At 39.3% G+C, this 72,089-nt stretch overlaps 1 protein-coding gene across 1 annotated transcript; it reads left to right on the forward strand.

The window, feature by feature from the left end:
• The first annotated feature begins 797 nt into the window (after positions 1 to 797).
• Positions 798 to 30,464, forward strand: LOC114053775 (vexin-like). Its single transcript, XM_027876902.1, has 6 exons — positions 798 to 864; positions 8,318 to 8,373; positions 20,892 to 21,054; positions 23,867 to 23,928; positions 26,988 to 27,088; positions 30,278 to 30,464. The coding sequence occupies exons 1-6, from the start codon at positions 798 to 800 to the stop codon at positions 30,462 to 30,464; spliced, it is 636 nt and encodes a 211-aa protein (XP_027732703.1).
• Positions 30,465 to 72,089: the final 41,625 nt, after the last annotated feature.

Raw genomic sequence — 72,089 nt, forward strand, 5'->3', positions numbered from 1 at the left:
TAAGCACTTACTATGTACTATAGCACTGTACTAAGTGCTGTGTTCAACTGTATAACAAGTTATCCTACAACTTCCCCCTAGAATGGATCATATCCCTAGCATAGTCTTTGAGGATTCACGTGGATGCCAAAAAAGCCCAGCTTGCTGAAAATGGAACTGTTATAATGCACAGGCATGAAAACATAATTTACAGAAATGATTCCTGTGTTTAACAGAGAAACTTTTTTAATAAAAGTCAAGTGAACATGAAAATTTATTGAATTTTCAGTCCAGCTAACAAAGGAACCTTAGTGGTAAAACTGAAAACCTTCGCAAAATCTTAAGCTTAAGAAAATAAGGGACAATGGCTGGTACTGGACATTATGATACCTATCTGGTGAAATTCCATAGCTAAGCAACCCTCACCTCCTACCCCATCCCCCACCCCCCTGCCACACACATACTACAGGCTAGGTTATTTCGCTTTATCCCCACTCACTTTATGAAAGTCTCACAAATTCACTGCGGCAGACAAATCGTACAATAAAAATGTTCCATCTGAGCCTGGGAGGAGGCTGAAGCCTCCCCTGCTCAGGCAAATGTTTGCAATAATAGAATTCATAAAAAGACAGATGGGAGTAGAAAATGTTGCAGTGAAGAATCTGGAATGAGATGAGATCACAGCATCAGCCTGTCTTTTGTGGACCTGGACAATGATCACAGAGGCAGATTGGATTAGGGAAACCTCTTGACTGGAAGGAAGTTCGGAGCAGTCGCCAGATAAAGGACACGCTTCAGGGAGAGACGACTGAAAGAAAATGCATCAGATTTACAGCTGCAGCGATGAGAATTTAGAAGTTTTCACCACTGTGATTTCATCCAAAGGTGAGTAAAAAAGCTAAGCTCATCAACAGGGCCTTGTACATTCTTGTCTTTTCTTAAATACAGTGGAAGGATGAGGAAAATAAGACGCTGGATTATTGCTTTATTCTCAGGTCAGTGACATCTGATTGTTGGGTTTCTGTTGTTGTTGGGTTTTTTTTATTTGTTTGTTTGTTTGTTTGTTTTCTGGAGGAAACATTTAGGTGCACAGATTCCTTACTGAGAAACAATTCATTAGAAAACCACTGAGGACTGTTCAGTCCCTGCAACCCCAAGGTAGTCATTGTTTTAGGAAAAAGAAATAAAGATGAAATCCCCAGGACAGCCCTACTGAATCTTCAATTTTTTTCCCCAAAGAGCTAAGGAGTTAATGAAACAAGAAGCGGCTGATTCAGAAATATAATTTCACAACAACATACAGGGGAAACATAGGAGGAAATGCTCCAGTCAATGGCTTATATTTCAAAAGAAGAGGTCAGGTAATCTGCTGACCTGTGTATTGCTCATACTGAGAGCCCCAGAGTTGCCCACCCCAAAACAACCAGGGAGGGAGGATAGGGGTGGCCAAATTGTAAAGTGGCTGGATCTTTATGGGCTGTCAGGGGACTCTGCTTGTGTTCAGTGTCTAGAGGAAGGATTTGTGCTACCACTCAGCTGACTCAAAGAAATCGTCTTATTACTGGACAATTCCTTTGCCTCCTTTAAGGAATAGCCCCCTTTTTTCTCCCTTCATCCTCCGTTCTCTCCCTACCGGTACTGGAGTGCAAGCCAGTCACTCATGCGTAGCTCTGGGTTTCATTGTTAGATCTAAGGCACTGTGGCTTAAATGAATTGAGCTGTCTGTTTGCTGGTGTGACTTCCCATTCAGACAATTCTTTCTTCCTCTCTTGTAAACAGTTGACATTGCCATTTCTTGTTGGGGGGAAAGCCAGAGACTCAGTCTGAAAATGCAGGTAGTGCCAGGGAATGTAACTTTATGTAACAATGAAGCTTTAATGGCTTTAAACTGCACTAAGTCTTTTGGGACACGCTGTATATTGCTAAATCCAGAAGAAGAGGAAAAACAGAGCTAGAGGGTGAGATCACTCAGAAGGAGGATGGCTAGTCTAGCCATCAGACTGCCATTTGCATTTTCGACTTGAAGACTTGTTTTGCAATTCTTGAGTGAGGTTGAATCCCACTTGAGTGAATCCTGGTCTCCCCATCTAAAAAGATCCTTTTACATTTAAAGGAAATGAATATATTTTTAACTAAGAGTGAGTGATCCTGATAGATATTACACATCATTCTCTTTCTATTTTCTTAAATGCATGGCTCTAGATCAGGAGTTCTTAACCAATTTTTGAGTGAGAGACCCCTTTGTCCATCTGGTGAAATCTATACAACGCTTCTCAGAATCATGTTTTCAAATGCACAAAATGCATAGGATTACAAAGGCAACCAATTATATTGAAATACAGTTCAAAATATTTTTTTAATTCACCTTAACCCTGATTAAGAACCTCTACTGAATGTGGTATAATGCAAAGAACTCCAGAGTTCATCTTGTTCAAACTGATCCTGAGTCATGGTTCTGACACTTACTAGCTGTGAGACCAACACTTACTTTGTCTGAGTCCCAATACATTCATCTACAAGAATGTAATATGTGGAATGACCTATAGCCATACAATGGGAAGAGCTCTGAGTCTGACTCCAGCTTTATTCCTTCTTAGCTGAGTGACCTTGGGAAGGTCACAACCTTCCTGGACTTCATTTTCTTCATCTGTAAAATGAGGGAATCAGATTATATGACCTTTGGGGTTCCTCCCAGCTCAAATCTATGATCTTAAAATATGCCCCATAAGGCTATGAAATAAAGCATATAAGGTGCTTTGACAGCCTTAACACACAAGGCGGATGTCAGCTTCACAGGTTTCTGTGGAGAAAGTGCTTTGCAAATGGTAAACCTCTATGTAAATGTGAGTCATTTTTATTCTGAGGCAATTCACTGCAAGGCAAGTACATTCTCTAGAAAAGAAAAATTGGACACTTAAACCCAACAGCAAGTTATATTTAAAGTGGCCCTATGCATGCCTCTCTGATTTACTCTGTTAGCCCTACCTTATTTTGCCTTCATCTGAATTAAAGATATTTTAAGCTTTCAGCAAGGGGCAGCTTTTCTGTATTATCCCTGCAGAAGGAGACTTATAACTGCAAATTTAATTAATCAGTTCCTAGGAAGGAATTTCAACTTTGTTTTTGAAGAAATTTCAGTTTTGCCTCCTTGGTGAAGTTCCTTCTCCAGTACTCCATTTGAAACTGCCTTAGCAATCATTCAATAAGTATTTATTTTATTGTGGGCCTATTATGTGCTCAACATTGTGGGGCAAACAGATACATAAAAAATTAATTGTCCCTGCCCTTAAGGAGTTAACCATCTAGCTGGACCAATACAACTAATACCCATGAAATATATAATAAACAATAATAATAGCTAGCATTTATATAGTCCTTTAGGGGTAACTTGGCACAAGGGATAAAACTCTGGACCTGGAGTCAAGAAAACTCATCTTTCTGAGTTCAAATGTGACCTCAGACGCTTATTAGCTGTGTGACCCTGAGCAAGTCACTTAACTCTATTTGCCTCAATTTTCTCATCTATGAAATGAGTCGGAGAAGGAAATGGCCAATCGCTCTAGTATGTTTGCCAAGAAAATGGCAAATGGGGTCACGGAGAGTCAGACATGACTTATAAGACTGAACACCCATAGTATTTTCAGGTCTTTTAAGCATTTCACACATGTTATTTCATGTCATTCTCACAACTCTATAAAGTAGGTGCTTTTATTATCCTCATTTTATAGATGAGGAAACTGAGGTCTAGAGAAGTTAAATGTCTTGTCCAAGGACACAGAGCCAATAAGTATGTGAAGCAGGATTTGAATTCAGGTCTTCCTGATTCTGAATCCAGCACTCTATCCATTACGCCAATATCAAAAGCCAATAAGTAAAGGCTAGGTTACAGTACAAACTTACGAAATAGGTTTCAGAGAAGAATGGGACTTGATGAAGGATAGAGAAGTTAGAGGTTACTTAACCTTTCAGTTTCCTAATCTATAAAGTAAAGAGGTTGGACTTGTGTTCTGGGGAGTTCTGAGCTGCAGTTGGACTAGAAGACCTCCATGTCCCTTAGAGCTCCAAATCTATAATCCCATGACCCAAGAAATGTCATTCTAATCTGGGAGAATAATATGAGAGAAGTCCCAAAAGCAGGAGTGAGACTGCCCTGTTTCTGAAACTGTGAGGAGGCTGGTCTAACCAGAGCGAAAGATTGTTGTTCATCCTTGGTTCTCTAAAAGAACCATCATAGGGTGATGTCTTGACTTGCAAGTGAATTGGATTTAAGTGAGGCAGAGCTGTGCAAAGTCATCAGCCTCACTCTTTCCTCCAGGGTCATCAGAATCCAGTGGCAAGACATAGGTCAGGACGGCCTGCGATGGCCCAGGATGCAGTGGAGGACTTCAGCCTTTTTAAGCTAAGGCCTTTCCCAAATCTCAGTTTGTCTGAGGCAATGTCCATTCAGTAAGAAAAGGCTAGGTGAGAATTTAGGCAACATTTGGTCTGGTTTGCCTTCATAAAGAAGACGCTTAGAGATTCTGGCCTGAACAGAAACAATTGCTATTTACACTCACTTTGAGCCGTCAATACCCAAACAATGACTAAGTGAGGCCTGGGCTGGAGCCCATTATTGGCCAATCAGTGAGAGTCAGAGAGATTTGGGTTTAAAGGCATAGTAAAGTACCTCTATCTGAATCCCAATGAGCTGTAACACAGCCCATGGGAAGGAAGCCTATTTACCAATTAGGAAGAATTGAGATGGATTATACCCATTTTCAGGAAGAAATGCTACCCCTGGAGTTCACAATACCGGTAACTTTGCTGTGCTGGGTCAGGAATAAAGTTGAATATGCTGTTGGCCTTGCTGGTGGCAGCTGGAGGCTACATGACCTTGTTTGTATAAAAGGGTTACAGAAATTATATGCCCTAGATTCTCCTGAACAGTCCCCATTTTCAATATTCTATTAAAAAAAACACAAATATTCTATTCCATTGCCCCATATCCTAGAAGTTCTAATGTTTCAATGAACAGTAACTGATAGCTATTCTCAGCAATACAATGATCCAAGACCATCCCGAAGGGCTCATGATGAAAAATTCTATCTGCCTCCAGAGAAAGAACTGATGTCTGAATACAGACTGAAGTATATTATTTTTCACTCTCTTCCTTCCTTTCTTTTTTTTCCTTTCTTTCTTTTTTTATTGTTTAAGTCTTCTTGCACAAAATGACTAATATGGGAATATTTTACATGATTGCACAGATACAACTTATAACAGATTGCTTATGGTCTTGTGGAGGGGGGAGGAGAGGGAGGGGTAGAATCTGGAACTCAAAACTTCAAAATAATGTTTTTACACGTATTTGGGGGAAAATAAAATATTAGTAAAAATAAAATAAATAGTAACTGAATTAGTTATTTCAGCATAATTTTTTTGAAAAGTCACAAAAGGTAGAGAATTACAGGCAGAATCACAGAATCATTTCAATTCCTCCACAAAAACATATTCATATTAGCTCTTTTTATGCATACCTATAGTAAAATGTAGTAAAAAGAGTATTGGATTTCAGTCTGAAGACCTGAGTTCAAATCTGGGTTCTGTCCTTCCTGTATGAACTTGGGCAATTCACTTCATAGGAGCATAAGATTTAGCATTAGAGGGGACTGTAGAGTGTTGAACCCAATCCCCTCATTTTCCAGATGGCAAAAGTAAGGCCCAGAAAGGTAAGTGGCTTCTCCAGGCTCATCCAGCTAGTTAAGTGACTGAGGGAGTATTTGAGGACCCTGAAGCCGCTAGGTGGCACAGTAGATAACAATGATGGGAGTCAGAAAGACTCATCTTCCTGAGTTCAGATCTGGCCTCAAATACTTACTTGCTGTGCAACCCTGGACAAGTCACTTAACCTTGTTTGCCTCAGTTTCCTCATCTGTAAAGTGAGCTGGAGAAGGAAATGGCAAACCACCCCAGTATCTTTGCCAAGAAAACCCCAAATAGGGCCACAAAGAGTTGGACCTGACTAAAGTGACTGAATAACAACAAAACTTCTTAATTCTCAAGTCAAATATCTGATTCACTATGATCCCTCTGAGCCTTATTTCCTTCCCTCTATTGTAAAGTGTAGATGAGAAAGGGCTTGAGATTAGCTGCTCTCTGAAGTCTCCTATGCAAATGGCACAGCTTTGTGGCCCAGGCTGGACTGCACTGGTGGTGATGAGGAACTCCCTTGACTTCAGCTGCGAAGACTTGGCGCCCAACATGTTCTGTGTGCACCTGTAGGAAAATCGACTTCGGCAATAAGGCGCAGTTGACTATGTGTCCCAGTTTGAAGTTCAGAAAGCGTAGTTACCATTCCCTTTGCAACCCTGAAACTGATTATCAGCTGGATGATTAGGCCCAGCAACTAGCTGACATGACCCTCCCTTCTTCAGCAGCAGAACAAGGCAGCCATATTAAATATTATACCTTCAAATTCTGACCTAACCATGGAGGCTCATTAGCGGCCCAGAGGGCCCTGGTCTAGTGGCTCTAACACCCCCAGCAAGTCACTTGACCTCTCTTTCTCCTCCTCTTCAAAAATTGATCTTAAACCCCTTCTTCCCTCCCAGAAAAGGTGGCTGGAAAAACCAATGTTTATGCTGTTATGTGCTTTGAATTCCTGCCTAGGTCAAGGCAGGTTAGTCTATATGATAGGCTCCCTGACAGGATCATAAGGAGGGAAAACTTACAGACACGAACTCAAAGCCAACAAAAAAAAAAGAAAGCTGTAGTTCTGTCAGGAAACAAAAGTTGAAATGCTTATTTCCTGAGGTGAGACATGGTCAGGTTATTTCAAGGCAAGCTGGACAACAGCATTTGAAGTGATTCCCTTAGGGACAAGCCTTTCAAAACTAAAAAATTAAAATAAAAAATTTAATGGGGATGGGTTGAATGCTAGAATAGTCTGAGCTTCCAAAGGAAACTAGGGGGTTGTTACGTCTTTTTGACCACTATCACTTCTCCTCCTTGTCCCTTGCTTCCTCTGGAGGAGAAAGAAGAAGCACCTAGGTGGCTAAGTGCATAGAGTACATGAGTTGGAATCAGAAAGACCTGAGTTTCAATCCTCCCTCAGACACTTACCAGCTATGAAGTCATTTAACCTCTCCGAGTCTCAAGTTCCTCATCTGTAAAATGGAGATATATGTCACCCACCTCATACAGGTTTTGAGGATTGAATGAGTTTACATATACAAAGTGATTTGTAAACCTTAAAGCCCTCTCTGAATGCTAGTTATTATTAAGAGACACTGGCACAGTTTTAGCAGATCCCGGTATCCTCAATAGCCTAACATTGAGGGGAATGGAGCACTGGAAAGATTTCTGGATCTGGCTCAGATGATCTAGGTTTGCCTTCCCGTTCTGTTATAGGGAGACTGGTCAAGTTGCTTAAACTCTCTGGATTTCCTCTTCTATCAAATGAGGGGCTTGGATTAGTTGACCTCTAAGATCCTATCCAGGTCTAAATATAATGAGAGACTTCATAAGGGGACCCCTAATTTTTGAGTTCCCTCTCTCTTCCCCCGGTCCGTTTAGTGAATTATAGGATATAAAGTGCAGGTAACACGGGCAAGAAAGTGTTAAGGCACATCTCACAGAAGGATAATTTAATCAAGTGGGATAAAGACACCTCAGCTGATCTGGAGCCTATGATCAATACCCCCATTGCACCAGTCTAAGATCCTATGACGCCAAAGTGAACAAATATGCTAGCTTTCCTAACATATTTGTGTTTTTTTGTCAAAACGATGCCAGGATGGCCTGGCAGGTTCAAGAAAACCTAGATATAGAAGGGGCGCAGCTCTGTTCACAATGAAATATTTTAACAGAAAGAGTTCAAGAGATTCCCAGAATCAGCAAAATTGAATTTTACCCTCCGACCATATTAGTTGGCATTACTCCAAAGTGCCCGGGTCAAGACTGTAGTTATGGTTGTTGCTGATTTTTATTCTGTTGCAATTCCTCTCCATTTCCATCTTCCAAAAACCAGTCCTGTACTCTGTCCTGGCCTAACTACACCATGTTACCTAGTCATGACATCAATTAAATGCATTTTCACTACCAATAGTGTCTGTTCTATAGTTACGGTCTACACCATTGCCAACAAAATGGAAACTTTTTTTTCACCTTCAAAGCTTTCCTCAATAAACTAACATATCACATTGCCTTTCCCTGCCTTCACTTTCCCAGATCTTTTTTTCCCTCTCTCCCCACTTCCAACACCAGGAATTCAATAAAAATTCCAAAGAAAAAGGTATTCAAGATCACTAGATGCTATAATCCTATGTTCTCTCTAATGAGTTTTCTTTAACTCACTTTTCAGTGTCCAGTCCAGCCAGAAGAAAAGTCAAAATCTCACAACATCTTTTGACCAAAAGCGTAAGAAAATTTCATCTTTTATTCTCTTGTACTTGATTTCTTTCCATTTAAAAAAAAAAGTGTATCTTGGGAATGAGATTGGGTTTTCATTTACTGAAGGGTTCTTGGTTGCACAGCAAGGGATCAAATTTTCCTGATCTTTCTTGAAAAACTAAAGGCCACACTTTGTTTGTTTCTTGTTTTTTTTAAAGGCCACACTTTAAAAGAATTATATTCCTGGCATTCAAAAAGTCACAAGGGAAGTGATAAAAAATCACTAATGGTGAGGGAAAAGGTTGAATTGTGGGTGATTTACTGTCTGAGGAAATGTTACAGAAGACCTTTGCCTTTCATCAAAAAGTTTTCCATTATTCTGGGTTTGAACTAACCAAAGGTAATTCATGACTGCAGAAAGAAAGTTAGGAATAAGGAATCACCCACATTATCGTTACCTTAAGCAAAAGATTCCCTTCTCTATTTCTGTGTCTCTGTCCACAAAACTATGCCAATTTGCTTTCAAAGACTAGAAGGATGATTGTAAATAGCTTTTAAAATGTAAAACACTAGAGATTCTAAGAGGGAATGACTGAAAAATTAGGATAAAATATCCATCAATATTAATTAAATGTAAGCTGTTATAAAACAAATTTAAGTAGGTGTGTTGTTTAGCATTAAGTAATTTAGTATTAAGTCTATAATAAATCACTTTTTACAAAATGCAAAGCACTAAATCATAACATCTTCTAAGTAACTAAAAAAGGTTCAGAATATGAAAACACTCTTAATGTGACTAAGATGTACAATTCTCCCTTCCTTAAAATATTTGCTTTTTAAAGAAGAATATACAGAGTGTCCCAAAAGTCTTAGTGCAGTTTTAAGCTTTAGTAACTAAAACTTTTGGGACAACTGTATAATTAAAACGCACTATTTCCTGTATGTTTTGTTTGTACATAGTTTTCATGTTGTCTACCCTGTCAGACTGGGAGCTCCTTGAATGCAAGAACTGTCTTGTGTCTTATTTTTATCCCCAGTTTTTAGCACAATGCCAGACACATGGTGGGTATTTAATAAATACTTATTAACTGACTATTGACAAAGAAAAGCATTTGTATCTTGATATTCAATCTTCCCTCAGTTTTCCCTTAGACAAGGCCTATTGGCCTTTGTGGGTGACATTTCTTATCTCTAACTTCATTTCCTAAATTCGGATACTTAGAGAAAGCAAACAGGAAAATTCCCTGGAATTAGAGTCAGAAAATCTGGGTTCCAGCCTGATGTCTAATACTTAGATAGATACATATCTTTATGTACCTGACCAAGTCACTTTCCTCCACAGCCTTCAGTTTCTTCACTTATGAGATGTGGGATATTAATACTTTGGGTACCTATCCTATAGTATCATTAAAAAGAAACTACTTCATAATTAAAAGCTGTTATCATCAGAACTGTTAGAGGTCATTTCTATGTTTAGAAAACATGTTGGCCTTGCTCCAATAGGTCTTCCATAGTCCTTACATTTTAGTTTTGATCTCTCAATCAGATGGTTGAAAAGAACCTAAGAAGTCATTTAACCCAGTGACACTCAATATTTTTGAGTATGAAGACCCCTTTTTAACACTAAAACATTTTCCAGCATCCTACCTGACAGTAGCACTATCCATTAATTAGGCATAAGAAACTCTTATTATATTAGAAATGCTGACAAATTAAGTTAGTTTTATTTTATTCATCACAACTATATCTACATACATTTAAAAAATAAGAACACATATGCAAGGCATATTACTTGCTCAGTCTACAGAACAGATGTTTGTTTATTATATTTAGTTATTTCATGCTACCATACATCCTACTTCAGTGATTTAGTGTGATGTGGAAATGACCTTTGGTTCTTTATTTATTTATTTATTTTGCTTTTTGGTGAGGCATTTGGGGTTAAGTGACTTGCCCAGGGTCACACAGCTAGTAAGTATCATGTGTCTGAGGTCGAATTTGAATTCAGGTCCTCCTGACTCAAGGTCAGAGCTCTATCCACTGCGCCACCTAGTTGTTGTGACCCTTGGTTTTTGAAGGTACACCAGTAAAGTATGAGCTCTGACAAGTCTTACCATGCGGAAAAATTTCAAGTGTGGTAAATTAAAGACTATGGCTCATTTCTGAGAACAAACCTAGCTAAATACAGAGAGTCTCCTCATCAATAAGCTAGTATGGCAACACAGGAAACAAATAGAAGTACCACATGGCCCTCACTCTGGGGCCATTTGTGCAGTGACAATGGCTCTGTGGTAGAAAAGGGGGCAGATGATACTCATAATCACGTAAGTTTTAAAACACATGCAAATACCAGCTTAGCCATTGATGTATTACATGTAAGATCTTGCCTAGTGTTTAAAGAGTGGCCGTACTAGTTGAGAAACTAAATCATACCAATCTTGACTTCTATAAATGAAACTAGTAGACTAAAAGGAAATTGTATCTAAATGGAAGGATGGCTCATTCTCCTTGGAGAGGCAAATAAAGGGGTTAGTAGAGTTGGGTTTATTGTACGTGAAGGGCAACAAGAAATGTCATACCATGGGATGTTTGGTTATCTAATATTGGATTTTCGAGAAAAAGATTTGTAAAAAGACTGTTGTGAAGATAATTGCAGCTCATGCTCCAATATGTGTCATGAAGGATGAAGAGATATAAAAGTTTTAGGAATGGCCCAATAAGATCCTGAAAATTCAGTCAACATATACTTTAATACTCAGGAACTTCAGTGCAACAGCAAGGATAGGAGAAAATTACTTAAAATAAATAGTTCAGAACCTAAAAAAAAAATTGAGTTGAATAAGGGTTTCTTGAGGACAAGGACTGTTTTTGCCACTTACTTGTATCACAAGTGTTAATCACAGTGTCTAAAATAGTAAGCTCTTAATAAATGTTCATTGATTGAATATCATGAATACATTCTTCAGAAAGAAAGCTGGAAAATTTGGAAGTAGTTAGCACTGAATAAGATACAAAAAAATGAAATTAATTATATTCTAATGAATGGGAAATAACTGCTCCCTGGTGTGGGAGTCAATCCTAAGTCAGCTGACTGAGTATTCATTTCATTAGAAGAAATATAAAACTAATATCAGATTAAAATAAGGAATAAAAATGGGAAGATATGATTTATGACTAAGACAACTCCAACCTAACAATTATATTAGCTGTTGATGATGGAAAATAGGAAACGAGTAAAAGAATAGGTGTCGACACCAATTATCACTATTTCGTAAGGAAATTTAACTCATATAAATCAATCACCACAACAGGGAGACCAAAAGTTCCTAAAAACTGTCTCACCCAGCAAAAACTTACTCTTCATGCCAGAAGGAAAGATATGATACCCAAATGCAACACTGGTTTAAAATATAATAATAAATTGTGATTAGATCATGGAATTTCAGAGTGCATAAACATAGAAGTAGTACAGCTTCTAGATACATTAATGTAGGGACCATGTTATTGCCTTTCTTTGTATCCCCAATGCTTAGAATAGTGCCTGGCTTATAGTAAGCACTTAATAAATGTTTCTTGACTGAATGAAAGGTGAATAGGCAGATTTTCTCATAATATTCTATGGCAAACCACACCTTTACAATTGAAGGACTGGCTGAGAAGTGCAGAGGCTACAAGATACAATTGTTTGTTGACTGTACAAACACACATTCACTCATTCAATAGAACAAAATGATACCTTAAACGTTCTCCTCTAAAAAGATGTCTCTCATGAATATATTAACATAATATAAGATTCTTTGAATAGTATAACAACAGAAACAACATTGTTTTGTGACCCTAGGATTATTAATATCAAATGAGGCATAAAATATGTAGACTTGCCAAAGTCATGGAGGACATGCAGCACTGAATCCAAAGGGAAGAGAAATTCCCTGTAATTGGTGAAATCCTTCAGTTGTTCTTTTGGCAAGGCCATTGGGGTTAAGTGACTTGTCTAGTGTCACATGGAAAGTGTCAAGTGTCTGGTCTGAACTCAAGTCCTCCTGACTCCAGGACCAGTGCTCTATCCATTGTGCTACCTAGCTGCCCCTTCAATTATTCTTGTTTGAAGATGACATTAAGCTGATTGTTTCAAGTTCCAGGACATTTCAGAGCTTCTTAGATGAGATCTATGATCTAAACAAATGGTTGCAGAATGCCTTGGTGATATAAGTTGTATGGACAACCCATAGAACCCACGAGTACACCTGTCTTGGTCAAATACTATGGATAGACAATAGACTGCTCTTATAATTAAATAGGGGAAGTCATACAGTACTTTTAATAACCCCAATCTACTCCCTGAGACAAAGACTTATTTTTAAGATCAATATTCTTCTGATGATACTGTGGGATTACAAAGCATGAGATAGCATAAATGCCTTTAGAAATAAAGCCATGGCTCACTCAAAGGACTTTGCAGAGGTGCCTGGTGGGTATGAGAAAGTTATGATATATTACCAAGAAATAATTGAGTAGGAAAATCAATGTAAATGATAGCATCAGAGAAATTTATGACTGTAAAAAGAGATGGCTGGCCATACTTCCATTGATATCTCTGCAATGCCAAGATATAAAGGCCCTGTGGTCACTGGGAGGATCCTCTGGGGTAGATTTACAGGCCACAGACTAGACTCACTCAGTATAAGAAAGTGTAGTTAGGCTATGGTCTGCACCATACAGGGAATACCCCTTTCAGTGAAATCACCAATCCATCTGTGGCCTTTAAAAAGTTTGAGAGACATAATTTCTGGGCAACTTCATCATTTTATTAAATTGGAAGAAGAGTGTCTTGAGGGGGTCTATTGACTCTGGTTGGTTAACAATTAGTGAGAGGTGAACTTTACAAAGAGACATGAGCTCCCTCCAGTGAGGGACTGAGAGTGACATCATATCACTATCCTTATACTCAGACCACCCTCAGCATTGGGCTATCTAGACAAAGAATCTCTATCCCCACTCTAAGCCTGAGCTAGTTGGGTGGAGTATCAATACCCAGAATAAGGACAGTGTCAATCCTATCTTCCATCAGCCTTGTCCTTGAGAGATTGGACAAGGAAATGGGGGGGGGGGGAATACTGAGGTATCCCCAATTTTAATAATTGACTATTAATATGAGAGATAAATAATCATTTCTCTCATATCCAATAATTAAGTCTCAAAGTAAAAAATAATTTAATGATACCTTGTATGCATAAAAATTCACAGACAAGCACATCACTCAGGAAAATGTAAATTCCTTTTGGATGGGGACTGTTTTTAATTTTATTTGTATCCCCAACACAATGATTCACACATAGTAGGAGCTTTAAAAATGTTTGTTGAATTCAATTGAGTTGCAATAAGGCTGGATCTTGAAGTCCATAGAAGGGCAAACACTAATTTAATCCATTCTTCTGTCTTTAGGCAAGACCCTATTTAAGTCATTCCAAACAGATGACACTCTATCCCTATTTTAAAGACTCCGTGAGAGATTCCAAAACTACTGTCACTAATATTCCATGTTGACCAACCCTTCTATTCAGAAACCCAACTCTTATGTCTACTCTAAAACCTTCAAGCTGCAATATAGCCAGATGCTTCTCTTTTTTATATGATAGACTTTCCTGCCAAATTTTTAACTTGTTTAGAATTCTCTTTCCACGTTTTTTCTATCCCTTTTTTTCATAGCTCTCCCACTTAGGACTCATTCTGAGACCTGTGATTACCAGCCACACTTTCTTCTGATTTTAATTCACAAGAACCCCACATTTTATACTCCGCACATCCTCCTTATACACGTGATTTCCGAGTCTGCTTGTTTTTTGTTTTTTGTTTTTCACTGACTTCCTGGACTGACAACCAAATGGAAACTGAGGAACCAAAGGACCCCCTCCCATACAAATCCAAGCTATCTAATTACATTATACACTGGCGTTTTGGTATTTGTCAAAGTCTTTAGCTTCTATTGCTCTATGTTCAGGAAGGAGACCATTTGTTAACTCAAGGAACTTGCATATTAAAGAAATGGGGTCCTTAGCCCCTTGCCTCCTCTCCACCCCTACTGCTAAGAAAGATCAGGGTGGCCGTGTTCAGGTTTGAAGCCAGCAGCAGGAACAAGCTGTACTGGTGAAACTAGAAAATAAACCAGTCTTTCAGGAGCAAAGAGCCACACAATCAAACCTTTCAGCGGTCCATTTCCTGGTGTGGGTTTAATGTACTCTACTGTGGGGGCCCCATGGAATAGCCCCAAGATATTGTATGGCTTTGAGCACCATAGCTAGGTTAAGGTGTTTGGGTCAGGAGAGAAAAAGGAGAGGGAGGGAAGGCTAAAGTGATGTGTTTTTCTTTCCTTCTCTCTCTGAAATACAGACAGGAAACCTTTATTCTTTCTAAATTGTTTTAGTATCCCTAGATACACAGGTTTAATTTCACAAGGAAGCAAAATAGCAGATAACCTGGAGAGCAACCAGGCACACTCCCTGGCCTGGCAAGCCTCAAGTATGCCACTGCGTGGCTGAGTACTTCACATTCATGCAGATGACCTAGTAAGAGGGCAGCCAGTCTCTTAACCTAGCCCATCATAGGTGGGGAAAAAAAACTTCATTTTTTTCAGATGTTAAAGGATTAGATTTGGCTCCAGTATCACTTGAGAAATGCATCAAAAAGGGTGCTGGGGAAGCCAAAAGATATTTGAAAAAAACAAAACTCCAGAAATTCTGAGCGCCAGCCCTAACTCCATTACTTCACGAACACGGGCACAGCCTTCACACGGCTGGTGGCACATCACACAGATCCCAGGACTGGAGAGCCAGAGAAACTTGAGTCTGAACCCTGCCTCAGATATTTACTGGCTGTGTGACTTGAGGCAAGTCCCTTAAGGCTCTTTAGCCTCACTGTGCTCATCTGTAAAATGGGGATAATTAAAATAATAGCCCCTACTTCACTGGGTTTTTTTGTAAGGATCAAATGAAATAATATATGTAAAATACTTTGTAAACCTAAAGTGCTATGTAATTGTTAGTTATATTATGATAATTCATCTCAACTCCAAGCCCAGTGTTCTTTTAATAATATGACCACATTGATTAAATTAAGCTAGCTCACAGTTCACCAAGAACTTTATTTCATGTTTTTACATCTATTATCTTATTTGAGTCTCAAAGCACCCTGTGATTCAGACAGTGAAAGTGCTATGACAGATGAAATAAAATGAGGGTCTAGGAGATTAAGCAACTTATCTACGATCATACAGCTAGTAAGCAACGGAACTGGGACTGTCTCAATTTTTCCATCTGCAAAATGGGTATTTTCTCCCTTTCACTACCTCCTAGGAATGTTAGGAAAATAAACTTAGATTACCTATTAAAGTATTTTAAGTTGGGAAAATATCTCTCTAAATAAAAGTTATTTCAATTCTTTTTCTTACTTACCGGTTTATAAAGGAGTATCTGTTTCTTTTGTTCATGGTTAAGCTAACGAAGTTAATTGACTTCATTGAAAATTTTGCCCTGAATGCCCAGCACCTATTGTGTCTCTGTTCACATCTTGGCTTTAGGACTGCCTTTAATTGGGGCAGCTAGGTGGTGCAGTGGATAGAGCACTGGCCCTGGAGTCAGGAGGACCTGAGTTCAAATCCGATCTCAGACCAGACACTTGACACTTACTAGCTGTGTGACCCTGGGCAAGTCACTTAACCACAATTGCTTCGCCAAAAAAAAGACTGCCTTTAATCATGCCAGGAGCTCCAATATATGGGCCAGATCTGGCAGAGCAAGAGTTGAGAGAAAGGGGGCTATGCAGGGCTCTGAGCTGGGAGTGCTGTGTGCAGGACCACCCACTGCAGAGGCTTGCAGCCACAAAATGAGCAATTTATCTCAGAGAGTGGATTAGTGGTGCCACTCAACCTGGATTAAGGTCTGACATTTCCCTGGTTCACTGCAGAATTCTATGAACATTGGACTTTCTATTACATCCAGGAAAGAAAAATGACTTTCTTCTAATACAAATAGTGAGATCCAAATGCTCTAAATGGCTGGAACTGAGTCAGAAACCTAAACTGGGCCATGGCATGGTTCATTTCCTGACCTAGATAAACCAAAGTAGTTATAAATCAACTCCCCAAACAATGATATATTGATGGTAAAATTTACCAAAGAGATCACAAATGCTGAAATAGATTCTGTTCCCTTTTACTCTATGGGTGGGGTAAGAATCTGGATCTCAGAAGATTTGGAACTGCTCTCAGATGCAGCAAACAGATGAGATATGAAAAATAAAAAATACCTGCTGTATGACTGTCTCCAAGAGAAGTTAGCCATAAACCATGCTCTAACATGCTGAGGATTGGACTAAAGCTCAGTTACCCACCATAAGACCAAGTTAAACTTTGTCTCACTCACTTCCATTTGAATAATTCTCTAGAATAATTAATAGGAGTGAGGAAGGTACTTGTGGCCACAAGGGAGACTTTGGAGCCTCCTCCCTTTTTTTTTTCTTTTTTTAAATTGTATTCATTTTATTTTTAATTTATGGAATAAAATAAACATTTCAATAACATAGTATAATAGGAAAAAATGCACATGAAACTGCAAGTCTATTGTGTACAATTTGCTACTCCTTTTAAATATATAATAAAGTTATCATGTAAATTTATTTTTTTTCCTTTTTTTCCTTTTTTTTCCTTCCCTCTCCCTGCCCTAGAGATGGCTACCATCAGGCACACAAGTGTGTGTGTGTGTGTGTGTAAAATCATTCTACATAACCTTTTTCTGGGATCAATTCTATCAGTTCTTTTTCTGGATGCAGATAGCATCTTCCTTCATAGGTCCTTTGTAGTTAATTTTGGTGTTTGTAATAGTCAAAATGACTTATTAGAGCCTCTTTTCCATAGCTATAGAGTGAATACTTTCGAGACACTTCAACCCAAAACATGGAAAGGAGAAACAAATATGTAAACATTATTCCTGAATGAATAAATGATTCATGATGGGGTGATGGTTCTACACCAGTTTGTTCTGATCAAATTCCATCTAGAGTATGATGCTCCGTTCTGGGCACCACATATTGGGAGGGACATAAGCTTTCTGGAACACACTTACAGGAAGAATCATAGAATTGGAGAGTGGAATGGGACCCCAGTGACCATTTAGTCTAACCCATACTTGAAAGGAAGCTCCACCATAACATCCCCAACAAGCTGTTGTTCAACTTTTGCTTGAAGACCTCCAAGGAAAAGAGATTCATAATCTCTTGAGACAAACCATTCCGCTTTTGGACATCTCTAATTATTAGTAAGTTTTCCCTAAAATCCAGACTAAATTGGCCTCCCTGCAACTTCCAACCATTGTTTCTACTAGGTAATCCCTGGGAGGCTGTAACAGTGGCTCTGGAATTCTAGCAATGGAAACATGTTTGCAGGTACCAAACATGCCTTGAGAATCATTACTTGGGAATCATGACCAAGACAGAATGATCACAATCTAGGAGACTCAGATCTTAACAAGACTGGTTTTAGGTTTTACTTGAATATAGTTTGTCTTTCAGAAAACATAACTTCTGTGGTAGATGCTTTGTCTCACAGCTCAGACTCCTAAGACCCTGGCCCATTGGACTAAGACAGAACTTTTGCTTTCCCCAGGAATGTATGCATTCTTGTCATTTCTTATCACAAGGGCTAGTAAAAAGCAATTGTTTCTGTTTTGGCCAAAAACCCTGAAGGTCTTCCCCTCCCAGAGTGATTTTTCTTCTTTTTTGACTAGGTAAAGAGGCCATTCTTCACCTCATTTCTTACCTAGCCTTAATCACTGAATGGCATTGCCTCAGACAAACTTGAGACCTGTTAAAGAGCTTAGCTTAAAAAGGCCACGGTCTCCCACTACATCCAGGACCATCTCCAGTCATTCTGATCTATACCTTGCCACTGGACCCAGATGGCTCTGGAGGAGAAAGTGAAGCTGGTGACTTTGCACAGCCTTCCCTCACTTAAATTCACTTGCATGTCATGGCATCACCTCCCTAATGTCATGGCCCTCTTGGAGAATGAAGGACAAACAACAACTTCTGACCCCTTGGGCCAAAGAGAACAAGTTTCCTCCTTCCTCCACAAGACAGCCCTTCAAATATGTGATCACAGATATCAGGTCCTCTCAAGTCTCATCTTTGACCAAGCTAAACGTGCCCAGTTTCTCCAACTGATCTTCATACATCATGAACTTGTCAAGGCCCTTGGCACTCCTCGTTGCCCTCGTCTAGACACAGCATTCTATCAATGTGCTGCTTAAAATGTAGCTCTCTAAACTATTACTGGAAGCTAAACCCCTTGGGCTGAACTAGCTTTTTGGGCCCCCACATTACACTGACAACTCCTCTTGAGCTTGTAGTCCACTAAAATCCCCAGATCTTCTTCAGGACAACTTCTGTCTATTCATACCTTCCCTATGCTATAATTGTGGTGTTGATTTTTTTTGTACCTAAGTATAACAATTTCCATTTATCTCTATTGAATTCTATTGTATTAGATTAAGCCCAACACCCTGGCCTTTCAACACCTTTCGAATTCTGTCTCTGTCATCCATAATTAGTTATCCCTTCAATTTTGTGCCACTTGCAAATTTGATGAGCATACTATCTGTGCCTTTATCCAAGGTCTTGATAAAAACGTTAAATGGCACAGGACCAAGCACAGCTCCATGAGGTACTCCTTTCAAAACCTCCTGCCCCATAGACACTAAGGCTTTAATAATTACTCTTTGACTCCAGCTATTCAACCAGTTTTGAATCCATCCGATGGTGTTGTTTGCCTAATACCTATCTCTCCATCTTCTTCAAGAGAACAGTATGAGATATTTTATCAAAATATTTGCTAAAATCTAGGTAAACTATACCCACAGCTTTCCCCTCATCTACTAGTTTAATAATCCTCCCCTCAAAATGCAATGAGGTTAGTCTGGCATGACCTGTTCTTAATGGTTCCATGTAGCCTCTTTGTAATCACTCAGATTTCCTTTTCTGAGTGGACTACAACCACCTCTATAATGGTCCTTTCAAGAATTTTCCCAGGAACTGAAATCAAGCTCCTTGGCCTATAGCTTGCAAACTCTTTTCTTTTCCCTCTTTTGAAAGTCATGATGACATTTGCCCATCTCTGTAGTGACCCAATAGATAGAGCCCTGGGCTTGGAATCAGGAAGACTCATCTTCCTGAGTTCAAATCCAGCCTCAGACACTTACTAGCTGTGTGACTCTGGGCAAATCACTGAACCCTGTTTGCCTCAGTTTCCTCATCTGTAAAATGAGCTGGAGAAGGAATGGCAAGCCACTCCAGCATCTTTGCCAAGAAAACCCTAAGTGGGATCATGAAGGGTTAGACATGACTGAACAACAACAACAAATTGTGTGGCATCTTTCTGGTTCATATGCTGCTAGTAGTTATTCAGCAATCACATCTGCCAGTCCTATCAAGAATGGAAGATGTAGTTCATCTGGGCCATATGACCTGAAGCCATGAAGGTCACCTAGATATTCTCTTATCTCCTTACTTATTTTAGGTAGCACTTCCCTGTTAGTAATTTTTTTCCCTGTCATTTTCAGAGTAAAGGTGTTTCTTTTCAGAAAAAAACAAACTAACAAAATAAGAAAATAGTAAGGAGAACCCTTATGGATTCAAATTCATGCCATATGAAGATTATTCAAAGCATTTAGGGATATTTAAGGTAGAGAAGAGATTTCAGAAGGGACCAAGAGTTGCACCGAAATAGTTTAATAACAGTATATAAAAAGGACTTCTTATCCTCAGAGTTCAAAACTAAGACCAATGGGTAAAATTTTCAGAAAGTCAAGTTTCATTGTAATAAATGAAAAAAAAATTGTCCAAGAGGGGAATAGAAAAGAGGTAGTGAGTATGTAAGAGTTGGTCTAGAACAGGGAACCACATGTGGCCCTCTAGGTCCTCAAGTATGGCCCTTTGAATCCAAACTCCATGAAGGTTCCCCACCCCTGGACTAGAAGATCGTTGAGGTTTCTTCCCACTCTGAGATCCTGTGAATATTTTTAGTCAACATTAAGGCAAAGGAAAGTTTTCCCCAATTTTTAAAAAAATATTAAACTTCTAGGCATTTTTAAGTCTCCTAGCTTTAACCAGAGGAGGCAGGTAGGTGGTTCAGTGGATAGAAAACTGGGCCTGGAGTCAGGAAGACTTGAGTTCAAATCTAGCCTCAGACACTTGCTGGGCAAGTCACTTAACCTCTGTTAGCCTTAATCCACTGGAGGAGGAAATGGCAAATTACTCCAATATCTTGCCAAGAAAACCCCATGGACATGGACAGTATGGTCAGCAGGGTCACAAAGAGTTGGATACAACTGAACAACAACAAAAAGCTTTAACCAGATTCAGGAAAAAGGCAAAACTTATCAATTAAAAAAAAAAAAACCCTTTGACCTTCTGCATAAAGGCCTCCCCAGGGTGGTTGGAGGTATGCAAAGAGATGACCGTAACTCTTCAGAGTCAGTTCTTTTTCTCCCCTGTAGGTGGTAGCAGTGACTGATTATCACATCCATGGGCCTCTGGAGCTTCTGCCCCACAGGAATGAACGACCCCAGGTCCTTTGCCGAGAAAGCGAAGAAAGGAGGTTTGGCCGCCTCCAGAATGGGCCACAAGGACAGCCCCCGGCCAAAAACACTGGCAGACATGGTAAGTAAGCCCTGTTACCCTTCTGAGAATCTGTAACTGTGTGGAACTATCTTCATATTCCAAGAGGTCTAAATAGGTGTTAAGCCCTGAGCATCTGCCCATCATATGGGGGGCAATGAGGATTGGGAGTCTGACTTAGATCATCCCAGCAGTTCCGATACTGGCACAGATTAGGGAAGTCTACTTATCTGTCTGATTTGGAGCAATTGGAGGTATCTCATTCGCCAGGATCCTCAATCTGACAGAAGATGCCAGCCTTGCCGTATGTGGAAAAGGGAGAAAAGAAAAGAGGATATGCTTACACGAAGAAGATTTTCCAAGCCAACATATTCTTCCCTGTTTCCCTCCAAAAGATGACTCATCTAAAAATGAGTCCAAGTATTCAGTCTCCCATTATGAAGAGGGTCCACGTTGATGCAGATATAAATTAGATGAAGTTTTACAGGCACTCGGATCTAAGCATCCTTTTTCTTTTTTTTAATTATGAGCTAAAGGAGAAGGCTCCTGAATTTTCAGTTTTGTCCAGCATGAAAGGAAGGGGATCTACTGTCCTTCTTGAATCAGTAAAAAATTTTTTTGGATTTCTAAAAATGGCAACTGACTTCATCCAGTAACATTTCATCTACTCCAGCTAAGCTATCTGGTATGGAGTATAATGGAATGAGCACTAGATTTATAGGCAGAGACCTACATTTGAATCCTGGCTCTGCTATTTATAGGCTATGTAACATTTTGTCCTTTGGGCCTCAATTTCCTAATCTGGAAGAAGAGGTATGAATTAACCATTAGGGGCCCTCTAAACCCTATGATCCTGTGACCTACTTTACTAAGATGTTTTGAGAATAAGTGGGAAGCACTAGGAGTTTGATGCAAAAGGGATACCACATTCAACAAACTTTTATTAGGTCCCTACAATGGGCAAGACACTATCAGGCTCCAGGAATTTGTTGTTGTTAAGTCATTTTTCAGTTATTTCCAATTCTTTGTGACCCTATTCAGGGTTTTCCCAGCCAAGATACTGGAGAGGTTTACCATTTCCTTTTCCAACTCATTTACCAGATGAGGAAACCGGGGAAAACAGGGTTAAGTGACTTGCCTAGGGTCACACAGCTATTAAATGTGTAAGGCCATATTGGAACCCAGGAAGATGAATCTTCCTGACTGCAGGCCTGGCACTCAATCTACTGTACCACCTAGCTACCCCAGGCTCTGAGAATGTAAAGATTAAAAAAAAAAAAAAAGGAAAGCAGTCCTTACCTCAAGGAGCTTAATAAGCACTCATCATCAAAAATTAACTTTTTCAAATCATTCAATTAAAATACATTTTAAAATTCTGTCCCCTCTCTGGTCTGATCTATGTTTCAATCTGAGTAAAAAAGGATCAGAAGATATCCACAGCTATCATTACCAGTCTCTTGAATTGCCATACCTCTCTTTTCGTTGACTGGTTCTATCACCATATTCCAAAAGGCAATGGTTGGCAGAGATGGTATTGAGAATTGGAAATCACACTAGAATATGCTAAAACAGTGGTTCTCAAACTTTTTGGTCTCAGGACCCATCTACACTCTTTTTTTTGGTTTTGCTTTTTAAGGCAATCAGGGTTTAGTGACTTGCCCAGGATCACACAGTTAGTAAGTGTCAAGTGTCTTAGGCCAGATTTGAACTCAGGTCCTCCTGACTCCAAGGCTGTAGCTCTGTCCACTGCACCACCTAGCTGCCTCTACCCATCTACATTCTTAAAGATTATTGAGGACCCCTCCCAAAATAGCTTTTGTTTAAGTGGGTTATATCTATACATTTTTAGTATATTAGAAATTAAAATGTCTTCATATTATTATGAAAATAATTTTGACCTCATGGACTCCCTAAAAGGGTCTCAATCCCTGGGCCACACTCTGAGAATCACTGTTCTAGGACATAATCATGCTTGAATATTACCAAGATTCTCTCAGTAGATACATCTGTTTTTGAAAGACCATGGATCGTTTTTTGCTTTTTTTTTTTATAGGATGTTCTTTGATCTTGGAAGGCCTGGTAAGTCAGGACGTAGAGGACACCTATAACGTGAGGATTCACCTAACATACACACAGGACTCTTCTATTCCTCCTCCAAAGGAGTAACTCTGACACAAGAAAGGGTCCTTCTTATTCAAAGAAAGAATACACAGAGACCCTGTGATCATTGATCCATTGATCTCTTGGTAGTGAAATGCCCCATTGCTAGATATCATCAGGAATTGGATGGATGATTACTGGTCAGGATGTTATTGACATGCTTTGATCAGGGATTCAATTAGTCTACCTTCTTCATGGGGTAATTATGAGGAAAGCACTTTGCTAAACTTAAAGTGCTATATAAAAATATGTGACTACTATTATTATTATTATAGGCAGTCTCTGAAGTCCCTTACAACTCATTATTTCACTGACACTATGATATACTTCTAAGGTTGGTAAGATTGAACTATCTGACAGAGTTAGGCAATTTCCACTTCTCTAAAGCAAATCAGGAAAATTCCCATGATGCTAGACCCCTAGGTGTAAATTACAGGGGCTTGGGGTTGATTTTTTTTTCATTTCTCCATTTAAAAAGTGCTAAGAGAAAAGGTTATTATCTTACTTGACATTCAAAAAATTTTCACTTACCTTCCTGGAGATCCTCACCCTGCCTTCTGATTTCAGCACCTAGCACAAACTCCTCAACTACCTTTACGTTGAGTATTGGCTACGAGAATCATACACAGAAATAGGGAGAGGCAGGACACATGGTACCATTGAATGATAATGCTATTTCTGTTCTGCTCTGCAGTGGGAATTTCTGAACCCAAACCATTAATTCTGTGTGGGAATCGAGCATATGGAAAATCTCTGGTAAGTAAGATAAATTAAGCTAACTATACCTGCTGTGCTATGCCTGTCCTCCTATGTGCCATGAACAGGGACACCGAGTATCCTTTGTTTTAGACCTGAGAATGATAGAAAGGCATCTCACTGTTGAAAACTTTTCTGCTTTTAAAACCATTTGGTTTTTAACCTTACCATATAACCACTTTTGGCAAGGGATAATTACATATCACTAACAACTCTCTTTTAAGACAATTCAGTTCTAATGCAACTGGTCTAATATAGTAGGGAATGGTGCCAACTTGGTCACGAATAGAGACAGGGGATGTTTTTGTTCCCTCTTTTGTCACTAGCTCACACTAGGTGGCCTGGAGTGGGGAAGAGGAGCAGTCCTTCAGTTTGCCAAGTCAATCAATCAACAAGCATTTGTCCAATGCCTACTATAAGTCCTTCACTAAATCATTTGGAGAATAGCTGGTTAATTACCAGTTACATTTGAAGGAGTGATAAGATTTTCATAAGAAAACAAAATACCCCTCAGCCTAAGCACTTCGGATAAGTATTCCTTTTTTTAAATTTCTGCCAAGGACTCCTTTGTATCTGAATAAATTCTACATCCCCTCTTTCATCTTTTAGATGTTATTATCTCTCATGCAGCCTGCCTGCCTTGGATTCTCCACTTGGCATTCAGAGACATCCATAATCTAGCCCCCTTCTACCTTTCCAGTCTTCTTACACCTTACTCCCCAACGTGTACTCTTTGATCCAGTAACATGGCCTCCTGGGTGTTCCATGAATAAGACACTATCTGTAAGCTTTGGGTGTTTTCTCTGGCTATCTCCCATACCTGGAATGCTCTCCCTCCTCTGTTCTGAATACTGATTTCCCCGGCTTCCCTTAAGTTCCAACTAAAATCCCACCCTCTACAGGAAGCTTTCCCCAACTCCTCTTAATGCCTTTTCCCTCTTTTAATTATTTCCTATTTATCCTGTGTATAGCTTGCTTTGTATATATTTGTTTGCATGTTGTCCCCTCTATTAAATTGTAAGCTCCTAGAGGGCAGGGGTTATCTTTTGCCTCTTTTGTATTCCCAGCACTTTGCATAGTGCCTGGAACATAGTAGGCACTTAATAAATGTTGATTGATTGGAGTAAAGCTTGCAGTTTAAGATGACATGAGCTCAGAGGTGTGAAGAGATCTTGAAAAACCTCAACATAAGCTACAAAGATGCTCAGAAATGTTAGGGTTAGAAGTGAACATAGAGGCTATCTAATCTAATTTTCTCATTTAATAAATAAGGAAACTGAGGCCCAGAGAAAGGAAGTGAGTGAGCCAGTCATACAATGTATTAGTAGCAGATTCTCAGTATTAGGACTTTTTTCAACCTTCTTCCTGCTTTAACTTTGTGCTCAACCTCCCAATTCCTTCCCTACCCACTCCACTCCACCTCAAAAAAAAAAAAAAATAGAAAGGGAGAGAGAGAGAGGAAGAAAGGAAGGAAGGAAGGAAGGAAGGAAGGAAGGAAGAAAGAAAGAAGGAACCAAGCCAATTTTCCAACCTATTATTTCATTTGATCCTCAACAACTGTCTATCAGGTAGGTTGGTTGAGTGTCATCACCCCAGGCAGACAAATGAAGAGACTATGTTAAAAAGAGGTTATGTGATCTGCCCAAGTTCATACAGCATATGAGTTGGTTCTGGACTCTCACTTTGAAAATCAAGGGAAGGCAGGAAAGCAACCACAATAATCAGGGAGGCTTAAGAACTGTAGCACTCAGCCTCAAGCCTAGACATTGTCCTCAGAAGGGTGACAGCGGCAGCTGAGATATGGTGTATGGTGGAGAGGGGGTCAGGTAGTGATGATGGCGATAATTGGAAAGTGGAAGACAGAACAGAAATCAAAGATGGTGACCTCAGAAAGGAAGAAGTGGAATGATTACCAACCCCAACATATGTTCTATCCCTGTAAACTATATGATCACTATGGCAGCATGATGTTATAGTGGATGAAGAGTCAGGAAAACCTTAGTTCAAATCCAGCCTCAGACAGTTACTAGCTATGGGTCCTGGGGCAAGTGACAACCTCTGTTTGCCTCAGTTTTCTCCACTATAAAATGGGAATAATAATAGGATCTACCTCACAGGGTTGTTGTGAGAATCAAATAAGATAATATTTGTAAAACACTAACCACTGTACCTGGCCCATAGTAAATGCTATATAAATGCTTGTTGTTGTTAGTGGGAAAAGCATTGGCTTTGGAATCAGAAGATCTGAATTTGAATTTTCACCTTGATGCTTATCTTGCTATGTGGCCCCAAGCAAGTCAGTTAATCTCCTCTGCCTTCTCTATAAAATGGAGATGCAGCAAGGTGGCACAGGGGATAGAGTGCTGGGACTGGAGTCAGGAAGATTCAGCTTTTTGAGTTGAAATCTGGCCTCAAGACAATTACTAGCTGTGTGACCCTGAGCGAATCACTTAACCCTGTTTGCCTCAGTTTCCTCATCTGCAAAATGAGCTGGAGAAGGAAATGGCAAACCACTCCAGTATCTCTGCCAAGAAAACTCCAAATTGGGTCACGAAAATAACAATAGCAACAAAAATAGAGATAATAGTACTTGCACTCCTCCCGTCACAGGGTTTTCAGAAGCAAGCACTTTGCAAATCCTTAGATACATACAAATATGAGTTGCTATTGCTTCAAAAACTGGAGTCAGAGAAGCTGTTATTCCAGTTCAGACAAGAGGTGGCAAAGGCCTTGACCTGGTCATTGTTGTGGTTTGGTAAAGAAGGTATACCTAGCAGGCCTTTTTTTTTTCCTAGCAGTCATTTCAAACGAAGAATTAATAGTACCTGATGATAAATTCAAATAATAGGGATGAAGGAGAAATAATAGTTGAAGATGACTCCAAGTGCCAAAACTCTTCTGTCATTGAATGATCACTTGTCTCTCTGCTGCTTTTTCTCTGCACTTTTTAAAATTCAATTTACAAAGTCTCCCTTTCAGTAAGTTCAATCAATGCTATTAGAAACATGAGTATATAGCCATATCCTGACACTTTTCTTTCATCCTTCTGCATGGCACAGATATCCCAGACCTCACTACCAGTGCCCAGGATTACCGTGAAACAGCCTCCTGCCAGTGAAATTGCAGCAGCAGAAGAAAGTGATCGCACTCTGACAAAAGAGTAAGTTCTCTGAGTTTTTGAGGCTTCCTGGCAAATGCCTGTCTGAAAGGAGGCAAAGGAGTAGCAGGTGGACTAGGTCAGAGGTCATCCAGCTACTCAAAAACTTCGCCCATCACAAATCACCTCCAAATGAGGGCAGTGAACTTCCTCTCTCTAGAGCTGCCTCATCAGTTATTTCTTGAGGATTGGTCTGAAGTACTTTTTGATGGAAATAATTCCATTAACTTGGGTGCTTATTTTAGAGCTCAGACTCTTCGGAAATGAATATCAATTTGGTTTTATTTTTTGTGGAATTTTTTCAAAGCCAATCAACAAGCATGTATTAAGCGTTTTCTGGGCGCCAGGCCCTGAACTAAAGGCTGGAGATACCAAAAAAAAAAAAAAAAAAGGCAAAAAAATAGTCTCTGCCTTCAAGGAACTCATGTTCTCAAAGGGAAGACAACTGCAAATAACTACGTGAATAAATACAGACTATGTTCCCTGTAGAGCCCCAAATGAAAGTATTGGTATCAAAATTACCTTGTGAATTAAGGGTAGAAGATGCTAAACAAAAGTCTTTAATTCAAATCAAGTTGATTTAGGTCAAGTTAAAACACTAGTATGTGCTCAGTAGTACTATGATAAATACCAAGATGGGTTAGAAAAGAAGTCTACATCACTCCCATTTACACACTCTACATTCCAGCCAAATTGAACAACCAGCTCTCATCTTTGTGCAACATGCATGCACAAGGGCCATCTCTCAGGCCCTTCTCACCTCCACCTCCCATAAGCCTCCTCTTCCATCAAGACAATACCAGGGCCACCTCCTTAATTAGTCCGTCCCCTTCACCCCAATTGTTTGCATTTGCTCTCTCTACAAATGAGTATATCTGTAATATAGTATATAATATAATATACATATAGTATCTAGCAGTAGAAATTAAACTTGGGAGCTGGGACTGATCCATTGTGAATCTTTCTATTCCCAGTGCCTAGCATAGTGCCTTACACTATCAGGCAGTAAATGTCTGTCAAACTGAATTACATCTATGAAAGAGGGCCTACCTGCAAGGAGTTTTCAATCTAGTAAAAGAAACAGTTGCAACCATGAATCTAAGACTGATACAATTAAATGCCAAAATGAGTGAGTCAGAAAATAAATGCTATATAAGAGTTAAAAAAAAAAAAACTGATGAGATCAGTGTGAACAAAAACTACTTGGCCAACTAGAAGAATTTGTTAGAAAGATTTAAAAACAGACTTCAGACTTTAGCCAACACCTGAGGGTGAAGCCAAAAGAATCACAGTAGCTGGGTCCCCAGTCTTATGTTAAGAGACTTTCCCCAAAGTATGGCCCTGAGTTGCGTATTACTTTGCATGCCAATAGTCATAGTTGATTTCTACTGGTAGACAAGCAGACAAATGAAAATCACTGCATTTGAAAACAGTCTATACCCCTGGTTCTAATACATATACATTTTCATTAGTTCCATGACACCAGACACTGAGAAGAAAAAAAAAAAATTGGACCTTTTCCCCCCCTAGCTTCCCCAGGGAACTTTTAAAAATCCCCACCTCTCAGTCAGAGCAGGTATAGATAAGGAAGGAAAAGAAGCCCTCCTCACTCTGTAAAGAATGGGAACCAGGCTATATTGTATCTTTTTGCTTCTATTGGGTCAACCATCATCCAGTGTGAACAGGATAGAAGTAGGGCTTGAGACCTTGAAGCACCTGACCCTACCCCATGCAGTTCCATTCAACAAGCATTTAGTAAACATCTACCACTTGCTTGTAGTTGCAGAGTGAATAGAGTTCAGGCTTGGAGTCAAGAAGACTCATCTTCCTGAGTTCAAATCTAGCCTCAGATACCACCTGTGTAACCTCACTAGCCTCAGTTTCTTCACCTTGTAAAATGAGCTGGAGAAGGAAATGGTAAACCACTCTACTACCTTTGCCAAGAAAACCCAAAATTGGGTCACGAAGAGTCAGACACAACTGACCAACAAAACCATTTGCAAGCCGTTGTACTAGGAACTAGGGATTCTCAAGTACCCTCACAGTTTGCAGTGGGTGGAGGGGAATATGATGTGCAATAAATAAACATGATACAAGGTAGCACCATGTGAATAAGAATTGTTTCATTCTTTCTATCTGTTTTCCATACATAGCAGGTACTTAATAAATAATGGTTGATTGATTATTGATTGAAGGTACTGTATGATAGGGGCAAAGGCAAATTCAAGGAAAAATTGACCCTAGAAAGGTCACTATCACCTCAGGGCATCAGAGAAGGTTTTTTTTGAAGGAAGAGACACCTAAATGGAGCCTGGAAGAAAATGAGGATTTGAACAGGTTGAGTAAGGTGGGAGTGCATTCAGTCCATCATGTCAACAAGTACTTCTGCCAGGAGGGCCAGGACTGGCTAGATAGCCTGTGAAACCCCATCTAACTCTAAATCTATGATCTGATAAGTTAACATTAATTTTCATTTTTAATTAATTAATTTTTTAATTAAAATTAAAGTCATCCATTTCTCCTGAGTTTTGCTGAAATTTCAAGTGGTCTTCATTTATATAGTTACAGTTATTGTGGGGAGGGGGTGAAGGGACTGTTATAGACTCTTTACAGATAGGGGCACAATATTTTCTTCTTTGATATCCCACATAGTACTCAAAAAACACATTTTGATTAAAAAAAAAAATCCAAGCACTTTTGTCAGGCACAGTACCAAGCACTGGAGATACAAAGAAAGACCAAAAAAAAAAAAAAAAAAAGCAATGGTCCCTGCCTTCCATGAGCTCACATTGAAATGGAGGAGACAAAAATAAATAACTCTGTAAGGAGGCCTGCATGCATACATACTCTGATACACTACAGGGGGAAAACAAGAAGACTGAATAACAGTTATAAGTCCAGCTTATAATAAAGGCTGGAGAGGTAGGTTGCAGTCAGATTGTAGAGGCTTCTAAATGCCAGGCTAAGACAATAGGAAGGACTGAAGGTTTTTCAACACAAGCCTGCTCCATGGGAATAATCTAGCCACCTCCCTTCCTGCTGGCATCAGCCTGAGGACAGGGGCGGAAGAGTTTCTTCTCCTCCCTCCCAGGAAAGGGGCATACCAGATGCAAAAGGAAAGAGACTCAATATCATTGCAATGAGGCAAAGAGTAGAAATTATTTCTGTTCCCTCCTCCACCCCTCTCTTTAGACCTACACGACTGGCCAGGAAGATGCCTGAAGATGATCCAGCCTTTCCCCAGGGAGCAGAAGCCTCGGTACCGCTGACAGGCAGAACTAGCTGTGGCACCCCCAACATCCTCCGGAAAATGTGGATGAAGCACAAGAAGAAGTCAGAGTATTTGGGAGCCACAAACTGCGCCTTTGAGGCCGACTGAAAGGTGACCTTTCCTCCTGGAGCTGCTGAGTTCTCCAAACTTCAGATTGCTTTTGCAGTGGCAATGGTCCTTTCCAGCTCCAAATACTAAGATCCTCTAATAACACAATAATAAAAGGTGTTGAGTCACACCCTACTCTCCTAGTGGGTAATACAGAACATACCATTATTCCTCCCTTTTCACAAATCTGCCTCCCTTGAAATGGAGGAAAAGGATTTTCCCCCAAGACAAGATATAACCATCTCTTCTTAGAAGCAGTCACAAGCCTGAAAGGGATCTTGAGTTGATGTGCATTCCATCCACCTGTTTTCCAGCACAACTCTGCCTGATGCAAACTTCTCTTTCCTATTTTTAAAGACCTTCATAGGAGGTCTCTTCTTCTGTAGTTTCTCATCTATACAATAAGGGGTTTGGGTTAAATCAAGAGTTCTTAGCCTAGGGTCTTTGACCTTTTTAAAACAAATACATATATTTTGATAACTATATTTCAATATAATTGGTTTCCTTTATCATTCTATGTATTTTGCTTTATGGGCAGTTAGGTGGCACAGTGGATAGAGTGTCAACTGAGGGCAAGTCTCTTACTGTTTGCCTCAGTTTGCCTTAGTTTCCTTATCTATAAAATGAGCTGGAGGAGGAAATGACAAACCACTCTAGTATCTTTGCCAAGAAAACCCCAAATGGGGTCACAAAGAGTCAGACAATTGAAAAACAACTCAACAAAAAAATTTTTACTTCTTGCATTTAAAAACAATATTCTGGGAAGGTGCCCATAGGTTTTACCAGTTGACAAAAGGGTCCTTGACACAAAATAAATAACGATAAAATAGGTTAAGAACCCCAGGATTAAATGATTGAGCTCTAAGGTCCCTCTACATCTAAAAACTACGAGTCTTCAACTTCCCTTAGTAATCTGTTGCACTGTTCCTGACTCTGATATCATTATAAGGAAGGGATATTGAGTCACCAGTGAGCACAATGGTCTTTTCTATGCATCTTGCCCCATTCACTTGTTTATTCATTTCTTTTTAATGAGTATTCATATCTGGTATGATAAAGCACTAAAGGATCATCCTTTACTAACTCCAAATCAGCTTCAGTTTGTCATCAAGATATTTCTGTCGGGACTTTGGCCACCATGGCATATGTGGATTGTTAGCACTTTTACATGCAAGACATTGTGAAGAAATGACTAAGAAGTAAGTGCTGAAAATCAATATATTCAAAAGCATCATAGCCTAGTCAGAAAAAATTATACCTTACATTTGTATAGTGCTTTTAATTTTTCAAACCATTTTCATATGTTATTTCATTTCATTCTCTCCTAATTCCTATTAGGCTAGTAGGGTAAGTCTTATTATCCCTATTTTACAAATGGGAAAACTAGGCACAGAGATTATTTAAGAGACTTACTTGCCTATGATCAAACAGCAATTTAGTTACCTAGTAGAACTCGAACCCAATCTCCAATATTCTTTCCATGATATCATGATAAGGAATGAAGAATCTGTCTTTGCCTAAGCTCTACAACCTAATTGTATATATGACCTTGGTCCTATCATTGACTTTGTGTGTGTGTGTGTGTGTGTGTGTGTGTGTGTGTGTGTGTGTGCCTCTTTTCCCCTCCTGCAAAATGGGGGAAATAATGCCTGCTCCCTCAGTATTTCAGAGTATGTTGCAAGAACAAGTGAGATCATTTTTGCAAACACTTAAAACTTCTTCAGCATAAGTTACTACATCATGATTTCCCTTTTGGAAACAAATAAGAACTTGGAGGAAGATAAAGTGATTAAGAAGGACCTGATCAAAGATTTCTAGTTTAAGCAACTAAAACTGATGCATCTATAATGATCACTCTAAAATAGGGATTCTTAAGCCGAGTTCCCTGAATTTTTTTTTAATATTTTGATAACTATCTTTCAATATCACTGGTTCCTTCATAATCCTATGTATTTTATGGTATGTGTTTAAAACATTACTGAGAAGGAGTCCGTAAGCTTTACCAGACTGTCAAAGGGGACCATGGCACAAAAAAGCTTAAGAACACCAGCTCTAAACTGTCTCCTCCAAATTTTTAGGAGAATATCCAACCATTTTTCTCTTAGGCCCGCTTCTCTCTTCTTTCTCCTTTGGGGCAATAGCCCTTAGTTTACATTGATATGACTAGGTGAAAACCTGCTTAGCTATAGATGAATGTAATTGCAGATATAAGACCCTCTTCCCAGCAGCCAGGAAGACTTGTTTAAACCACACACCACCCCCACCACCCCCAAAAAAATCCTGAAATATTTTTTTAAATGCTTTCTGGCATGTGTTTGTTTAAAACATGCCTACATATGTATTTACATGCACATATATTTCTTCAGTCTTTAAAACTAATCTTTGACCAAAGAAAATAAATCACTTTTGAATGAACCTCTGCCGTATGATAGAGAAAACCAGCTTTTTATATTTGGCAAAAGAGATTACCAATAACCCATTAGAAGGTCTTTCTTTGCTGGTGAAAATTGAAAGAATGATCTTTAAAAAAAAAGCATTCTGCTTTAAGCTTAAGATGACCTCTGTTTTTCTTATCATACCCTTTTTGATCAAGTTTAGAGGGTGACTTAATATTTTCTTTCTTTTACACAACTTTCTCTGCTGCCATTGTTTTGGTTTACACCTTAAGTCCCAAAGTCTTGTTTGGGCCATTAGTCAAAATGTGTCTTACTGTATAAAATGGACACACGGTTTTGACCGTTGCCACATCACATAATACCAAACTATTAAAAAAAAATCCCAGTCAAATGTACTTAAAGTATGACTACCAAGGGCATAAAAGAAAACTACCTGGGTAGCTTATTCTGGTAAGATAGGTATTACTATTCAGGTCCTCCCTGTCATATAAAATCTTTCTGAGATCATAGGTTTACAGCTGGAAGGACCTTTGGCGAATCATGCTGTACTCACACAGGAAACAGCATGGTCTAGTTAGCCCTGCACCCCAAGAACACTGCTCATTCAGTGTGACTCAATCTTCATACTTCCTTCACCTACATACTAGGGCCACCAACTCTGACCTACCTCTCAGAAAACTTTTGTACAAATGAGCTAATCAAACACTGTAAAATTTGGTGATAGGGAAATTGAAGATGTAAACCCGGGGGAGATTAAATTATTTCCAGCAAATACTCCCTCCTTTTTCCTTTAGCAGCTGCTTTGAGGGGAATTTTCACAACTGAATGGGAAAGAGAAGGACAAACCCTTTAAATATGGTTCAGTGAAAAGAGCACTTTACTTGGAATCAGAGGACTTGAGGTTGAATCCCAGTCCAACCACTTAAATTACCTGTGTGACCATGAAAAAGTCACTTACCATCAGTTTCGTCATCTATAAAATGGGAGGGAGGGGAAGGGTTGAACTAAATGTCCTCTAAGGTCTCTTCCAGCTCTGTATCTACGAACTTGTGAAAGAATCGGTCTCACAGGACTTGGGTCTAAGTTTATGCACATGAGGTAAATGATCATGTATGTGGAATAATATTTCCTTTTCTCCTTGGCAATCTTATAGACATCATCATTGTCTTTTTCCCCCAATATTTGCTAAGTATTCTCAGGTTGCATAGCTTGCCGCTATGTGCTCTGCACTAGAAAGTTCAGAACACAAGAAAGCCTGGGTGCCTGAAATAAAAGACAAAAACAGAACAATTGTTGCCTTTAAAGGAGTTTACATTCTGCTGATATCCATGTCCTGGTTACAACATGGGACTTGGGTTCATTTCTTAAGGCCCACACTACTACAAGGAAATAGCTAATACATGACTATTCACTGTTCCCAGCCTTCAATGTTAATTTGTCCCTAAATTACCAGATGAACCAGAAGTCTAAAAGTAGAGTGAACCAACCTAACTTGTCAAGGCATGAGGAGTAAACAGAGCCGTGCTTCCATGACTTATGGTCTAACCCATCAAATTTAAATTGTTGATGACCTGCCCATGTATCCCAAATATAATTTTTAGGCTTGGGCCTTAAGTGCTGTGATGAAGGTCTACTTTGTGTTCTAAATAAGGGCACGTTTAAGCTATCTAAGATTTGGGTGCTGAAAGGTTAGAATGAGACTAGGGAACGGTATCCAATCTACCAATCAATATTTGAGATGTTATCTATTTTTTGTTTTAATTAATTTATTTAATTTATAACAAATTTCAGTACCTGTACATGGGGAATTATACAAAATGTAACTTATTTAATATTTATTTATGTAATGCCAATAGAGCGCTGTTCTCATGTGGTGCATATTTTGCCTCACTCATTCAAATAGAAGTAGTAGGTATGTTTTGTGTGTGACATGAATAAAAGCAATAGGAAATGCAGAGGAATGTGTGATTCTTTTTGGACAAATAACAAATTTTTTTTCCTGCTCATCCCACAGAAGGAAAACAAATGTGAATTTGGTGCTGCCACCGCACCTCTCCCTAAGTTAAAATGAATCAAAGGATTCAAAACATTCTTTCCATTGTCTGGTTTTAATATTACCAACTCTGCCCAGGAAGTGCTTCAGCCCTGGCATAACACAACAGCTTTCCTCTTCTTTCAGATTTGTGCTACATCTCTAAACCCCTCAGCCAGTAGGAAAAGTCTCAGAACACATTGACCATTCAACTGTCTGGCTAGGTCTCTGTAACTGGGGATGAGTGATGCCAGCTCTGATTCCCATTTCACACTCAGTCCCATCTGAAACTTCCTGTGTGAATAATGCCCCAGCCACTTGCTAAAGACAAGGCCAACTTCCAGGTTGGTTGGTCTGGGTGGTGTCTCCATTCAGAATGACCAAAGCTGGTGTTTTCTCATGCCAGAGGAATCAGAATTTCCAGGACTTGTAGGGAAAGAAAATAGCCTCTGTTAGGATCAAGTCCAATAAAATACCTCAGTTCTTACATGAGGGCTCTTTGAAGCAAATCCTCATTTCTTTCCCAGCCCACAAATCCCTTGTAGAATTTGCAGATGGGCAGGGGGTAGGAAAAGCTGTTTCAGATGAAAGGACAAGTTGAGAATAAATAATGTGACAAGATGTCTATGTTTTCAATTTGGGGGCATGGGGGGAAACAGGAAAGAATCTACACAGACAAGAAGCATGGCTTCTCCTAAGAACTACAATTTTGTTCAATATTCAAGTTGAACATTGAACTCAGATAAATTTAATCTACAATTATAAGAATTTACAGGGGCTTTGTAGTGAATGCATCACTGCTTTACAAATAGACTGAAGGACAGAACTCATTCTGAGGACTAGTCATTAATCCTGAGAATCACTTATTTTTTGGCACTTTGGATTTGGAACAAGTCCAGATTCATTCATTCATCCATCCATCCATCCATCCATTCATTCATTCTATAAACATAATGTTACAGGATAATAGATTTGATCTGGAAAGGATCTTTTGAGGTCATCGAGTTCAAATTCCCTAATTTTACAGATGAGAAAAATGAGGTCCAGAGAGGCTAACTGACTTCCCAAGGCAAACCAGGAAATAAGTGGCAAAGCTGGGATTCAAACTCAGGTCCTCCATTTCCACATCCAGCACTTTTCATCAAGAACCTATTACATACAAGGCATTGGGTCAGGTACTGGAAATACTAAGAGGAAAAATGGTCCTTACGGATCAAGGCTGAAAGTAGGCAGTCTAAGAAAAATAAAGAATATGCTGTAAACTGAAGAAGGAAGCTGACTTGCACTGTGTCATGGGCTATAGCTTTTAATGATGAACCAGGGGCTCAGCAAACATACCAAATTACTCAGTGAGGAAGAATCTCATTTAGAATAGGGACTGTTAAAGGCAACTATTCCCCAGTTGAGGGACCTCAATTTTCCCAGTGGAGTTGCCAGGCCATGATACTCAATATCCCCATTTCCCACAGGAAAGAAAACCTCTCAATGTGTACCTCTTTGGAAAGGGGATAGAGAAAAGGTTGAACAGGAACACCAGTAGTCAAAAGCTGCCTCCAATAGAGAACAAGATTCATAATTATTGTCACCTTTGCTCATACTCCAAGCTGTGTGACTCAATACTTCCATATGTTGTTGGCTCTGCATGTCCTGTGAGCTTCCCTTCTTCTCCCTCCCTTTCTTCCTTCCTCCTCTACAGCTCTGCCCCCTTCCTTTTCTCTGGGTAGGGTGTAGGGTAGGCAAAAGGAAAGACAGAACTCTCACTCACCTTCTAACACACTCAAAGTGCTTTGGAACAATTTGAGTAGAAAGATCACTTTCAGATTGGGTGATAAAAGAAAGTTTCACAGAGATGACACCTAAGCTGATCCTTGAAAGGAGAGGAAAATCCTGAAAGGTGGAGATGAGGACATAAGTCATAACTGAGCATTGCAGCATCTGGCAGAAATGTAGTTGGGAAGTGAGGATGGGGAGGTGGAGACCCCAAGATGCCCTGAAGACAGAATATACAGACAAGACTGCTGATTCCAAGCATCTCACGTGGCATGAATCCCCAGGCCAGACCCACCCTGGGCAAGTGCAGTAGAGCCAGTACAGTTATTAGGAAAGATTCCCATCAGGAATGGTGAGTAGTCTGGGACCAAGCAAAGTACCCATCCTCCCTCCAAGGGCTGATATAGGGAGGCTTTCTCCTCACAGTGGTCTTTGACCAGTCCCAAGCCACCTACCACCAGGAGAAGGAAATGGCCCCTCCCCAACATCAGCACTCTGGAGCAGAGGCCCAGTGGCCCCTTGCCAGTTTGGGCTCTCATGAGAATGAAGTATATAGGCATGAAGGGGGAGGTGGGGGGGCTGCCAGTACAAATGCACAGAAGAGGAAGGTAAAATGTCAAATCTGGGGATAACCATATTAAAAAAAAAAGTAGATTAGAGACCTTTGCTTTAGGAGAAAAGTATCATATGTCACCTACAGAGACATTACAATTAAAGTGCTATGATAATCTTATATATATATGGAGTTTCTAGAATATATGGGCAAAGAGCTTTTTGCTTCACATTACAAGCTCCTGAACAAGAGCAATTGGACTTCAAGTCAAAAGAATCCAGAGCCATGGTGTCCTATTCTAGCTCTGCCACTAATGAGTTGTGTAAACTTGGGCAAATCACCTCTACTCTTAGGTTCAAGTGAGAGGATCGGTTTAGAAGATGTTGAAGCTCCTTTCTAGTTCTACCAACCTGTGATTTTCTCTCCAGTTTGTCTGAAGTAAATTCATTAGCCAGGTAAGGCTAACTCAAGCTTTTGCTAACATTTGATTTCATCTTTTCTCCAAATGGCTTCCATGATGGGTGCCATCTTTCCCTGGAGCTCATCTGTATTACGTCAGATGACAGAAGGCAGATTCCTGAATTCTCTGCTGAATGCTTAAGCTTTCTTTTGAGCCAACTACTAAGATCTTATTTCCCTACTGAGAGTTAAGCTGTTCTCACTAGTGTTGCCTTGTTGTTTTCCCGCTCCTCAGCTACTTGTGATTTCTCCTCTGAAGTGTGTGTGTGTGTGCATGTATGTATATATGTATATGTAGTCTCCTCTGGAGCTATTTTTGCTTTTTATTTGTATCCCCAGAACTTAAGTACATTACTTAGTGCATGTAATAGGCACTAAATAAATGCTTGTTCTGTTGACTAACGCTCATTTTATCTGGGCTAGTTAACCTGATAAACTAAGCCATAATAATCTATTAAATAGGTCCCAATAGATTTGATCCTTAACCCTTGTAAGCTAGTATTTTCATTTTTAACATGGTCCTTAAGGTGTCTTACCCAAAGAAATTACTCTCCTGGTGGGAATTTCTGGAATGTGTCAGACTATGGAGAAAATATTTTGGGCCAGAAGAGCTTTCTGGACCCTTCCAATTACATCAAGTAGGCAGAAAACTGTGTACAACCAGACCTGCTCAAAACAGGAGACAGGAGACTCAAGTCAATTTAATTAAATTAAGCAAATGTTTATTAAGCACCTGCAAAGTGAAAAGCACTTTACTAGAGGATTACATTCTAAGAAATAAGCAGCCTCTGCCTTGAAGGAGTTTACATTCTACTGAAACCATTCAGCATATATAAGAATAAGTAAATATCGGATAATTTAATGAGGGAGAGAGAGAATTAATAACTAAGGGAGTCAGGAAAATTTAAAAGAGGAAGTAACACCTGAGCTGAGCTTGAAGGAAACAAAAGTATTTTAATAGTGTGTAGGTGTCTCTCCTAACAGACCATAAGCTCCTGGAAGGCAGGGACTGTTTCATTTTTGCACTTTAAAAAATGCTTATTGATTGATTAAGAAGGGAGTAGATTCTAGACATGGGGGAGCAGCTCCCATGTGTGAGAGTGCTGAGATAGGAGATGGAATGCTTGGATTCCCAAAACAGCTACTAGGCCAGATTGGCTGGACCTGAGTGTGGGAGAAGAAAAATGAAAAAAAGGCTACAAAAATCCTAGTCCTAAAGCCAAATCCCGACAGGAAGCCTACCCATGCAGGTGATTAGAGTAATCATAGAATTTGAAAGAAACCCCACTTCTGGGAAAGGGTCTTGGGAGAGAAATAACCCAGGAAAGGATGAAGGCAGGAAAAGAGTATGGGCTGGAGACTCAGGCAGTGGCTGAAAATAGTAACCCTGGTTTTGGGGAAAAGGTGAGAAGAGGAAGAGGAGAGAAGAGACAGAGAGGAAGGAACGAGGAGCCAGGAGACCGCAGCTACTCAGGTTTGTTTCCAACACTACTGACTAACTTCCCCGCCCTCTGTGGGAATGTAGAACCCAGGTCCAAGAGAAGTTACAGATTCCGTTGGCCAGACGCCCTGCATGCTGCCTTCCTGCCCCAGGCCAGCCCAGGAAGTGAGTGGCGGGGAAGCGGCCCCTCCTTTCCATTGAGTGGGGAATTCAAAAGTCGCTAACCTCTCCTGGAGCCCGCCCGCTCTGGGCCAGTTGTTGCGGTTGGCTGCCAGCCGGGCAGCTCCCTACCAGCAGAATTAGCTGTCAGATAAAACCTACTGAGCTTGTTGGCATGCAGGACCACACTAGCCTCACACAACCCCAGGCTGCACACTTTTTGTTGGCCTTCTTGAGCCATTCCCTTCCCAGAGACTCAGGCCCTCACTGCTCAGCTGCGTGACAGCCAGAAGAGGGCAACTCAAGTCTTGTGCCCCTCCTCCCCTCAGTCCCAGCCACCCTCCTTCTGCCCTGAAGGCTGCGAGAGAGAAGGAAACAGAATCCTTCTCACGTCAGCTTCTGCCTCTCCCTCTTCCCTTGCCTCACCAATCAGTGGGTCTACACTTACCATGTGCCAGGCAGGGGATGCAGAGACTGGGAAAACACACTCCTTCCTGATTAAACAGGGCAGGTAGCAGGGGGGAAAAAAGGACAAAAAAGCTCACTACAGAGTGGAAGCGCTCCTATATGAACTGAATCTTGGCGTAAATTTGCCTTTCTGGGTGTAACTAACAGACATCTGTCATTTCACAAACACACTCCTGTAAGGCATCCTTGCCTCTCACGCAGGCCAAGTAAAGCAAGGTAATAACTCAGGAAACACTGACCTCACCACAAGAGCAGTCGTCCTAGAAACACATTCACACCCCTCCTTACCCCTCAAAGAACTGCGGGGGTGTATTTCAACTTTTAAAACCTCTGGGAAGCGTAGTTGGCTGGGGGCAAAAAGCAGGTTGCAAGGGTGGTCAGGAAGCTGGGGACTGGAGCAGGGGGAGGAGGCCAACCCTGCCCCCATTCATGGTCCTCTTCCTATGTTTACAAATCATTATAAAACAGACCTGCTGCCCCAAGGAAGCATTTTCAAACCCCAGGGTTCTGTCCCACAAGTCACTGCACAAAGAAAATCAAACTAAACCACAACAAAAGTCATTCATCTTCTTGACTCCAGGAGGCTCAGGCCAGCCCCTTCCCTTCAGTGTCTTTGCCTGGCTGCAGCTGGAAACCTCAAAGTTATTGTTTATGCTTCCAGAATGGATCTCTTTTCATTTTCCCCATCTGTTTTCTTTTCTTTTCTTTCTTTCTTTTTCTTTCTTTCTCTCTTTCTCCTTTTCTCTTTCTCTCTCTTTATTTCTTTCACTTTCTCTTTCTTTTTCTTTCTGTTCTTTCCTTTCTAAGGATAAGGAAAACAAAATGAAAAAGAAGGTGAAAGTGAGAGGGACATAAGTAGGGTAGGACACAGAGGGGGGAGATATACTTACCAAATATTTATCCTGTTTCCAAAAAGCGTGGTGGAAGAGGGAGGAAGAAAGAAGGTAGAGAGAGAGAGAGAGTCACAGACAGTATTAGGCTTTGGCAAACCCTTAAGCTTATACTACCCAGATATCATCCTCCTTGGGTTCAACAGATCTTTCCTTTCCCCAGGATTTCAATATTCTTGCCTATTTTCTATTTTCTTCTCTCCCTATTTCCTTTTTTTGAGATCTAGATGAAAAAATGATCCAGGTTAAAGTATCGTTCAGGTACTTGTAAGCAAAAATTTTAGAAAAGTTCTCTTCATTTGAGACAAAATTAAACAGTGCAGCAAAAAAAAAGGGTTTCTCTCTTTTTCTTCTCCTTCCCTCTCCTCTCTTCTTTTCTCTTCTCTCTCTCCTGCCTGTGATCCCAGTTCTTCAATGCCAGAGTGGTTTGGTCATTATTTGCTCATTACAGAAGATGTTAAAATGCATAGCTTGTGTGGAATGTGGCTTGGTTTGGAGCACCAGGGGCAGGGTAGCTGGTTTCCAGACAGTGAATTGATCATCACATCACAAGAAAGTATCTTGCGGCAATAAGAACAAAGCCAAGTCATTTATTTCTTCCAGAAGTCTATGAAACTTGGGAGGCCTCCTTTGGAGAAAGGTTTGGGAGGCTGTGGGTAATTATTATCTTGTGATGATTCCTAATTCTCTGGTCACTGTGCAGAGTGGGTGAAAAGCTTTTTTTCCTCACTTTTCCAAAGTCTTCTCCTTTTCCAGTATAGTTTTCCATTCCAATCACCAACATAAATTAATCTTTCTTTTTTTTGCCTGTCTTGCAGAGGGTTTTGCAAACTCTCTTAGCTCAAATTGATAGCCGGATTGATGGCTATCTTTCTTTGAGAAAACAGGGAGTTACAGTGTAATTTGGGTCTTGGACTGGAATATTGAGGAATGAAGGGTAAGGTAGAGGTTGAAGCTGATACCAGGACTGCTATGGTCATGAGCCCAAGCCCTTTTGCTCCTAGGTCAGTTTTGAGGCCACCTGTTTAGAAATCATTAGGATCCTTCACAAACATAACCATTGTCAGATCTTTTGATGCGCAGAGTTAGTCCAGGAACAGTCAGGGAAAATTGTAAGTCAATGCCCTGTTCTACCTTTATGCTGACTTGTATAACAGAGCCATTTTGGAACCTGAATATGAGAGAGCTGTGATAAATTCTATATCTGTTTCTGAACTTGGAAATCCCTGCAACCCTAGGCCTAAGGAACCAAAGCATGAAATGGATCTATGAGCTCGTCAGTATATGTATTCTCTTTCAACAGCACATATCACAATTCATTCATGCCTGACTGATCTGTGCAATTGTCAATAACAACAATAATAGTAACGTTTATGCAGTGCTTGCTATGTACCAGCACTGTGCTATGCACTTTACAATTATCATCTTATTTTCTCCTCACAACAACCCTGTGAGGTAGGTGCTATTATCTTACAAATGAGGAAACTGAGGCAAACAGGTCTCCAAAAGTTCACTACAGTGGATTTACTCACAACATATTCTGAGGCAAACAGGTCTCCAAAAGTTCACTACAGTGGATTTACTCACAACATATTGGGGGCCTTTTTCAATTTCTCTTGACATCTTGATTACCAGTGGAGTAGGTAAAGGAATCCCTTTGTTATCTTACTGCTTTCACCATATGACCAGTCCATCTTTTTTGCTCATACATTTCTTCATGTCATCCTTTATTCCAGTTCCTCATACTTCTTCATCTGTAATATGTTGCAAACTATTCACACAAACCATGTGCCTCTCCAGTCAGTCAGTCAGTCGGTCAATAAGCGTTTATTAAGTGCCTACTATTTGCCAGGCACCGTGCTAAGCATGGGGATACAAGGAAAGACAAAAGACAATCCCTGCTCTCATGGAACTCACAGTGTAATGAGGTGGACAACGTGGAAAAACTATGTACAAACAACATACATACAGAGGATGGACAGAGAATAAATACATACACAGGATAAATCGAAGGTAATCAATAGAGGGAAGTTACTAGCATTAAGGGACATCAGGAAAGGCTTTTTTTAAAAAATAGGAAATAGGATATTAGCTGAGACTTGAAGGAAGCCAGGAAAGCCAGAAAGTAGAGATGAAGAGGGAGAGTACTTTGGGCATGGGGAACAGCCAGTGAAAATGCCCAGAGTCTGGAGATGGAGTGTCTTGTGCAAGGAACAGCAAGGAGACCCATGTCACTGAATCACAGAGTGGGATGGGGGAGCTTGGAGGGGAAAATAAGATATGAAAAGACTGGAAAGGTAAGAGGGGGCTAGGATGTAAATGACTTTGAATGTGAAACAAAGGGTTTTCTCTTTGATCCTGGAAGAAATAGATAGCCATTGGAGTGCCCTCTGATAATTCATTTTCAATTCTTTGAAGACTGAAGTGTTCTATGACTCACAACCATATAACAACACTGGTAAAGTTTTAGTATTAAGAAGAAAAGACTTTGATTGGGGGATGGAAGGGGACAAAGACCTAGCTCTCAATACAGAAAAATGTCTAACATCTGACCGGACTTGGGTCAGTTAGAAAATATTTCAAAGAAATACTTCTAAGGAGAGCTGCCTGGTGGACAGGAGTGTCCGGGAAGAAACAAGCTGTTCAGGAGATTCCAGTGAGTGGGAGATCATTTAAGAAGTCAGGAGCTTCTTTTGTGGTGGCAAAGAACTTGGAATCGAGGAAACTGGGGAATGGCTGAACAAGTTATGGTATATGAATGTAATGGAATACTATTGTTCCATAAGAAATTATGAGCAGGCAGATTTCAGAAAAAACCTGATGCTGAGTGAACTGAGCAGAACCAAGAGAACATTGTACACAGTAACAGCAACATTGTGCAGTGACAGACCTTGATAGACTTAGCTCTTCTGAGCAATGCAATGATCTAAGTCAATTCCAAAAGACTCATGATGGAAAATGCTATCCACATCCAGAGAAACTTGAGGCAGGGAGACCCATTTGGAAGCCACTGCAGTAGGATAGGTGAGAGGTGATGAGAATGTGAACCAGGTTGGCCATGTAAAGGAGAGAAGTGAACAAACCTGGATACAGAGACAACTAATTGTATGTGGTGAATGAATCACAGAAGCCAAGAAGGAGACAAAAGTGCTTAGAAGAAGTTGTTCAGTAGTGTCAAAAACTGCAGAGAGGTACAGGAAGATGAAGATTGAACAAAGGTAATTGTATTTAGCAATTAAAAGCTCGCTGATAATCATTTAGAAGGCATTTTGGCAAAATGATGGCAGCTAGGTTGGAGGAGATCCCTTAATAAAGGGATTTGTTTTGTAAAACTTGGACTCAGTCAAAAGGCTGTACCCAAGGACCTAGAAGGCCACATGTGGCCTCAAGGTTGCAGGTTCCCCACCCCTGAAGGTGATACCCTGGAGGAATGGCAAGACTAAGTGGAGGTTTTTAAGAACGAAAGATGGAATTTCTATTCCTGATTTGATTTTCACTCGTAGAGAAGAACTGGTTGCTGGAAAGGCAATGATGGAAATGTAGGTGGAAAATGCTCCCTCCTTCCTAGAGTTTGCAATTAAGAAAAAAAGAAAACCTCGGCATGTATGTAACATGCACAGATTTCAAAGAGTTCAGATAAAAGGTTAGTAGCATCCCAAATTCTGTCTTGATTCAGGGATGGCCAGCCCCGGAGGGAAGGGAAGCGCTCAAGAAAGGAGTTCTGAAGAGACAAAGGCAAACAATTCCAAGGAGGAGAAAAAATGGGATTTGTCCAAAAAGACCAAAGAACACACCGGCCCATTTAGATTTTTAAAAAGAAAAATACAAAAAATGGAAGCAAGGCCAGGTAACAGAATATGACTATGTATGACCAGGACCTGGAAAAATACTGAAACTCAGAATGAATGAGCTGAGGGACTGGTGAAGGAAATTAAAGACAATCCAAAGGGTTTGGGGGTTACTGTTGTTTTTGCTAACACTTAGAGAAAGAGGGCAATCAAAAAAAGAATAGGACCCTTTTTTTTTATTTGTTTGGGAGGATGGAATAATGATGACAAAAACCAACAAAAGAGGGAAGACAGAAATGGCCAATTTTTATTTTGTTTGTTTTCTCTGAAAAGGAGAATGACTTTTACACTGGGAATGACTGGACTCATTTGACACACTGTGCTCAGTTCTCAGAGCTACAGTTTAAGCAGGAAATTGATAAGCTACAGGATGTCCAGAAGAGGGCAACCAGGATGGGGAAGGGCCCTGAGTCCGTATCATCTGAGGATCAATTGAAGGAAATGGGCTCAAAAAGAAGACTGAGGACATGATAACTGTCTTCAAGCATTTGAAGGGCTGTCATTTGGGGGAGAGATTGAACTTCTTCTGTTTGGTAACTAAGGGTAGAGCTGACAGCATTAGCTGGAAGCTGCAATGAGCTCAGTTTAGGCTGGGATGTCAGAAAAAAAATTCTAAGAATTTGAGCTATCTAGAAGTGAAACAGCTTGCCTCAAGAGGTGATAGGTTTTATCATCTTAGAGGCCTTCAAGGACATGCTGGATAACTACTTCCTGAGTACATCACAGTGGGAATTCCTTTCCATATGGACGCTGAGATGGATGCCAGCTGGACACTGAGATGGATTGTAGATGACACTGAGTCCTTTTCAACTCTTGAATTCTGGGATTTTGTGATACAGAGTCCAAGAGAGGATTCATAGGGTCAACTCTCTTCTGAGCATATTGCCCTTTAGAAGAAGGAGCTAACTTTAAGGAAGACTTAGCTAAAAACATTTCTTTCTTCAGACATCTCTATTTTGTTTGAGCCACAGGGTTGGGGAAAGGATGTGACTATGACAGACACAGCAGCTGTCAAACAGAAAATATGTTCATTCTGAAAACAACATCATCAATAAGCATTTAGATTTTTAAGATGATGATAATAATAATGATTCTGAAGATAACATATACCAGATTAAATGTAATCTATTCTGATAATGGGCAGCAGTGGATAGAGTGCCAAGCCTTGAGTCAAGAAGACTCTTTTTCCTGAATTCAAATCCAGTCTCAGACACTTACTGTTGAGTGACCCTGGGCAAGTCACTTATCCCTGTTTGCCTCAGTTTCTTTATCTGTAAAATGAGCTGGAGAAGGAAATGGCAAACCACTCCACTATCTTTGCCAAGAAAACCCCTCAAAAAAGGAGGTCATGAAGAGTAGGGCATGACAAAAAACACGAAATCTGATAAAATGTCAGAAGCAGAAACCAGGGTGCTATATTCAAGTACTTATTTCCATCCTATGCTAAAGATCCTATCCTTTTATAGGGGGTGGGAGGACAGAACTGACAGGCTTTCTTTCTTTTGGGAGAGGTTGTTGGTAATTTTTTAAAATGTGTTTGCTCTTTGATTATGGAAGAAACAAATATCCTGAAAAACCTGTCAACAAGAGGGCCAGGTGTGCATCTGCCTCGAGGTCAACCCATGACCGGAAAAACCAAATGATATAATTCACTCACTTGGTGCCAGTATGGGCAAGCAATAACAATTCCTCCCCTTATCTTCCCACAACAACTACTAGCAGCAGAGTTCAGAGATTTATTCTAGTGCCCCAGAGACTTTTAACTTAGCTCCACAGTAATAGGATGTGAGAACTAGAAGGGACCTTGGCAATCCCCTAATCTGACCTCATTTTATAGATGAAGAAACTGAGGGCAAGAAAAGTAAAGGTTTTTGCCAAAAGTCAGGAGATGGCAAAGGGACATCTTGTCAAGTATTAGCAAAGTGTGCAACCAAAGTGTTCAGTAAAAGCAAAAAAACTTGAAGCCAAGATTTTGGATTCTTTTTTAACACTAGGACTTAATATGTGAGAAAGTGTGTTGTTATTTAAATTTTTTAAAAGACAGAGAGAGGAGAACAAAGAACTTCTGTGTCTAATGGAACAAAAAACTTTGCCTAATTTTAAAGTTGACAAAATTCCCATATTGAGTAGTTATATTTTCTTTTTAACTTGACAAAATATAGGAAAATTTTAAGCTTTCCCAAGACTGATAAAAGTATTCTTAAAATATGAATGAATTGCCTAGAATCCCCTATATGTATATAGACTATTGCACGCTGTCTTCCACCTCACTTGCTCTTGTGTTCTCTGGGGGATTTGGTAATACTCATCTTAGGTACATAGCACTTTTTCACGGTGTAATAGATAGTTCCCTAGACTTCAAACTGAGAAAAGCAAAGATCTAGTCCTGCTGTTTATAATTACCAACTGTGCGATCTTAGGTTAAAAAAAAAATCACTTAACCTCTCTAAGTCTTATTTTTCTCATGTGTAAAATGACAGAGGCAGCTAGGTGGTGCAGTGGGTAGAGCACTGATCTTAGTATCAGGATGACTCATTCTTCTGAGTTCAAATCTGACCTTAGACACTTCCTAGCTGTGTGACTCTGGGCAAGTCACTTAACACTGTTTGCCTCAGTTTCTTCATCTGTAAAATGAGCTGGAGACTTCAGTATCTTTGCAAAGAAAACCCCAAATGGGGTCATGAAGAGTCAAATAGAGCTGAAAAATGACTGAACAACAACAATGTTTATTTTACCTACCTCACAGGGTTGTGCTGAGGAAAGGACTTTGTAAACCATAAAATCACTACATAAATGTAAACTATTTTATTATAACTACTAACCATTATGACTAGTAATATCCTTGCAACATGCATTTCCTAGATAAGGAAAGATCTTCTGAGCTAAGTAAATGACAGGTCCCATTTAAATAGAAATCTAAAGGGAGAATTTCCATAAACTTTTCCCAATCAATTGTCATACTCCAAAGGGTCTGTGATCTCATCCATGTGGCTGTTTCCTCCAATGAGGAAAATCACAATCTGTCCATGCCAGCCCATCTCACTTGACTCTTATCCAGGTCTTCTCATATATTGGCCACAAGGGACCACTCAACAGCATGGGGACCTTCTCCTCATTAAACTGACTTTGCATGGGCACCAGTGAAGCAAGGCTTCAAATCAATTACTTACTAGAAAAGTCTCCTTGTGAAGATAAGTTCTAGAATAACTTTTGCTTGGTTACTCAGAAACTGTTTCCTATAGTCATTAATCTGCTAAATTGCATAGTTTAGTAAAGCAAATTTCATTACTTCTATCAAATCTCCAAGTGGTAACTATCCTTTTACTAAGTTTTCAAAAGAAGAAATTTCTTCAAACTGTACCATGAGAGACTTCATAGTATGAAGCAATTTACATCAGACTCTTGATGAAACATACTATCCACTTTCCTATAGTAAGTCCTAGATTCATGATGCAGATTGAGACAAATTTTTTTGGATGTGGCCAATTTGGGAATTCGTTTTGTTTGACTATATATATTTGTGATAGGTGATTTTGTTTTTCTTGCTTTCTCAATGGGGAGGGGAGGAGAGGAGTGGGGAGAGGATGAAGACCTAGAAATAAATTAAAATAAAATTTTAATTTTTTTTCAGCCAAAGACAAGGTTTATTAAAGATTTGCCATATTGGCCAGACTCTTAAGGAATCTGAACATTTGAGAGCTATTGGCTGTATTTTAAGAATCTGAGCATTTGGCTAGACTCTTAAAGAATCTGAGCCAATGCAATTCTTTTAAAAGAGATTTAGGTCAGACATAAAGAAGAACCTAATGATAATAGATTGCCTTTAATCAACAAGCATTTATTAACCATCTGTAATGTTCCAACCCCATGCTGAGTACTGAGACAACAATGACAAAATTGAAAACAATCCTGTCCTCAAGGAGCTTATATTCTATCAGGGGTAAAAATATATACTTACGTATATACATCATAAGTATATACAAAGTAATTACAAGGTAACGGGGAGGGGGACAGAGTCATAAAATTTCTTCTCTGAAAGTCTCTAGAATAGAAGATTTTGACTTCTGCCCCAAATAATGAAAATTTGATCCTATGGAATTCATACTAGATGGCCACTAAAAATACCTTCAGACTCTGTGATAGATATTATGATCATTGATCAGACAACAACGCGTTCGATGACCATGTTACATCGCTAGTCAATAGAAGAGTAATCAGAGAGGATAAAGTTTTCCCTTAAAAATAAACCAACAAAAATTTGGATAATAATGTGAAAAAGAAAAAAAAAAGATGTTAAGGGGAATCATGATCAATTCCAGGAAGGAACACCTATGCAGCTCATGAATGATTGGTACCCAGAGAAAAGTTAGCACTGGAGAGGAGACCATAAAAGAGAAAAATGAAATTGGTGTTTGATCCAATTGTGCTCCATAGAGGTGCAATATGAAAAGGCTGATTAACAACCTTGTAAAAGCTATTTCATGTCCAAATGAGATTTGAATAGTAGCCTCCCAATGGATTGTGTCAGTAGAAATGTTAATAAATTTTGTTCTAATAATTCTGTGTTGCATGCTATGCTTCTTTTGTGCTTGGCTTTCCCTTTTCTGTATAGGAATAAAGGATCGTTCCACACCAGCTTCTTGTTTGGGAGCCCTTTTTTTTACTTCACTCCTTTTTGAGGAAACCCTGGACTAGAGTCAAAAGTAGGAATAGGAATAGGAAGGGCCAATTAATGTGAGAAATGGGGAGGCTATGTCCCTAATAAGAATTGGGTGCAAAAACTTCATGACTGGAGGGGCAGCTAGATGGTACAGTGGATAGAGCTCCAGCCTTGGAGCCAGGAGGACCTGAGTTCAAATCCAGCCTCAGACACTTGACACTTACTAGCTGTGTGACCCCAGGCAAGTCACTTTGCCTCAACAAAAAGAAAAAAAAACAACTTCATGACCGGGTACAGAACAGGGAGGGCTAGCAGGTTTAAGTCCCTGTGAATCCCAACAGCAGTTGCCACTAGCATCTATGCTAGATTTATATGACATCCAAATCTGCCTGGGATTTCCACCATTACTCCTAATTTGACCCCTAGGCCAAGCAGAATAAGTTTAATTTCTTTTCCACTCCATTTTATTGTTGTTGTTGTTGCTGCTGCTGCTGCTGTTGCTGTTGTTGAGTTGTTTCAGTCATGTCTGACTCTTTGTGGCCCTATTTGGAGTGATTTGCTATTTCTTTCTCCAGCTCATAGTCTTCCTTATACTTTAAGACAGCAATCACGTCTCCCAAAAGTCTCTTCTTCTCCAAGCTAAACATAACTGCCACCAACAGATCTTCATGTATAGTTATTTCAAGATCCTTCATCACCCTAGTAGCTTTTCTCTAGACGTGCTCCAACTTATCAACATACATCTTAAAATGTGGTATTCATAACTGAACACTGTACTCCAGATGTACTCCAATCAAATGCAGAAGAACCTTCCTCTTTCTGGACAATCTCTCTCTCTCTCTCTCTCTCTCTCTCTCTCTCTCTCTCTCTGTCTGTCTCTCTCATCTCTCATTTTCTCTCTCTCTTTCTCAATTTTATTTTATTTTTCAGCTCCAAATTCTCTCCCTGCTCCCACTCGTTAAAAAACAAGAAAAAGAAAACTTTTTATGAACAAGTACAGTCAAGCAAAACAAATTCCTACATTGGCTATGTATGCATCAATCTGTACTCTAAGTCCATCACCTCTTTATTAGGAGGTAGGTAGCATGTTTCATTATGAGTCCTCTGGTATTTTTGTTGGTCCTTGTGTCAATGAGAGTTCCTAAGTCTTGAAAAGTTGTCTTTACATTGTTATGGCATAAATTGTTTTCCTGGTTCTGTGCACTTCACTTTGCATCAGTTCATACAAATCTTCCCTGATTTCTCTGAAACCATCTTTTTTCCTTTCTTACAGCACAATAGTATCCCATCTTATTCATATATCATAACTTGTTCAGAAGTTCTCTAATTGATGGGCACTCCCTCAGTTCCCATTTCTTTGCCACCATGAAAAGAGCTGCTATAAATATTTCTGTACATATGGGTCCTTTTCCTCTTCCTTTGATCTCTTTAGGGTATAGATCCAATAGTGGCATTGCTGAGTTAAAGGATATGCATAGTTTATTAGGTTTGGAGGCAGTTCCAGATTGCTTTCCAGAATGGCCAGACAAGTTCACAACTCTACCAACAATGCATTAATGTATCTGTTTTGCCACATCTCCTCTAGCATTTGTCATTTTCTTTTTTTTTTTTGTCAATTTTGCTAATGTAACAAACATAAAGTAGTACCTCAGAATTGTTTTAATTTGCATTTCTCTAATTATTAATGATTTAGAGCATTTTATATGGCTATTGATAGTTTGGATTTCTTCCTCTGAAAACTATCTATTAATATATCTCTTGAGCATTCATAAATTTGGAAATGGCTCCTATTCTTACAAATTTGAATCTACTCTCTATATATCTTAGAAATGAGTCTTTTATCAGAGAAACTTGCTGAAAAGATATTCCCCCCAGTTTCTTGCTTCTCTTCAACACCTCTCATGACACAGCCTAAGGCTAACCATATCACAATATTGACATATTAAGCGTCAATCTACCATAATTCCAGGTGTTTTTCAAAAGAACTATTGCCTAGCTCTGCCTCTTCTCAACTTTTACTGGTGTACCTGATATTTAAATTTAAGTGTAAAATTTCGTATTTATCCCTGCTGTATCTTATTAGGTTCAGCTAACACTATCATCCAAGCCCTTAGCTACCTTATCAGATACCTCTCCCTTCCCTCTTTACTGGTGTTACTGAGCCCTTTACAGGGCTGGGGATCCTACAGCCTTGAAACCACACGCAGCCCTCTAGGTCCTCAAGTGCAACCCTTTGACTGAATCCAAACTTCGATTCAGTTTGGACTTGAGGACCTAGAGGGCCGCTTGTGGCCTCGAGGCTGCAGGTTCCCCACCCCACCCCACCCTGCTATGCAGGAAAGGAACCATCCTTTATCATCTGAGTGACTGCTCAACCATCACCTCCTTTACCTAACTTCTACTGCTGAACACAGAACCCTGTTTCCAGTTCCAGGAGCTTGACTCTTTTCCCATGGTGCTTGAATCATCTTTACTCATAAATATCTAAGAGGAGATCTAAATACACATCAGAGTTTATTTCCAACTACAGGTAAGAAGGGAACATCAAAACTAGTTAAAATCTTGAGGTTTGGAGTTGAATTTCATATAGTGAACTAGCATTTCCTTTCAGCCCTACCCCCAAGCAAGATTGACTATAACACCCTCTTATAATGTTAGAAGCCCTCAAATGACCCAAGAACAAACCTACACATATTCTTAGGGGGGAAGATTGAGATGTTGCTGCTGCAAACTCAAGTTAGTAACTGAAAAGACTGAAGAGATTTACAAGTCCAATCTGCCAAAGTGGAAAATGATTCATGATGGTTAGCAGTGTGTCAATCTGGTGTGTTCATGAGAGTGACAAAGAGAAACAAGGAAGGATTCAAGCTACACAAACCAGAAGGGTCTTCTTTCTTTTCTTTTTCCTTTTGTAACTGTGTGGCTTTATTTTGTTAAAGCATTAAATGATTTTTTTCTTGTTTTCTATCATCTTTTTCTTGTTTGTCTTTAAAACATTTTAAGATAAATTTAATTATTATAAACTTAACAACAATCATCAAACACAAACATCCAAATATAAAAAAAATTGAACAGATTGTACCCAAAAGTATAATCTTCAATTATTTGGTTTTCCATAAAAAATAAAAAAGTCTATTAACTTTAACAAGGTAGTAATAAAATTATCCTCTTTATTTCCATCTTCCCTTCTGAACTTCCTTTTCCCCCCTTCTATGTTGTTTTCCAGTTTATGTTGTTACTATTGTTGTTGTTACTATTATAATTTACATGGATGCAGTTTTTGGAAGGAAAAATTCCTAAAATACCTCACATGCATCACCACTGGTTTCCTCTCTTCCAGAAGAAACAGTATAACATAGTGGAGAGAGTTCTGAACTAGAAATTTAAGTTTCAGCTGTACCATTTACTAGTCATGTGATCTCAATCATTACCTCACTACTCTCAGCCTCAGTTTCCTCATCTGTAAAGTAGGTTACTTGTACTACTTAGCACACAGAGCAGTTATGAGGAAAATACGGTATAAATCTAGAGTATTACATGAACAGATCCTTCGAGGAGATAGAACATGTAGAACAATTAGCTGGCAAGGAAACAAAATGGTAAATATTTACCAACTCTAGGAACCTGAACCTTTCAGAGTTCCTAGTAGCTAGATCAGCCAGATTGTGAAGTAGATGGTTTGTCTTCAGTATTACAGATCTTTACATTTCCATACCTTTAATGAATGAACAATAAGATTTTAAAAAATTTTGAATGTTTTTATTCTTTAAAAAAAAAGCCTTTCCCTGAATTAAAATAAAAGATTGTATTAACTTGTTTTTCTTTCTTACTAATTTAATAATATGATAACAATGTTAATTATCATCAATAATATTAATATATCAATGAACACAAACATTTCAAAGTATTAACAAGAAAGAATATTGTTTAAGAAATTAAGAACTATTAAGTACAGTTTGGATTTTTATAAGTATCTCTTAAAGTTAATAAAGTAGTAACAAAATTTCTGTTTGTTCAATCTTCCAAATTTCTTCTTTTTCCAGTGTATTTTTCAGCATTTTATTGATGCTTTTTCTTGCCATGAGAACAGAGATGTAAAAACAGAAGTTACTCAGTATAGGGACTCTGACAGTAAACATCACATAAGTCATGAGGAGAGGTGGATGCTTGCTAAAGGTTTTCTTGATGGAGGAGATCCAATGCAATCTGCTATAGGCTACATATACATTCATATTAAACATATTTTCACATTAGTCATGTTGTAAAGAAGAATTAGAATGAATGTGAGGAACCACGAGAAAGAAAAAACAAAAAAAAACAGAGAGAGAGAGAAAAGAGTATGCTTCTATCTGCATTCAGACTCCATAGTTCTTTCTCTGGATGTAGATAGCATTTTCCATCATGAGTCTTTTGGAATTGTCTTAGATCATGGCATTACTGAGAAGAGCTAAGTCTATCAAAGTTGGTCATGTCACAATTTTGTTGTTACTGTGTACAATGTTCTCCTGGTTCTGCTCACTTCACTTAGCATCAGTTCATGTAAATCTTTCCAGGTATTTCTGAAGTCCACCTGCTCATCATTTCTTATGGAACAATAGTGTTCCATTACACTCATATACCACAACTTGTTCAGTCATTCCGCAATTAATGGGCATCCCTTTAATTTCTAATTTTTTACCACCACAAAAAGAGCTGCTATAAAAATTTTTGTACATGTGGGTCTTTTTCCATTTTTTATGATCTCTTTGGGATACAGACCTAGTAGTGCTATTATTGGATCAAATGCAGATTTTTATAGCCCAGTTCCAAATTGCTCTCTAGAATGGTTGGATTAGTTCACAACTCCACCAACAGTGCCTTAGTGTTCCAATTTTCCCACATTTTCTCCAACATTTATCATTTTCCTGTTTTGCCATGTTAGCCAATTTGATAGGTATGATATGGTACCTCAGAGTTGTTTTAATTTGCATTTCTTAAATCAAGAATGATTTAGAGCATTTTTTTCATATGATTATAGATAACCTTAATTTCTTCGTCTGAAAACTGCCTATTCATATCCCTTGATCTGGTTTCCTTTATAGTGAATATGTCAATATTGATGTGATTCTGTTTTTCTGGTAGTAGGTTGACTAACTGATCATTGGACAATGGTGTCTCACTCAAAGACTTCAAGTTAATGTTCATGGATGGTCTAAAAATTGTGGTTCTTAATATCCTCAGCTTCCCTTTACTACAGAATCATATGGGGGCTTCATTGGATTAAGGGTCATTTTGTATTTTCTATTGCCTTAGCCAAAGGATTCATCACCTGATGACTGGACTAATGAAAATGAGCCTCTCCTCATTTAACATCCGTCCATGTTTACATCCCAAGGATTGTTGTTTTTCAAAGTAGTCATCCTCAAAATCTTTTCAGAATATCTCCTTTGGAATTGCTTTCAGAGCCTGTGGTATGTTTTGTTTTGTTTTGTTTTTTAATATTCTTAATAGTAGGAAGCCTTCTTTCTCTGAATGTTGCTTTAATTTTTAAAAGGACAGTATTTGTACCTATAAAGAAGACAATGAACTATGGAAAGACATACATGAATCCTTCACTAGCAAGACAGACTATGCTCAAATAGAGTTGGATTTGTAGTTGGAGATTTTTTTTAGTCTAAACCTGCACTCTGCCTCTTACCTCTCAGAAAATGCCAAAATTGCTTAGCTTTTCTGAACTCCAGTTTCCTCATCTTTAAAATGAAGGAATTGAATTAGAGGAATTCTAGTTCTAAATTGATTATTCTATTATCTGATGCAGAGCAAAGGAAGTAGAATCAGAACATAGACAATAACTAAAATTAAGTAAAATAATAACAAAATCTGATAAATACGGAGATGGAAAAGAGATCAGAAAGGAACACAAAATAAATGAGATATTTTCTCCAAGTTAGTACGTGTATAAATTTTCAATTTAGCAGGTTAAAAAGTTCAGAGTTGGTGATTCTACATACAGTTTTATTCTTTATTTTCTTTATTTAATTTTTGGGTTTTTTCCCCCCGATATGGTACCAGTTGTAAGTACTGCTGTAGAAACAAAAGACTCAAGCAAGCACCATTGGTAATATTTTTGAACTTGCATTTCTGAGCTTGTATTTTTGGAGGAATTCTACAAGACAAGCCAGAAACCAGAATAAGCAGTCTGTCTTGCTTTTAACCACCACGTGGGGTTTAAGGAAGGTAGGGTCAATCTGGGCACCAAATTCAGGTATCAGATTTTCTCCTCCTTACTTCAAGACCCAATAAGCAGATAATGGGAATTAGATACCGGGGAGCAAGTTCTTTCCCCTCTTGACTAAGAACTGATGAGTGTACGTTGGTGAAACTACAGTACAGCTGGAGAGAGTTATGCATTTCTTCACACCCCACCCCACCTACCCCCCCAACCTCACCTGTTAAAAAGGACCTGGTTCAAATCTCACATTTTCATTAAGCTGGACAATTTTGCCTCTTTTTGGGAGAGGGTTTAGCTCAGAGGGAGAAGCTGACTTGGGCCATAGATCAATTCACTGACTGCTTCCTATCCAAGCAAACTATTTCCCCCATTCCTAACTATCTGTTCATTGCCATTATTTTACTCCTATATCTAGATAAAAAAGAAAACATGGTGTCTGCTAATCTTTAGGTAATGTGTGTTGCCTATGTAAGATGTGTATTTCTACATGGAATGTCTAAATATATAGGCAGGTGCCTCAAGAATAAATATTTCTTGAATCTTGCCCAACTCTATCCAAGGGGGAATTGAGGAGATAGGGATAAAAAACCATAAGGTTAGTACTCTGTTCTCCTCTGAAAGAAAGGGATATCAAACTAGAATTATATCTATTTTGGGAACTATTTTTAGGCTCAAGCTGCTTTCCTAACTTCATTTTTTTTTTGAGGCAGTTGGGGTTAAGTGACTTGTCCAAAGTCACACAGTTAGTAAGTGTCTAAGGCTGGATTTGAACTTAGGTCCTCCTGACTCCAAGGCCATGCTCTGTCCATTGTACCAACTAGCTGCCCCTCAAGCTGCTTTCCTGGTCATTATCTCTTAAAGGGAGAGAGCATTCCAAGTTTATAGCTGTTCCATTTTGGCCCCTTCCCACTAGTTGTGCTAGTTACACAAAAGACCATTACAAGTAGTGAATAGTGAGTAACTCCATTTATTCAAGCAGGTAGCAAACAGAAATCAGGGATGTTTTACAGATTAAAATATTAGGAAATATAGAAGAAAGAACCAGTTTTTTAGATTAGAGAAAGATAAGCTCTTGTTCTACAGAGAGAGAGATCTTGTTATTACCCAAGGGGAAATTTACATGAAGTCTCTAGAGAGGTAAGGGAGACATTGGGAACATGCTGAGGGGGTGTCTTCCACTACCTGTCTGCCAAAGAGTCTTTCCCTTTCTCCTCTCTGGAGTTGGTCCTGAAGGGAGTCTGGAATCATGTATGTCTCTCTTGAAGAAGGAATAAAGAATGTCTGTACTCTTCAAAGTTCTCACTCCAACTCTGCTCCTTATACAGTAACAGTGTGGAATCACCATTTATGCCACCAATTAGGAGAGTCTTGTGCAAAATGCTCCAGGGTTAGCTGGAAATCTAGGTTACATGTTTACATGATTAATGCTGACATAGATGGAGATGTGGGGAAAGGTTTGAAAAGCTTCAGGAATGTCGCAGTCTGAGGAAAGAGGAAGAGGAGACAGTGAATCCATTCAGAATTCACAGTGACAATGCAGGCACATTGAGATAGTACATCTAAGCATCTAAGTTTATCTTTCCATAAACAAGAGAGGCCATGAGCACAGAGAAATCAATAATATAAACATAAATATACCCCTAGACCTAGTAAAAATGATCCCTTGAGGCAAAGGTGAGCCAAACCTATGCTTCCCATTTATCTACCTATTTATGCTGCCCACCAGAGCAACCTCTAAATCCTACATGTGGGAGACATCCCCATTCAGGAGCTACTTGTTATGCATATCTTATGTATGGTAACTCCATCTATTCTTTATATTAAGAATGTTCATAAGGGAAATTTTTTAAGAAAAAAAAGAAACAGACAAAAAATATTCGGAGCTATCTCTAGTGAACAAGACAGAAGGATGAACTGAATAGTATCCACACCCACAGCCTTATTAGTGTGGCTGAGTCAGGAGGCAGAACGGCAGATTAGGTCTGTGACTGCATCAGTGCATCAGCACACAGAAGAACAGATCTAAGCCATCACCAAAGACGGCAGAAGCTTTGGCAAAGCTGGTTGCATCAGAAAAACAGTCACTTCACCCATTTTGTATCTTGCCAACTGGCCTGGCACTGAATTTCCCTACTTAAAATGCTGTTCCTTAACCCAGCTTTCTACTTGCCCTTGGACTTTGGTTCTCCAGAGAAACCCATATTACTAACCCAGCCTAGATTTTGGTTTACGTTTAAGTGTGTCTTGATTCAAACCCCCAGCCCCTTTCTTCAGATTGTTCTTACTCTCCCCCCAGCCCCACCCAAACCCTGGTGATTACCTAATACGATCACTGGCTAATAGCCCCATTGCACAGGCATGTGATAATATTATCTGACTTCCCTATACGTACAGCTACAGACAGCAATGACAGAACCACTAACTAGGCTGCAAACCTAGCAAGCCCTTACAGAGGCCTCAGAGCTATGGTGACAGGTGGAGCAGATAGAAATGAGGAAATTAAGGAAACAGCTTTGTAGCTGGGCATATTTTTTGCTCTGTAGAATGAAAACTGTTAGTGGATAGAGCACAGGCCCTGGAGTCAGGAGGACCTGAGTTCAAATCAGGCCTCAGACACTTATTAGCTATGTGACCTTGGGCAAGTCACCTAACCCTGATTGCCTCCAAAAAAAAGAATAAGAAGACTGTTAGCCAACAGTTGGAATCATCTCACCTGGCCCCTGACATCACACAAGCCCCTTAGACTCTTTCATTGTGGACAAAGGACTTTCTCAGGTCTCAGAAAGGATTCACATAGGTTGTTGTTATTCCTCCTTCATTTTATTTTTTTTGGTGAGGCAATTGGGGTTAAGTGACTTGCCCAGAGTCACACAGCTAGTAAGTGTTATGTGTCTGAGACGGGATTTGAACTCAGGTCCTCCTGACTCCAGGCCTGGTGCTCTATCCACTATGCCACCTAGCTGCCCCCCCTCCTTCATTTTCAAAGAAGATCAATGACATCATGTTGTTGGGATGGAAGAGTGGATGATGGTAATGTCTTGACTTTTACATGAATTGAATTTAAGTGAGGCAGAGTTGAGCAAAGTCATCAGCCTCATTCTTTCTTCCAGAGTCGGAGAAGTCCAGTGGCAAAAGAAAAGTCAAGATGACTGGTGATGACCTGGGATGCAGTGGATGACCTTGGTGCCTTTGATGTCTGACCAAGCTTCCACGTTGGGTGGATGCCAAGTGGAGAACTTTTGGTTGGACACAGACAAAAGTCATGTAGGATGAATTATGCTCTTCATCATTGGAGAGAACTCTCAAATTGATGAAAGAGTACTAGATGACCTCTAAGGTCCCTTCCAATGCTACATTTATGATCCCAAGTCAGACTTCATAACTATCAAATGTTCTTCCCCCATTCCCCATCTTGGGGGGTATGACAGGTAACACTGTTCTTAATTTTAAAAAAATTGTCTGGTTTTCTTGTGTGGCTGTAAAAGCAAATCTAAAAGAGGTAATCCAAAACATTTTTAAGTGAGGGATGCATCACAAGAATAAGCATATGAACTCCCAAGGTGACCATCATGAAGAAAACACTCCTTTGGCTGTATAAATACTGTATATTTCTTTTTTTAAAATATAACTCTAATTTTAAAATTTTTTACTTACAACTTCTGACAAGAACAGTTTAATTTCATCATTCAGCCAGTCCTGCTCTACTCTCTTATATCTATAAGTTAGAGTTTGGGGAGCTTTTTTGTCTCTCAATATTCACATTACCTTTAGCACCCACCTCTTTCTTTTTCTCCCAGCATAACACAGTTTTGTAGCTTTTCTTCATTGAGAACATTAGCAACTGGACATAATCTAAAGACTGTATTTCTTTGTCACAGAGGAGCCAGGAAGTCCTGAGACCTGATTTAATTATGGTAAGTAAGTCAAGTAAATAATTACTATTACAGCTGAATACAGTAAGATTAGAATTAAACTCCTCTATTATGAGATTAAGGGACAGCTAGGTGACTCAGCGGATACAGCACTGGGCCTGGAGTCAGGAAGACTTGAGTTCAAATTTGACCTCAGACACTAGCTGTGTGATGCTGGGCCAAGTCACTTAACCTTGTTTGCCTCAGTTTCTTCATCTAGAAAATGATCTGGAGAAGGATATGGCAAACCACTCCAGTATCTTTTCCAAGAAAACCCCAAATGGAGTCACAAAGAGTTGGATGCAACTGAAAACAACTGAACAACAACAACAAATTATGAGATTAACCCAACCACAACAAAGTCTTTGAAAACCAGTATTTATTTCCCTTTAATGTAGCTTTTCTTTCCAACTCTTCTCTTCTTTGCCCAGGGAGTTGCTTGCAGGTGTGTTGGAGAAAACAGCCTCCCTAGGAGGCAGAGTTGCAAGTCACCAACAGATCTGATTCTAGAGAATAAAACCTCATTCCCTTGAGGTGGTCTGAGGTTGATTACCCCTGAATCTATAGTTCACCTGTTTTGCAGCTGTTGTTTTCCAGAACATCAGTCAATACAAGTTTTATTCAAAGAGCTTCCTTCATTCATCAGTACCCACTCAATAGACATTTATTGAGCACTTACTATTTGCTAGATATTAGAGAATGGAGGTACCTACCACAAAGAAGCAACAGAGGCAGCTAGGTGGCTCAAGGAATAAGGCACCAGACCTGGAATCAGGCTAGACCTGAGTTCAAATCCTATCTCAGACACTTACTAGCTTGTATAATTCTGGAAAAGTCAATTAACCTCTTTTTGCTTCAGTTTCCTCATCTGTAATATAAGGATAATTGTAGCACCTACTTTCCAGGTTTGATTTGGAGCTCACATGAGATATTTGTAAAACAATTTGCAGACCTGAAAGTTTTATATAAATGCTGTCTCAAACACTTACCAGCCATGTAATCCTGGGCAAGTCACTTAACTTGCCTCAGTTTCCTCAACAATAATATATGGGAGTCAGACTTGATGGTCTCTAAGGTCACTGACCTTAAGGAGCTTATAATTTAGCAGAGGAGGGAGACAGAAACACCAAAAACTCAGAATTTAGAGATCACTGAGTATTTACAAGGGACAGAAAGAGGAAGGCAGGTAGGGAAAAGCAGACAAAGAAGCTGATATTTCTGCCCCATAATAATTCATGAACAATTCTAGTCAAGTTGTTCCTTCTGTTTCACATTTTTCTTATGGGCATTTCTTTTCTCTGAGCCCAATCACCCCTTCCAGCTGTAGTTGTATTTTAATTGAAAACACCTGGTTAACAGTAATAAACCAGAGTGGGCAAGTAAGTGAAAGTTTAATTGGCCATCAGTTTGGACAACTCCAAAGTAGAAAGGTGAGAAGGGCAATTATAAATGGTGGGGTCTCCCTACCCACCTTGCTTTTGGGGCGGGGTGGAATGAGGGGCAGGAATGAGGGTGGTGAGAGTATTTTAATTTCTTTGACTTGTTTCTTGAATTAGGTTAGCATCTTGAATACTAAAAGTTTCTTGTATATGCAGCTGGGGTTAGATTATTATGGAAATGGATCTATAGGGTCCAACCCAGGAAGCCGAGGAAAGAGGGGACCTAGGAAGGTGCTACCCTAGAAACTTTAGGGACATTTGTGACTCAACAAGCACATTGAGCTTTGAGATGACAAAGCAATCCCCTTTTTAGCCACTAAACCGGAAGAGCCTATGACTTAGAGATCTTTTAAATGAAGTGGGACTCTTCTCCCCTCTGCTGAGCGTAGCAGGACCCTCCAGCCTCTTTGTAGGAGGCTAGAGACTGGGCTGGTGCCCTTCTCCCACACCAGTGGAAAAGGCAAATTGTGTGCACATGGCAGCTAAAGCACCAGTCAAGCCAATATTCATATATTAAGGGACTACTCTGTGCCAGGCATTGTGCTACTCACTAAGGAATATTTTTAAAAAATATTAAGAGTTCACAGTCTACAGGGCAGACAACATGCAAACACGATATATACAGGATAAATTGGAGATTTCAGAGAGAAGACACTGACTGCTAGTTTCTTAATAAAAGGATTTGCTCTATGAAGTTTGGATTCGGTCAAAGGGCCACACTTGAAGACCTAGGCTAGCATTAAGTGGGATTTTAGCTGAGACTTGAAGGAAATCAGGGAAGCCAGGTGGCAGAGGTGAGAAGAGAGAGAATTCAAGGCATGGGTTCCAGGTAGTGAAAATGCTGGGAGTCAGCGTCTTGTGTGAAGGAGAGCAAGGAGGCCAGCATACCTGCGTCACAGAGTATGTGGAGAGGAGAAAGGCATAAGAACAGTGGGAAGGCGAAAAAGGGCTGGGTTATAAAAGCCAAAGAGAGGATTTTATATTTGATCCTAGAAATAACAGGGAATCGAGAGAGTTGATTAAATAGGGAGGTGACATGGCCACACGTGAGATTTAGGAAGATTAATTTGACAGCTGAGAAGAGTGGATTGGAAAGGGGAGAAACTTGAGGGAGAGACCAACCATCAGGCCATAAGAGTAGTCTATGTGTGAGGAAATGAGGCCCTGCACCAGGGTGGCGGTAGAGTCAGGACAGAGAAAGAGGGCAGAGAAGAGAGCTGTTGGAAAGGTAGAAGACACTACAAGACTTGGCAAAAGATTGAATATGTGGGGTGAGGGGAAGTGAGGATTTGACAAGCCTGGGTAGATAGGAGAATGTCAGTGCTTTAGCACCCACCTCTTTCTTTTTATAATGATGATAGAAAAGTTAGGAAGAGGGAAGGGTTTGGGGAGAAAGATAATGAATTTTGTTTCAGACATATTGAATGATGCAGTTTGGTGGCATGTTAGAGTGCTGGGCCAGGAGTCAGGAAGATCTAAATTCAAATTTGACTTCAGACACTTACTGTGTGACTGTAGGCAAGTCATTTAACCTCTATTTTTCTCATTTCCCTCAACTGTAAAATGGGGTTAATAATAGCACCTACCTCTGGGGGTTGTTGTGAGGTAAAATGAGGATGACATTTAGCACAGGGTCTGGTACACAGTAAGTGCCATATAAATGCAATTATGATTGTGTCTATGGAACATCGAGTTTGAGATGTCCAGTAGGCAGTGATGGTGATGGGAGATTAATCGGGAAAGAGGTTAGGGTTGAATAAAGTAATCTGAAATCATTAGTGTACAGATAATTGATCCCTTAGGAGCTAATGAGATTACTGAGTAAAATAGTATAGAGGGAGAGGAGAAGAGGACCTAGGACTGAGACGGGAAAGATACTTATGATAAGGGGGCCCAAGTGTTGGCACAGGTAAGCCTGAGCCTAGATTTTGGGCCTTTGGCTGCCACTTCTACTTTATTTTTTCCTGAATATAGGTGACTAAACAGAAATTTTGAGTCTTGTGATTTCATCAAGTTAAGAGATTCTGAGTCCTTTGACTGGAGCTTACTAGCAAAAGAGGGAGTTTTTGCATCAGAAAGAATGGCCACTGACAGGAGAAGGAACCTAACTCCTCTTTCAGAAGTCCAAGCCTACAAAGAGATTTTTGGATAGTGCAGTGGCAAGATAAAATGGAACATTCAGTCCCACAAACTGCATCATGCTTTGATATTTCAAATAGCAATCTCCCAAGAGGGTGTATCAGTAGTTATGTAACTGCCTACTTGTTTAAGTTTTCTTTAATGCACACTTGAAGCTCTTGTATGTATTAAGCATTTATTTTGTGTGGAGGAAATAAACAATTTTCTAATTATTGATTTACATTATACGTTGAATATCTTTCTACTCTCCCTTTTGGGAAAACCCTAGGCATGAGTCAAAACTTAACTTATAAGTTATTTCTCTTGGGGAGCTAGGGTAGGGCTATAAAAAGCCAAAGAGTTTAAGAAAAAGATCTTGATCCTTTTTCAGATAATCAGGCTCCCTCATGTCTCAAACCATTGTGTAAATGTGGATCCAGAGGAACCCCTTAGTGGAGAGGAAGAATATGTAATATCCCAGCTCCCTGGGCCAGTACTGGTTTTATACACACACACGTATGTGTAAAACTGGTTATATATACATATAGTTGTATATATGTAGGTAGGTATATACACATACATCACACATATATACATGCGCATATATGTTGTATTATATATATATGTTGTATTCTATATGCATGCGTATGTGTATGCATATATATGCATACATATATAGCAATTATTTACTTTAGATGTGTTATGTATAAATATATATAAGAACTATATTATATATAGTAATATTATTATATTACATTACATTATGTTACACTATGTTATGTTATATTATAATATTGTTGTTGTTATTCAGTCATTTCATTCATGTCTAACTCTTTGTGACTACATTTGAGGTTTCCTTGGCAAAGATACTAGAGTGGTTTGCTATTGCCTTCTCCAGCTTATTTTACAGATAAGGAAACTGAAGCAAACAGGGTTAAGTGACTTAACCAGGATCACACAGCTAGTAAGTGTCTGGGTTCAAATTCAATCTCAGGATTCTGGATTCCAGGGCCATCCACTACTCCACCTATTAATTACTTATTTATATACATGTTGTTTCCCTTTGATAGATAGTAACTCTCCCTGAGGGCAAAAATGATTTTGTTTCTTTTATTATGTCCTCAGGGTCAAACTCAGGTCCTGGAATATAGCAGGAACAATAGCAGTCACTTTAATGGTACAGAGTAGAACTAATTTCAATAGCAGCTCTTCCTGTGGTGGCAAAGAATTGGAAATTGAGGAGATGCCCATCAATTGCAGAATGGTTGAACAAGTTGCAGTATATGAATGTAATGGAATACTATGGTACTATAAGAAATGATGAGAAAGCAGACTTCAGAAAAACCTGGAAAGACTTGTATGGACTGATGCTGAGTGAAGTGAGCAGAACCAGAACAATGTACATAGTAACAGCCACATTGTGAGATGATTGACTTTAATAGACTTAGCTCTTCTCAGCAATGCAAGGACCTAAGCCATCTCCAAGAGTCTCATGATGGAAAATGCTGTCCACATTCAGAGAAAGAACTGTGGAGCCTCAATACAGATCGAAGCATACTATTTGCTCTTTTTTTTCTTCTGTTTTATTTTGTTTCTTCTTTCTCATGGTTCCTCCTATTCATTCTAATTCTTCTTTACAACATGACTAATGTGAAAATATGTTTAACAGGGATGTATATGTAGAGCCTACATCAGACTGTTCTCCATCTTGGGGAGGGAAGTAGAGAGGGAGGGAGAGAAAATTTAAAACTCAAAAGCTTGTGGAAGTGAATGTTGAAAACTAAAAATAAATTAATTAATTAAATTTTTTTTTGAAAGAACTGATTTTAGCTTAATTTAAATGTTATCACAGGAAATTAAAAAAATAAAAATAAAAATTTACTTGTATTGTTAATGGGACAGATAAAGGGCAACCTCAGCCACATGTATGCAAACTCATCCTAGGAAAGGAAAGATAAATGGGCAGGCCAGGTAGCTGCTGGAGTCCCTAAATTCCATCTCTGAGAAGTCTTCTGGCACAATGTAATGAAAGAGCAATGTCCTCTTTCTCCTCATTCAAGAGCACTTTCAAGTGCAGACAGTTTCCCCACCCCCTTACAAATGACTCACACTCAGAAAAATGCACCTCTATCCTGTCCCAACTCCCATTCCCAACTTATTAACTGGCACCAAAGAATTTAGGAAAAGATAAACCAAACAAACCTTGGACTTTTTATAAAACTGAGGAGTCAAAATGAAGGAACGTATGAAGAGCAAGAATAATTTCTGGAAACTGATTCTGTAGGAGATTATCAGGCATGGCTTATTTTGTATATACTAATATATTTACGTGTTGTTTCCTCCAGTAAAATGTAAACTCATTGAGGACAGGGACTATTTTGTTTTTCATTTTTGTTTAAAACAGTACCTGAGGGGCAGCTAGGTGGCGCAGTGGATAGAGCACTGGCCCTGGAGTCAGGAACACCTGAGTTCAAATATGACCTCAGACACAAAACACTCACTAGCTGTGTGACTCTGGGCAAGTCACTTAACCCCAATTGCTTCACCAAAAACTAACTAACTAAATAAATAAAATAGTACCTGAGATATAGTGGGTTTTGCTCCTACTGAGATAATATTTCCATGGAAAAATCAAACTCCAAAAATTGAGAATGGATTCTGCTACAATTTGCCATTTTGGCAAAATTTTTCTATTATTTTATTTTTAACTGATTTATTGTTTTTAACATTTTTTTTAAAAATGCTGAGTTCCAAATTATTTTCCTCCCTTCCATTCCATTTCCCGCCTATTGAAAAGACAAGCATGAGGATATCAATTATACATGTGAAATCATGCAAAACATATTTCTGTATTAGCCATGGTACAAAAAAGGCAAGAAAAATAAAGAAAGTTTAAAATTTATACTTCAATTTGCAATTAGAGTCCATCAGTTTTCTCTCTGGAGGTGGATAGCATTTTTCAGCATGAGTCCTTTGGAATTGTGGCAACATCTTTTTAAACTTGGTTTTGGAGGATTCTGGGAAAAAAGAAACCAGAAGAAAAGAGTGTGCCCTCATCTTGAGAGTCACAGGGAAACATTAGATCAGGTTGGTATGCTGGAGGGAGGAGGTAGGTATAGGTGGTTTTTCCCTATTCTGAGGGCCCCTGTAAACAGGACTCTTGCAGGCTTTTGTTGCAAAACCAATATATCTCACTTGTGAAGGGCCAGGGAATTGTCAAGAGTTGAGAGTGAACATCATTTGTAAATCAATACATGCATCGAGCCCAGATACCTCCTTTCCCCATCTACTATGAGTGAGGAAATAGCTCCGCCCCTCCGCATAAACCACACAACTCCTCCAAATTCTCTCTACATTGGTCTCAGTTTTGGTGAGGAGGAGTTCAAGTGAATAGAAGTAAAAATGCTGCCCCTTGTAACCAACAGCACAAGCTGTCAACTTTCCTATCCAAATGAACTATATAGTTATTCACCCTATTCACTGGGCTTTCATTGATGTCACCTTATTCCCCTTGATAAAATGAAAACTTGGTAAGCATCAACCTAGTTTATGGGATTTATGCTGGCACAAGTAAGGGGAGAACTTTTGATCTCTTTAGAAACCAGTTCATAATTATTCCCTAAATGCTTATTGTTGCAAGAGGACCTGGAAGGCCCTCCCCACCCCAGCATGGAGGCAAATTTACTTGCTGGGTGGATCCTAGAAAAATTGTTTAGTACTTAGAGATGTCTTTAGATGATAGTCTTTTATCCTTACCAGAAAGGCCCCATCTTTTCCCTTCTGGAACTAAAAGAGCTTCTTGTGCCTTCCCTTAGCCCCTGTTTGAGATTCCTGTAGGTTTCCATTAAGGATTAGAACAGAGATAAATTGTTTTATGCACAAGTGGAACGAGTGATTACCCATGCTTTATGACATGAGGGCTTCTGGGAAAGTCCCACACAATCCTATCTCCCCCATGCATCTGTCAGAGTGCCTGCAATTCCACTGCATTCTACATTCTACATTCATTCCTTTGGCTTCTAAAGACTTTTCAATCCCTTATCTCTTAATGAAATGCAAACACTCTAGAGTTGGGCAATATTTTTGACTATTATCAGATATTATTCTAGGGTGGGTTTTTGTTGTTGTTATTCAACTGTGTCCAACTCTTTGCGATTCCATTTGGGGTTTTCTTGGCAAAGATATTGGAGTGGTTTGCCATTTTCTTCTTCAGCTCATTTTGCAGATGAGGAAACTGAGGCAAACAAGCTTAAGTAACTTGCCCAGGGTCACACTTAAGTGTCTGAGGCTAGATTTGAAGTCTTCCTGACTCCAGACCTGGCACTCTATCCACTGCATCACCTAACTTCCCTGAGCAGTTCATTAGGTCCTATCAATCCAAGTGAGAGCAACTGAAAACTACTAGAGAGAAAGTTTCTATAGCAATGACTGGGACACAGGCCCTAGCAACTCAGGGAGAGTGGAGGAAGCCCAGTAATGTACAGAAAGAGGCCTGAAAGTAGAGTCAGAAGACACAAGTTCTGTGACCATTCAAGCATGTCACTTGGCCCCTCTAAGTCTCAGCTTCTTTATCTATAAAATGGGGATAATAATACTTGTCTACCCTATTTCATAGAGTTGTGAAGTCACTTTGTAATAATAATAATAGTTATTATTATAGCTAGCATTATTCGGAGCCCTAAGGTTTGCAAAACACTTTATAAATATCTCATTTGATCTTCACAACAACCCTGGGAGATAGGTGCTATTATTACTCCCATTTTACAGATGGAGAAACTGAGGCTGAAGGGAAGATAAGTGACTTGGCCATGGTTATATAGCTAATAAGTATCTGAGGCTAGATTTGAATTCAGGTCTTCCTAACTCCTGGTTCAGCACTCTAACCATTAATTCACCTAGATTCTTTTAAAGTATTATATAAAAATATTATTGTTTTCATTTCCCCAGTTACATGGCCTATAATTGACAATTAATCCTTATTAGTTTGAACTGAATCAAAAGCAGGGGGAGAAAGCAAAAAAGGTAAGCTTTCCTAGTGGCACAGACTTGTCTAAGGCCAGAATCAATCAATAAACATTTATTAAGCACCTACTATGTGTCAGGCGCTGTGCTAAAAGGCTAAAGAAACACTTCTGCCCTCAAGGAGCTTAGAGTCTAATGAGGAAAGACAACACATATAAAGAAATTAAAAAGAGGAGGGAGGAAGAGGTTGAGGCATGCTGAAGACATATTGATGAGACTTACTACATATGTGTAAAGCTCTCTATACATGTGAATTATCATAAGACAGAATTGTGCAGTGGATGTAATTGGAGAAAAAAAAGGTACAAGATTGTCATTAACATTTTCTATTTGTCCCACTTGAACTCACAGTTATTACCTTCTTCTCCCATATGCATTTTTTCTATTCCCCAACCTCACTCTTACTCCTTCCCCCACAAAAAAAATAAAGATTCAGAAGGTGAATTTAAAAGTTTTGAATCCTAGTTCTGGGATCCTCTGCCCCAAGTGAGCTTTGCCTGAAAAGGAAATGATCCAAACCATCCCAAGTAAAAATGGGAGCTCCAAAATAATGAAAGAGATGAGACACTCCTCACCCAGGACTCCCTACAGGAGTGCTCTGATGGTAATGAAACTATTAATGTTATCAAAGATAATTCATTTTGGAAGCTGATTAAGATGATTATCATCAGGCATGTTTATCATGAGTCAGAATGCAGATCATACTGAAATAAGCGACCCTCTTTCATAGTAATGTCCTTTCACCTCCATTTGCTTCTAGTCTTACACTGTTCAGGGAAACATATGAGAGATGGGTAGTGCTAGATTAGTAGTAGGAAAGGAAAGTAGTAAAGGAAAAGAAAAAGGAGAAGGGAAAGAAAGAAAAAAAGGAAAGGAAAAGCAAGAAAGAATAATAATGAGAAAAGCTGGCATACAGTTGAAAAGAGAATAGAAAGGACATCAACACTGACTATAATAATTCCATCCAAAAGATTAACCAATGTAAGCTAATTGCCACAACAAAAAGGCCAAAAGAGCCCAGAAAAGCACCTTAGTGAGAAAATATCTGACAACTCGTCAAAGCAAGAGAGATGGCTGTCAAAGGCAAAATCAGTTAGAGTACATTTATTTCTAAAATCTTACAAGCAAAAATGAAGAAAGAGAGAAGCAAAAAGGGGTTGAAGCAGTTTGAAGAAAGCATGGTGATATATTCAAATAATATCATCCTTAGGGCATTCAAGAAACTAAAGAAAAATGGAAAAGATTTGCAAAAATTATTTTCCCAAACTGATTTCTCCATGAAGGATGGTAGAACTACCATACTTGGACTCTGACATCATGGTCCCTGATGTGCTTATAAAGGAGGTAGAATTGGCACTAAAGTAAACGAAGATTGGAATAATTTTATATAGAGTAGATCTGTGCTGGAAACAGTAGAACTACAAGGGTATCAAAGGACCAATATACAAGGTAAATAGAAGGGCAGAAGATACCAAAGACATAGAAAACATCTGGAACTTTGTTACTATTGAAAAGTCATCAAGAAAACATCCACAGCTACCAACCTATATCCCTTCTCTCCCATCTATACAAACTCTTTATGAGAATCAACTGTACACCAATCTATGGCATCTTTAGTGAAAGTATAAGGAGAGAACCAAAAGACGTTGATGAGCAATATTCAATAATGGACTGTATCTTTAACATTTCACAATCAAGTGAAAGCTGTGGAGAATGTAAGAACCCATAACGCTTATTTGTGGATTATGAAAAAGCATTTGATTCAGTAGAACAAAAGGTTATCTTACAGGCTTGTTGACAACAAGTCCAGCCCCAGACATTGAGCTTTAGAATATTGCAGAGAGCTCTGGAAGAGATCTGAAATCACTCAACAGAATTTCCACATCAAAAATACCAAGTGAATAAAAATGTCTGTTGTCCAGATATCAATATGCATTTGGATGGATACCCTATGAAACTTATGCAATAGTAAGTCTATGTGGGACAGACAGTAAAGATAAGCAGTGAGATGAGCCTAAAGTTGAGTAGAAAGAAGAGAGTGACCTGGATTGCTTCCAAGAAATTGCTTTTACTGACCCAAACTCCCCATAATGAAAAGAACATCTCCTTAATATAGTCAATTCTGCTAGAAGGCTCATTTTTAACATGTGAATTTGTTCAAATGCAATTGATATATTAGAGAACATTTTGAGTATAATATGAATATTGTGATTGTTTCTGTGATTCTCCCTGAAATTCATTCTTCTCGGTCTCAGATCCAAGCCAAAAATTTAATTGCTAGAGAGGCAAGGTATTGTTACAGAAAGAACACTAGATTGAGTGTTTAAAGACCTGTGTTTGAATCCCATTTCTTCCTTTTGTTATTGTGTGACCTTTGGCCAATCACTTCCCTTGCCTTCTTTGAAAAAGAAGGGGTTGAGATATGTGGCCCCTGGGGCAGAGTCAAGATGACAGAGAAAAGGCAGGGACTCACCTGAGCTCTTCCACATTCTCCTCCAAACAACTTTAAATAACTCCTTAAAAATGAATTCTGGAGTGTCAGGACACACAGAAGGATGGGGTGAGACTATTCAGCAGGTTATGTTGGGGGAAACTGAAGGCTTCTGAAGCTCTCAGTCCACAGCTGGTAAGGAGGTCAGACAACTGGTCATAAGGAGATTACAGGGGTCCCTTTGCTGGCACTGCATGCTGTTGCATTGCCTATACATGGATTCAGGTCACAGTCCTAGGTCATAGTCCCAGGGTGAGGAGCAGCACTAGCACATCAGAGCTTGCGGCCACAGGGGAGCAGGGACCCTGGTCACAGTTCTAGGGTGGAAAAGAGTAGTTGTGGTCACTCACATACCAGAGCACAGCAGAGTAGTAAACACACCTTTCCTTAGAGCATACCACTTTGGAAGAACTGAGAACTTACAGATGCCCCAGAACTAGCTCTGAAAATAGCTGTACAAAAAAACCTATAGTTTGGAACAGTGCCCTCTCTCACCCAATAAGTTAAAAATCAAGAAATAGGCTGGGAAAATGAGCAACCAACAAAAAGAGCCTGACCATAGAAAGTTACTATAGAAACAGGAAAGATCAAAACACAAACTCAGAAGACAACAAAGTGGGGGAAAAAATGCTACCTTGAAAGCCTCAAAGAAAAATGTGAATTGATCTTAGGTCCAAAGAGAATTCCTAGGAGCACTCAAAAAGGATTGAAAAATATATATATTTATTTTTAGTTTTCAACATTCACTTCCATGAGATTTTGAGTTCTAAATTTTCTTTCCCTCTCTCCCCTACCCCCTCCCCAAGTTGACTTGCAATCTGATATAGGCTATATATATACATTCATATTAAGCATATTTTCACATTAGTCATGTTATAAAGAAGAAATAGAACCAAGAGAAGAAACCACAAGAAGGAAGAAACAAAAAGAGAGAGAGAGCAAAAAGTACGCTTCGATCTGCATTCAGACTCCTTAATTCCTTTTCTGGATGTGGTTAGCATTTTCCTTCATGAGTCTTTTGGAGTTGTCTTAGATCCTTGCATTGCTGAGAAGAGCCAAGTCTATCAAAGTCAGTCATGGCACAATGTGGTTGTTACTGTGTACAATGTTCTCCTGGTTCTGCTCACTTCACTTGGCACCAGTTCATGTAAGTCTTTCCAGGTTTTTATGATGTCTGCCTGCCCATCATTTCTCATGGAACAATAGTATTCCATTACATTCATATACCACAACTTGTTCAACCATTCCCCAATTGATGGGCATCCCCTCAATTTCTAATTCTTGGACACCACAAAAAGAGCTGCTATAAATATGTATGTACATATGGATCATTTTCCCATTTTTATGATCTCTTTGGGATACAGACCTAGAAATGGTATTGCTCGGTCAAAGGGTATGCATAGTTTTATAGCCTTTTGGGCATAGTTCAAAATTGTTCTCCAGAAAGGTTTGATCAGTTCACAACTCCACCAACAACAAAAAGGATTTTAAAAATCAAATAAGAGAGATAGAAGATACATTGGGAAAATAAATGACAGTAATACAAGAAAATCATGAGAAAAAAAGAGTCAACATCATGGTAAAGGAGGCACAAAAATACAGAAGAAAATAATACCTTAAAAAAAACAGAAGAGGCCAAATTGTAAAAGAGGCACAAAAATCCAATGAAGGGAAGATCTCCTTAAAAAGCAGAATTGGCCACATGGAAAAAGAGGTACAAAAATTTACTAAACAAAAGAACTCTTTAAGAAGTAGAA

This window comes from Vombatus ursinus, unplaced genomic scaffold (assembly GCF_900497805.2).
Source record: "Vombatus ursinus unplaced genomic scaffold, bare-nosed wombat genome assembly UNPS02014812.1, whole genome shotgun sequence".
Taxonomy (NCBI): domain Eukaryota; kingdom Metazoa; phylum Chordata; class Mammalia; order Diprotodontia; family Vombatidae; genus Vombatus; species Vombatus ursinus.

Coding starts and splice junctions, on each gene's coding strand:
- LOC114053775 (XM_027876902.1), top strand. CDS start 798: ATGCATCAGATTTACAGCTGCAGCGATGAGAATTTAGAAGTTTTCACC. Junction 865..8,317: donor CACTGTGATTTCATCCAAAG/GTGAGTAAAAAA, acceptor CTCACTTTTCAG/TGTCCAGTCCAGCCAGAAGA. Junction 8,374..20,891: donor AACATCTTTTGACCAAAAGC/GTAAGAAAATTT, acceptor TCTCCCCTGTAG/GTGGTAGCAGTGACTGATTA.